The 56,427-nt window shown below is 40.9% G+C and overlaps 2 protein-coding genes across 4 annotated transcripts; both read right to left on the reverse strand.

The window, feature by feature from the left end:
• Positions 1–633: 633 nt before the first annotated feature.
• On the reverse strand, positions 634–34,291 carry STAMBP (STAM binding protein). Of its 3 annotated transcripts, none has more exons than XM_067704662.1 (10): positions 34,186–34,291; positions 32,123–32,340; positions 12,382–12,457; positions 11,974–12,069; positions 10,458–10,821; positions 9,288–9,412; positions 8,268–8,405; positions 3,539–3,651; positions 2,851–2,950; positions 634–1,291 (listed from the first exon to the last, which is right to left on the reverse strand). In XM_067704662.1, the coding sequence occupies exons 2-10, from the start codon at positions 32,323–32,325 to the stop codon at positions 1,235–1,237; spliced, it is 1,272 nt and encodes a 423-aa protein (XP_067560763.1). In that variant the 5' UTR covers positions 32,326–32,340; positions 34,186–34,291; the 3' UTR covers positions 634–1,234. The 3 variants fall into 3 exon arrangements, with proteins under 3 accessions (XP_067560763.1, XP_067560764.1, XP_067560765.1); XM_067704663.1 differs by having other exon boundaries at positions 34,112–34,204; XM_067704664.1 differs by lacking the exon at positions 8,268–8,405.
• On the reverse strand, positions 33,953–47,829 carry C14H2orf78 (chromosome 14 C2orf78 homolog). Its single transcript, XM_067703958.1, is given in 6 exon segments — positions 33,953–34,210; positions 35,308–35,333; positions 45,867–46,325; positions 46,328–46,687; positions 46,690–47,550; positions 47,553–47,829. Coding segments are annotated over 6 exon segments (2,241 nt in total).
• Positions 47,830–56,427: the final 8,598 nt, after the last annotated feature.

Genomic DNA, 56,427 nt, shown 5'->3' on the forward strand with positions numbered 1-56,427 from the left:
GACTGAATATATTCGGGACACAAAATTTTAAGATGAAGCAAAACTTCATACATTTGCAAATTTTCTTTACCACAGAATTTTGATACAAAAAGAAATCATTCTCCTATCCAAGGCATTTACTCTCCTGCCCTGACCAGAGAGGACACAAACAATACCATTAATTTCTGGGCCACCTTATAACACTAGGCTCAGCTCATAGAAAAAATACAGAATCAACTGCAGCTTCAAACATCTTCCTAGATGTTGCCTAAGTCAGAAAGGAAGAGCCAACACAATAAAACCAGCAGGGTGGGGTGGCATGGGAATATAATCATTTATTTGGAGTGTAACCTGGTACTCCAAACAAAGGCTCTATTATCCTCAGCTGAAAGCTTTTAGGGCATAAGGAGGAAGTGAATGGGATGACCGACTTGAGATAGCACCAAAAGAACAGAGATGACTTCACAGTCCTGGAAGATGGCAAAAGGCAGAGAGAAAAGACTGAACAATTAAAAGTGAACTGGGACATACCTTCAATGTTGGTACATCTCAAATTCCATTTTCCCCTCACCTTTCCCCAAATAACCAGACCATTTAGTTAACCTCTCTAGACAATGCTTGATCCAACAGATCATTCTAGAGCACAAAAAAATATATAGTTGTTATTTTATTGTAGAAGAAAAAATATCCCTAAATATTTGTTAAATAACAATAACTCCTGACAAAATCATTCTTCAGGGTTCTTGGGCCTCACCATCTGGTCAAACACAGCAAGCTCTCCCTCAGCCTTATGATAAGCTTCATTAATATTGCCATAAACCACAGAAAAACCCAAAGATTTTCTAAATGGCTTCCAAATTTCTGCATAGATGCCCTTAATTAGTCCAAAGGTAAACAATAAACAAGTTGGCCGAGAAATTAGAAGGATCTCTGAGAGGGGAAAAAATGTTAACAATTGGTGAATCTAGAACAAAGGGTATATAAGTGTTCATTACAACATTTTTTCAACTTAATTTTTTAGTTACAGGCAGACTGAAAAGTTGCTTTAGCATGATCATGCTATTTTCCAGATGTGCCTAAAAAACATATTCAATTATTTCTTTTCAAACCAGAAATAGAAAATCAGTTCTCCCCCAGGTGATACGTTCTATTCTGTTTTAAAAAGCTTCCAGAGCTTTCTGGAAAGTTTAAATTAAGGGGCTACCAGTACACTGATATGGTTTTATAGTTCTTGGGAAGTGTCTGAGTCAAACTCTCATCGAAGGTCTGTGATGGTCACTGCTCTGTCCACAACAGTCACGTGGCTGCAGCTCTGCAACAGGGAAAAAGAAAGAAAGGGAAAGTCCTGGAAAATTCTGAAAAGTCATCTTTAAAACTCCTTACTTGTTGAAGTCATGGAAGATATCTTGTACTTAACTTCCTGTGTGTTTTCTTATCTTTGAAAAGCAAGTTTAAAAGCTATTTACAATAAGCAGCTCACTGCCTAACTTCTTATATCTTTTGTATATTGTCATGATATATAAATATATATGTTTAAGAAAAACCCAAACAAACAAAACACCTATTTACAATGCTTATTCTGGCTAGTGGTTCCCAGGCTGGCAGCCAGACTGCTACTTAAATGGCTGTTATGGTAAGCGGTCTGGGAATTATTACTTCCACCAACCCAGAATCAATAGGCTGTAGCCTGAATCAATGTGGGCCCATATACCTTCATTTATTTTTCAAATGTATGTATATTCTAGAGTCATTCGTAAAATATACATTTATTTTAAATAACTGCTGAATTCATTGCAGTTTTTTGGGTTATTATGTCAACCAGATAATAAAGTACACCTACTCTCACATGGGGAATACTCCCTCTTGGCATGCATAAGGGTTCATCCTAACTGAAAGCCTAGGCATTTCTGGGGGATTGTATAGCCTCTGTTTCAACATCCTGGTACCTAGACATTTATTATATTCCAAGGCAGGCTAACCTATTTGTGAACAAGTCTGTCAGAAAGTTCTTTCTCATACTCAGCTGAAAACTGTCATCCCACAGGGTCTTAAGTTTTAGTTCTGGGAGTCACACCCAATACCTTTTTATACAACAATTCTTCTAACACTTATAGTCAGTTCTCAGATGCTCCCTGGGGTTCTCTCCTAAACACCCCCAGTTTCTTTTATGTGACAAGGGTCTGACTCCCTTTTCCATATTGGTCACTTTTCAGGAAACCCAAAAGAAATAATAATACTCCATGGCCAGCATGGAGTGAAGCAATACTATCACATTAGATTTGAGGGGAAAAATTGAAACATACTTATCAGCAACTGAAACTTTTTACTCACAGAATACCACTTGGGGAAAAAAACTTTCTAATAAGGTCATAAAAATCCCTGTTATCTGAAATCAAATTAAAAGCAATATTCCACAATTAAATATACTTAAGTGGCTTTTTCTTTTGAATTCAAATCTCTTATTGAAGTGCAGGCTTAGCAACTGATGATGATGAAGGAAAAAACCTAACATTTAATAAGCAAGCTACTGCACTTGGTACTTTCTGTGCATCACTTCATTTAATCCTGTCAATAACCCTATTCAAGTACGTATTATTATTATTATCATCTTCATTTACAGTTGAGAAAGCTGAGGCCCAGGAAGGTTAAGTAACTTGATCAAAGACACACAGTCCTTAAGTAGCAGAGCTAAGACTCAAACTCCTTCCTATCCCACACCGCTTCCCATGTATGTTTTTATTAGGAAGATTTGGAAAAATAAGTGACAAGGCTGATCTTCTATGTGTGTCACAAAGGACAATGTGCCTCATCAGCTCTTACTGTCCTCCCTGGTTAAAGCACAGCTCCGATTTCTTCTACATAGATACATACACAGAAGAGAGGTGGATCCTTGCTGTGTGGATGAAATCCTTTCTGGCGACAGGAAGAAATCTCCTCTAGTCCGTGGTCAGTTAGTCTAAAGAATCCAGTTCTGAAATAAGAAAAAGCAGATCTAGAATCAAGCAAAGGTGTCCCCTCAATCACACACACACACACACACACACACACACACACACACAAACACACACACAGAGCAGTGAAGAGCTCACTTTGAGACAGCCTCAAAAGTATGCTGGCTCATAGGTCTCTTCTCTGGTGAATGAATCAGTTAGAGAATGACTCATCACCGCCACTACACTACTTTTACTGGGAGAATTCATAGTAAATAACAGGATTTAGAATGAAAAAGTAACTTTTGGAGATAATCTGTTGGATTTTGAAATTTTCTAATCTGATATCAATCTCTTGAAATTCCTACTGCTTCAAGTCAAACACTTCAAATTTTTTATGTCCTTTTCTTATAAAAGCATCTAGGTTGTTGCTTGGATACTTTTGTAAACAAGTTAGAGTAGGTTTATCAGGATATAGGACTTAAAAGGAAGCCTTTTTAAAAAGCCAATCAATACCACAATCTATATATTTTATAGAGAACAAGGTCTTAAGAATGGAGAATGTTTCCTCTGAGGCTTTTCCCCGGCTATCTCCTTGCAAAACCCTGAACCACACCCTATGTACTTACTCCTGGAACTTGGGGGAACAAACAATGGCTATCGACTCTGGCAACATCATCTGGTAGGAGCAGTGAGTGTGTAGGTCAACACTGGAGAGGAAGGCGGTCTGCGTGGGATGAGTCTGAGAAGAGAAAAAAAGGCAGGGACCCCTTCAGCGAGAATACACAGTCAAGCCTGGCCCATGAAGGAAGGTAGAGCCAAGTAATTCTCAATAACTTGCTACGATCTCCTTACGTACAAAGCCATTAGCAGCCATGAGGAATATGCCTGAAGTTCATAATAAGTAATGAACCTCCTTCCCAGCACTGTAAACGAGTATAGTGTAACATGAGTATGTGAAGAGACTCAATTTCTAATTGACCATCAAGACTTATCTGGCTACTCACAAGCTCTCTCAACACAATGGCGTCTCCCATACTGGATCAGACAGTACATGCTGCCCAATACAACAACCTAGTAGAAGTCAAGGACTTAACAAAGCACAGTTAGATGAATGATTCTTCTTCCTGATGGAGGGGTTAAAAGGTCAAGCATGAGTCTGGGGCTCTATAGGCAAAAGTAGCAAAAGCTGTCCTGTGGTTAAAGCATATCTTTCAAGGATATGAGAGGCAGAGGGTTACTGGGATTTCAGAAGGGTAGTTAAATCACACAAAGGACCCTGTCTTATTTGAGAAAAAGACCAAGATATTGAATTTTGAGGGTAATCAGTTAAAGCACCATCTAAATTACATTGTTTATCTCATCTGTTTTCAGTTACTTAATGGTTTTTGTTTTGGCCACGCCTCGTGGCTTGTGGCATCTTAGTTCCCCAACCAGGTATTGAACCTAGGCCACAGCAGTGAAAGCACTGAGTCCTAACCACTGGAATCCCACAGTTATTTAATGTTTCATTGATCACACTCTTTGTACACAAATGGACCATATAATGACTTACGTTCATCTCAGAGGGGGTGTGAGATAACAAGGATGGAAAAAGAAAGACCCAATATGACTCAAAAAGACCACCAATCTTTACTGACAGAAAAGCACAGAAAAGAAATATGTGCCCTTGACCAGTGTTTTCAACCCTGTTGTGCAAAAAATGAAGCTTCTGAGGAACTTGTCAAAAGCACAGGCTCCTGCACCCCACCCTGGAAATATCCATCCTGAGAAGGAAATTTTTTTCTTTAAAGCTCATTAAATGATTCTTATGTGCAGCCTAATCTGAGAAGCACAACTGCATAGAATGCTGTGACCAGCTCATTGTGGAAGAGGTCTGCAATACAGGAACATGTTAGCTGAGTGCTGACAGTAAATCTACACACAGGTCTGCACGGGGAAGGAAAGAACTTTCATGACCACAAGGGAGAAACAGTTTCTACCTAATACGAATATGATCCTATAGACTGTTAGGGACAAACAGCCTGTGCCAACACCCTACAGCCCATGGTTACAGCCTGAAATTTTAACTGAGAACAAATAAGACCTACACAAGCTGATGAAGGCCTCCAATCTAAAGTTGGGTTAGCTAGAAAGATGATATACAGATACATAGCAGGGGATCAATAAATAATTGTTAAACTAAACCAAAAAATCTTGTTTGAGCCTCTGCTCCCCACTAACTACTGTACCTTCTCTCCTTCCCCTTACAGTCAAGTTTCTTGAAAAAACAGTTACGCTCACTGTGTCCACCATGCTGGTGACAGAGGCAGGCATTTTTATGAAGAGAAAACAATACACTAAAGGAGCAGAAATAAGTGAGGAGAGTGAATGCCCAGGGTAGCCTGGGTGCCTGGATGAGTAGGGCAGCCACAGGAGAGCAATGCCAGGTAAGACAAGGTGAAGGAGTGCCTTGAATACTGAGTTGGGGGTTACACAATAGTTGGTGATAAACATGACCATACAAAGTTTTTGACCAGGGAACCTGATTTATATAGCTGGCAAGGTACAGAAGGAAGAACTGACCTTTTGCCTTCTCCTCTTGCCAATTTTAAGATCTGAGCAAACGTTATGGTCTGCTTTTGTTTGCTTTCAATCCCAAGTTAGGAAGGAATGCTACAGAAATATCATGGGGAAAAAAAGCTGGAATACTATCAATTTAGGCTCTAAATTTCTTCCTAGCTAGGCCCCCACTGATATTAAAAATTCTTTTACTCATTTGTGGCTAAGATCTACCTGAAGTCTAAACAGAAATTATTCCAAACTTTCCCCATCTTCTCCAGTTTTTAAACTTATCTGTCTCCTCCTGCTGAGCAGTGGATCTAGACTTCAACCTTGTTGATAGCAAGATCATCTAAAATGAGTTCCCTCAACCCCTCCAATTATAACCTCAAAAATCTCTCGGTATCTTTCTTTCTTCCTTCAATTCTGTCTCAGAGGAGTGAGTGTTTTCTCCCCCATATGAAGATGACTCCTTTTTTGTACTTCTGATTTAATACTTTCCTATCTTCCATTACCTTGTCTCTCCTGACCTCTGACATCTGCTGCACAGGCTCCACTATACTCCACCAGCTCACTGGGCTTAAAAACATGTTCAGGGACTTCCCTGGTGGCACAGTAGTTAAGAATCCGCCCGCCAATGCAGGCGACACGGGTTTGAGCCCTGGTCCAGGAAGATCCCACATGCCGCGGAGCAACTAAGCCCGCCTGTGTGCCACAACTACTGAGCCTGCACACCTAGAGCCCATGCTCTGCAACAAGAGAAGCCAGTGCAATAAGACCATGCACTGCAACAAAGAGTAGCCCCTGCTCGCTGCAACTAGAGAAAGCCTGCGCTCAGCAACGAAGACCCAACGCAGCCAAAAATAAATAAATAAATAAATATATTTTTTAAAAAAAATGTTCAGACAACTATACACAAGAATGCAGATGAACCTTAAAAACTGAGTAAAAGGGCTTCCCTGGTGGTGTAGTGGTTGAGAGTCTGCCTGCCGATGCAGGGGACACGGGTTCATGCCCCGGTCTGGGAAGATCCCACATGCCGCGGAGTGGCTGGGCCCGTGAGCCACGGCTGCTGAGCCTGCGCATCCGGAGCCTGTACTCCAGAACGGGAGAGGCCACAACAGCCTGTACTCCAGAACGGGAGAAGCCACAACGCTCCCCTAAGTGGCCTGTCCTTCAAGCTGCCAGTGAATCTCTTCCTGTTCTCCACCCTCCTCCAGTTCCAAGGCTTCCAAGGTCAGCTGTATGCAGAGGTCTCCCGGTTCTCTTTCCCACCTAGACCGTGTTCCCAAGTTCCAACTGCCTGATAATTACCTCCACCAATATAATGTCAAATACTCACAACGGAAGACACCATTTGCCCCACTTCCAAGTAAGCTCTCCTGCTGGAGCCTCTGTTTCTGCTTATGAGATGATTAATCATTGCCACCCCCATGAGTCAGGCCTGAAATCTCTAAGTCATCACTTACTCATCATCCTCTCTTACTCATTCCCCACATCCTCTGAAATCCTGCATTTATCTCTTCCTTCCCAAATGCACTGCTATCACCGTAGCTCTCATCATTATTAGACTTTATCATCACATTAACCTCTTAAATGATCTCCCTGCTTCAACCTCCTCACTAAAAAGCAGAACTATCCTGCCTGTCCACCCAAAACCCTCCAGAACACTGCTCCTAAAGTATCATGTGAAAGCTTACCTACAACTGTTTCCTGATATGAACCATAAGCCCCAGAAAACTGGACCACTCAAAGCTGCAGGATCACAGTCTGCCTATTCCAGTGTTGTCCCCTCCATATGGAACTCTCCCTTGGCTCACCTCGTCAAAATTCTAGAAAATCACCCCAGGTGTGATCCTTCCCTCCTCTGAATTCCACAGGGCTGTTTGCACCTCTTGAGGCACTTGGCACATTCTGCCTCACATGAAGAGTTATGACTTGTCTATATGTCAGTCTCCTTTATGAGACTAAAATCATATCTTACTCAAATTTGTATCCCCTGGCGGATAAGGTACAAGTTTTCTACTCCCCATGTAAGATAATGGGGGATACACAATAAAAGGCAAATATTTATGAAAGGACAGAGGCACACTGACTGCCTCACAGGTCAGTATTTCCCAAATTCTAACATACAAGTGTGTGCAATCTTCCCAAATCCAGAAATGAGCTGCCTTGTTTTTATGTAACCCTGTCACACAATATGGAAAACAGCTTGGTCTATGAGAATGAGGGGTTGAAAAGGAATAGAAAGAAAAATTAAGAAGTAATCTTTAGGGATGGAATTATATTTTACCTGAATATTACCAGAAGACTGTTAAGACATGCAGACACTTGAAAATCTCCTATATTCGTGGCCCTTCTGATTTATGTAAAGGTATAGGCTGCTTTAAGAAAGACCAAATGGGGGCATCTGAATTAACTTCCCTGGCTCATTTAAAATATTTTGATTTATATACCTTTCAGGAACATCATTTGTACGAAGTAAGGCATAGCCTCTACCGTCAAGGTCCACATATACTCTAGGCTAGCATCCTATCACGGTTCACGCTCACAGGGGAATTGGGACTTTAGGGAAACAGGTTCATTTCCATTAAAAAATTTTAAGTTAAAAAGCCCTAAGTAATGCCCGGAAATCAATACTGTGGTGCAAGCAGTTACGTATGCTAGGGAAGTCAAGTCTGCATCCAACAGAGGGAAGTACAACCATCTAAATAGTCTGGATACAATTCACTCTGCTCCAAGCCAAAAATAAGCAGTGTGTTTATAATATCATGTGAGAAGAGGAGACGAACCCCTGAAGAGCTCGGAATTGCTTACGTGAATCCAGCCCAGTGTGATGAGACCCTGCTGATCCTGTATGAGGAAAAGCTCTTCTTCGTTCTCGGTGTTGCAATAATCAGACCCAGCACTTTGCTTGGGGATGAGGACATGGGTAATGGTAAATTCATTCCTCATCTGTCAAATGAGAAAACAGCTCATCACAATTCCCTGGCACTTAGGCAACCCCACTCTGTCACAGCAGTGGAAAGTTAAACATCTATACAAGCGAAGGCCCTTCCCCCCAGCATCAGTCTTCTAAGTGAGGTGAGTCCCTAATGTCAGTCATGTTCACAACCCTGACTGCCCAAGTACATTGTTTGGGGCCCTCTGCAAAGCCACAGATGCCCACAGCCCTGTGGGAATTTCCTGCTGCAGCCAAACAGGTCTACTCATGATTCTTAAGAAGCTCTGGGTATAGTACCATTTCTCTTCCTTTGTTCATGTCTAGAGTAGTTTCCTTTTACTATTTCCCTAAGCCCTTCCCATCCTTTAAAGCTCAGTTGAAGTCTATTCCACCTTAGGTGTTTATTTATTCAGCAGTTAGTAATGGGTTCTTTAAGCACCTCCATTTAATGATCCTTCTTTCCTCATAATTCCTAGTGCCTTTATTGTACATACTAGTCAACATACTATCTATCTTTTGGTGTATATCTCCCATCTCTCCAAAGCGCTGGGGTACTTTTTGCGGACACATGCTCCGTGCCTTACATATTTCATATTCCCAGGTCCTGCCATAAAGTCGGTGTTCAAAAGCTAATACACAGGATCTTCCTACCAAGTTTAGAATTAGGTATTTCTTACCACTGGCATTAAAATAATCAGTTCAGTTCAAGGGACTTTGAAAATCAATCAAATACAGGGTCACTAAAATCAAGGTGACATTGCATTACGCTGCCCATGGCTCTTTGGCAGAAGGATTGGCACAAAGAGTAACTGACCCTGGGTATCTTCTCTGAGAGTCACAGGAGGCCAAGGGGGAAGAAACAGTCTCAGCTCAGGAAAGCATTTGTCTTTTACCAGTTTTCCACAGAGAATTCCACATGTCTCTACTCCCCGGGCAGTGTTGGCACTGGCCAACTGGAGAAACCGTGGGCAGAGCTTCCCAGGCACCACCACGTGGCGCAGTCCATCGATTGTAGGAGCTGTAATGGAGAAAGAAGAAATGTCTGAGATCATGGGGCACAGCCTCCCCAAGCAGACCTCAGAGTTGGCAGCCCTGGGAGAGCAATGCTAAATCACTGGGGTCCCGCAACTGTAGGTAGCGCATGGGGATCTCATCCTTATGGCGGAAGAAAAAGAGCTGTAAAGTCTTTTCTCCAACCTCTTGCTACAGCCATTGGGAGTATGTTATTTCAAGAAAAGAAAAGAGGCTTTAATCATTCAAGTTAACACAAAGGTAAACTACTGCTTAAAAGAAGTTTCTGAGCTATTCAGGAATAATAGTGAGAGACAATCCTGCCTAGTACATGGGGAGAAACCTGAAGGCCAGGCTTCAAGAGTCCAGCACCCCTTGCCCACTCTTACCTTGTGCTTTTAAGTGGATCTTCTGCGAAGCTGAACTCCTTACATGACTACTTGAAAGACAATTCCTAACAAAAAGATCTATTCTATTAATCAAGGCATACTCATCATTTTGCCACTATTGTTATTTTCTCAGATAGCCATACATTGGTGAGAGGAGGAAACACTCAACAGTTTTTTATGGCTAGACTGAATTATCACTGACTACATACAATACTTACCTTGACTAAACTCTTACCAATTAGGAACATTTGCAGGGCAAGCACAATTCAGTAGCTCTTTTTTATTATTTAAAGGTCAGTGGTTGAACTGTAAAGTGGTACTATAAATCTCAAATTTCCTTTACAAAAGGTCAACAGTGGTCTCTAGTTCACTGAACATTTCAAATCTCTGTATAACCCTTAAAAGCTGAGGGTCTGACTTTCAAGGATGTTATTAGCTCTTCAGAAAATCGACCTGGCCCAGGTAAACTATATGTCTTAAGCAAAGTCCACTTTATAATATAGCTGTGATAGAACACAGTATGGTAATACTAATCAAATGGATTTCTGTGACCAGAGCCTAATGAGTGGTATCATGGAGGTAGTTGTAGCTGAATCTCCTGCAATGACACCCTGTTTGGTTGCAGCTGAGATAGAAGAGTACGGAAGCAAATGAATTCACTACCTTCTGAGTTGCTCAATGCTCCAGGTTTCAAGGATCTATCCACTACAGGTGGCTTGGCAGGCCTTACAGTTGTATTACAGTCCGAAGGCTGTGTGTATATAACAGGTGCCGTGGGGAACACATTTAGGGAGGGCTTCTCTAAGTCAGGTACCAGTGGGCCGTCCAGGCCAGGGTCCACCTTCCCAAACTCCTGTACAATTTTCAGTCGTTCTTTTTCTAGTTCCTGGTTCCGGATCATCTCCTCAAAGGCATGGAACTGTTCCTGCTCCAACTGTTGCTGCTTCTGTTGTGCCACCCTCTGTCTTTCCTTTTCCAGCTCTTGCTGGATGGCTACGTTTCGGGCAAATTCTTCCTCTTCCTTCTTCTACAAAGAATGAATATGAGTTAGGCTAACACTTTATACTCAAGTGACTTCACATCTTAGAAGGACAAGGCTTTTCAGCAGGGAGATTGCCCCAAATGTACTTCTGCTCTAGCGTGAGTTCCCAACACAGAATTCATGTTTCCCTTAGTACCTTTACACCCATGGAACAGCTGCTGCTCCTGTCTATCTAACTACCATACACCTATTCTTCAAAAACAGTTAAAGTCCTGATCCTCTTGGTACCCTTTCCCAATGACTTTAACTAATGCATTTTCTTCTTTACCAAAATCTCAAGGCAACTTACTGTCTGCACCTCATAATCTGTATCATACAATTTTAGCCTCTGGTGTGCCATGTATACATTCTGTATCCCAAGTAAGGCTGTGAAACAGAACCAAATCTAAACTTACAACTGCCATGTTGGGGGTCTCTGTTGAATTTTGACCCTGAATGAAGCCTCTGAAATTTTTCTGGTGATTGGTCCAATATAGTGTGACATTTTAAACTACTAAGAAACATCAAGGAATAATCTCCTTCATGAAGGTTTTCACTCATTTCACTAAGGTACTCTAAGGGTACCGTAGAAATACATAGCTGTTCACCTCTCTGCTAATTTTCAACATCAGAGTCCAGAACAGAATTCAGTAGAGTGTACAAAAGAATGTGCAAGTGCTTGCAGTGTGTGTTCTCACCTGACACAGACCAATGACATTGTCTCAGAGCTTCTCATGTGTTTTAACTGACTCTTCCTAACAAGAATCATTTGAAAATAGCTTGAAAAAAACCCCCAATTATTATAAACAGGTATATCCTATGTTGGATATAATCAAATGTGTATCAAATATCCCAAATTCTCTGATCTAAAAACCTTATACTTTAGTGCGATTTTCATTGTTCTTAGGTTCTAGCTCTAGACACAGCAGACAAGCAATAGATATTCTGTCCCTCAAGTCATCCTCTTAGATAAACAGGCTAAATCTGTATTAGAATCCTCAGCCTAAACACCTTTTTTGAGTTTCTGGTCTTTGCCAATAAAGTAAAATATCACATTAAAATCACAAGATCTGTTGAAATATCTATTAGAATCCTAGGTCACAGCCTAAGAAACCAAAATAATTTCCTTTTTTTTTTTTTTTGCTATTACATACTCACTTTTTCTTCATTATAGTCTATATATTCTTTGGTATATCGTTTTAACAGTTCTGCTTTCAGCTCTTCTGCTTTGGGAAATGCAATCTCCTTTAATTTCTGAGACACAAAATCAAAAACTGGGAGTTAGAACAATTGCCCGCTAATTAAGTAGAGAAGTAAAAAGACTGAAGTCAAGTTGGCAATGGCAACAATGTTTCTAAAAACATTTAAATAATAATTTAAATTTAAATAATTTAATTTAAAATACCTCCTACCATACCAGATATTTCGTAACTGATCTAGTGAAATGGCCTTATCTCCTATTTGCAGGATATGATGCTCAGATGCAGATACTGCTACTTATATTTTGGAGTTAGTTTGTGCTTCTCTGAAGCTTTTAGATGGGCAACAGTTAAAGTGAAGACCCACCTTTACTGTGTCTTTCTTTTCAGGAATGACAGCCGATTTGTAATCTCGATGCTTTGGTAGTTTCTCAATAAAGAGCCTAAGGGAACAGATCAGATTGACTGTGATGCAAAGAAGATGTCCAAATGTCCAAAAGACTCTGAAGCAATGCAACTCCCTTACCCTGCAGAGACTACTTGATGGGTTTCCAGGCATGCAGGGATAACAGGAACACCCTGACAGGCCATGTTCCCCACTCATCTCTAGCCCTGTAAAGAGCAACAGAGTGTTTCCCTCTTCTCCCAAATCAGATGTGCAGCAGCACCAGACTCCTACAACAAAAACGATGGGGAGGAAAGCCTATCCTGCGCCCCAAAATACACCTCCAAAGAGATTCTTTTCTTCTTGTGACAGTAACAGGCTTCCAAAGGAAAAGGCCTCTCACAAATCATTCTTCAGAGAACAGTTTGGCAGCCAAGGACAGGAGGCTAAGAGAAAACCCACATTCTATTACTACTTCTAACTCTGTGTGACCTTTAATGCTGGCTTTTCTTCTTTGGGATTCATGTTCCATCAAAGAAGAATATTCCTTGCACCAGATTAAGCACTGAGATGCTTAGACAGTTCATGTGTTATATGTGTGTAATATGTGCATGTTCCATGTGTAACGTGTATTATGATCTCTGATGAAAAGTGCTTAGAGAAACATTAAGTGCTAGATTTCCTCTTTCAGTTCTTGTCCTTGGCTGTAAAGCTCAGTGGGAAAAATAAACTGAATCAATTCATAGACCTCTAACATTTATGATGTCTACTTGGGGACGGTGAAAATAACAGAAGTTCAGTAACTTGTCATAGCCAAAACGGAGGGTTCAGAATTCAATGCCAGCAGGCCGGTTCCAGAGTCTACTCTTTCAACTACTATATCGTACTGCCTCCTCATGGCTCCTGGAATGTCCAGAACTGTTGGAGGGGTTCTGAACAAAGATGTCTTTCAATAGAATTACGTTGTAATAAACACAAGCTGAGACCCAAAACAAATAAACTGAGGGTAGCTTGCCCACAGCCACAAAACACTGTTATGTAGTTGAGATTAACTGACTCTTTTTCACCTTCTGCCCATGGGTAGGAGGAAACAAAGGAGGAAAACTCAGTAAAGGGAAAAGAAGATCCCCACCAAAACACACCGTCTATAGATGAACCATCCTCCTTCTGTTCTAATTAGGCACATGAAAATTTCATTTCAATCCAATTTCATAAGACCCCTCAGGCAGGGATGAATTCCAAAATCAAAACAATTCTAAAAATTGTCCTTTGGGTTCATGAAAAATGAATTAAAAGTTTCCTTGAAGTCTATACTTAAAACAAGCACAGATTCATTTTTCAACCATAAAGTCCTGAAGAGGATATTAGGATAAATAAGGCATAGATCTTGTGCTCAAGAGACCTATTATTAACTCGAAAGACCAAGGTACACGTTCACTACCTTCAGCAGGCTAAGTGTGCTTTGTATTGAAGCCTCAATCAGTCAAGAAAGTAACATGTCATATAAACACCACACTTTATTTTTATTTATGCTCTCAGCCTGAAGAACTGTAAAGTCCCTGAGGCCAGAGATTTCTGTTTCATGCTTCTTTGTATATTCCTCTAAAGCCAGCACAGTGCCTTGTATAAAGAGGCACTGAAAAAATATCTGATGAATAAATTGTCTTAAAACCTTTGGATGAGCTGAGTGAAAAAACAAAGTGCAAAAAAGTATATATAACATGCTACCTTATATGTAAGAAAGGGGAAAATTATATATAGGTACACCTCAGAGATATTGTGGGTTTGGTTCCAGACTACTGCAATAAAGCAAATGTTGCAATAAAATGAACCACATAAGTTTTCTCATTTCTCAGTACATAAAAAAGTTATGTTTACACTACAGTGTACTCTATTAAGTGTACAATAGCATTAGGTCTAAAAACATATACACTTTAATTTAAAATACTTTATTGCTAAAAAATGCTAAGAATTATCTGACAATGCAGGGTTGCCACAAACCTTCAATTTGTAAAAAACGCAGTATCTGTAAAGTGCAATAAAACAAGGTATGCCTGTGTGCATGTATATATATTCATTTATTTTGTTTATAAGTATATAAAGTAACACAGGAAGTATATACAGAAACTAGCAAAAATAGAGAACAGGGGAAATAGAGTAGATGTGACAAGAGTGGGAGTGAAAATTTTCACTATATACCTTTCATTTTATTATTTTGGTTTTGAACCATGTAATGAAAACTAACTTATAAGATAAAACTCCCAGACCTGAACATGAATACCTTTCTCTTGTTTCAGTAACTGTAGTCAATTTTCTGAATAGGGACATATGGGCAGAAGCATCTCCTGAAAACAGAATGGGCAGCATAACCCACTGCCCACACTGGAGGCAACAGAGCTTGGTGGTTAGGAGGGCAGGCTCTGGAGCCACCCTGCTTAGGTTCAAATCCTGGCTTTAAGCACTTACTAGCTGTGTGATCTCCAGCACCATCCCTCAGTTTCTCTCTCTATATAAATTATATATACAGAGACAAACTAGTACTACCTGATAGGGCTGCTATGACATTAAAATAGATTTTTAAAAATAAATAAAATGCTGAGCACAGTGCCTAGCACATAGTCAACATCTGCTATATGTTTATATGATTGCTTTTACTAATAAATAAAAACGTGAGCAAGAAGAAGAGATGAAGATGTTAACACCAGGGTTAGAAATTTTCTAGGCAGAGAATAGCTGTGGCCCAGATGTATACTGTTCTCTGGGTTATATCTGGTTGCAGCCTACAGACAGGAAATGTACCAAAGCAAACAAAGATGCGTTGGTGAAACACAAGCAAAACAAACTAATGGAACAATAGAAAAAAAGAGGTACACAGAAAAGTAAATAAAAAGGTAAATAATTATAGAAAATGGTACTCAACTTTACTTACATATGAAAGAAATTCAAATTAAGATGAGATATCATTTTCATCTATCAGATTGGCAAAGGCTTAAAAGTTGATTACAGTCAGTGTAGGCAAGGGCATAGAGAAATGGGTATCCTTACACACTCTTAGCAGGACTGTAATTTGATAATACCTTTTTCCTTAGGAGAGGAAGGGGAGTGGGAGACCAAGTATTCAAAATTTAAAATGTGTATATCCTAGGGCTTCCCTGGTGGCGCAGTGGTTGAGAGTCCGCCTGCTGATGCGGGGGACGTGGGTTCGTGCCCCGGTCCGGGAGGATCCCACGTACTGCGGAGCCTGCGCGTCTGGGGCCTGTGCTCCACAGCAGGAGGGGCCGCAGCAGTGAGAGGCCCGCGTACCGCAAAAAAAAAAAAAAAAAAAAAGTATATCCTTTAAACTCACAACTCCACCTCTATGAATTTATCCTATAATAATACAAAAATATATGTATAAAACTGTTCAATACAGCATTGTTCATAAAAGTAGGGCAACCTGAAAACCTAAATGACCATCAGTAGGGGATTATTTAATAAATTATGGTGTACCCAAATGTGGAAAAACAACATAACCATTCACTCTTTCCTTCAACAAATATTTACTGAGAATCTACTGTGGGGTCAGGAATTATTATAAAGGCTGGCAATTTGGCAGTGAATGTCACAGTCACAAATTCCTCCCCACCAGAGAGTGTACATTACAGTGGGGGAACAGACAATAAGATAAAATAAAAAGTATTATAGATAATCAGTGCTAGGAAGAAGTCACTAATAGGGAAGGGGAATAGAAGTGACAGAGAAGGGATTGAGCTTTTAGATAGGGCAGCTAAGGAAGGCATCACTGAGAAGGTACCAGTTAAGTAAGGACTGGAAGAGTAAGCCATGACAATATCTGGGATAAGACTGTTCCAGGCAGAAGAAACAGCCCTAAGGCAGAATGAGATGCTGGATCAATGTGTCCTGATGCAGAAAGATATGACTGTTAAGAAAGCAAATTGTAGAAAATAGTATATTGTATGATCTCATTCAGGCTTTAAGAAAAAAGGATAAAGACATGAGCCCATGTGTTTGCATGGGCATATTTTCTTAACAAACACATAAACACACAAGAAACATAACAGTGATTACCTCTGGTGGATGGGAATTTTCTTTTCACTTTAATATTTCCATTGCTGTATGGTTTGAAAAAAATTTGTTTTAATCAGGAACAAATATTACTTTTGTGTAAAAATAATTTAAAAAGTCAAGCAGAAATTCTATAACATGGATGTATTAAGGGCTCTAATTTCTTCCAATCTTAAAAGTTAGTCAGCAAAGTGAGCATGAGCACAAATGAAAACCCTCTTCAGTCCATAAGCCCCAATCCTGGTGGTAAACATTTTCAACACAGGTGACAGGCCATTTTCAGAAAGCAGGTCTGTGTTGTAGGGGGCTCACACAGCAGACAGGAATATCCTAAGTCCTCTGTAACTCTCTTCTATGCAGCCTAGTCGATGACCATAAAAAGCTGCGAAAGAATCCACCGCCTGGATTACTGTCTGTGCTCACCATGAAAATATGCACTGATTTAATGTGTTGAAGATCCTTCTTCTATACTGGGGTCTGCAAAAGGCAAAGCATTCCTACAGTAGGGGAAACCTCTGAGGGGGGAAATGTGCTTGAGATAATTAAGACGCCTGAACTGCTCAAGGGAAAAGAACAAACATGCCTTTAAAATCCTGAGCTAAAGTATGCAAAAGGTCTAGAACAATGACTCAATAGTGGGGGGGAGGCAGAAGAGTGGTGAGGTAGAGGCCTACCCTCTTCCCTCCTCTCTCCTCAGTGTAATAACTGCCAAAGTGAGCCGTTGTTAACTGACAGGAATATACCAAGTAAACTGCGGTAGAAAAACTGACCAAGAATACTGAGCTAGTTTTTTTGCAACTCCTAGGGCTTGTCAGTTCACAGAATCAGAGTTAGGGCCTTGAAGATATCTGCAGGAAAAATGAAGGTAGCTACATTTATTGATCCAGGTCTAGCCAATCCAACAAAGTCCCAAATTAAACCCCAAATCTAACAAGTTAAGTAATACATTCTACCCTCCTCTCACTCAACTCTCCTCTAGGCCTAGTTCATCATGTTAAATGGTCCTATAAGCAGAACACCACATACAGGAACAGACTCCCCGTATCGGTCTTGTTGTTAACACTGATACTCATATCACTCAAAGTAACACCAAATCACAGAAAAAAAACAACTTCTTAAGCATCCATGTACCATTAATCCTACTCCCTCTTGCCTATATAAGAGTTTATTTCTACACTGAAACTCTCTTTTCTGTACCGTTAGCCTCTCCTTCTCCACAGTATCCTTTCCATCAGCAAAAAGTATGCTCTAGAATCTCCGATCTTAAAACACACACACACACACACGCACGCACACACACACGTACATGTACACACGCACATTCATGTACTCCTTGTCCCTTTCAATTACTTCCTCAGTTTTCCACTTTACTTCCTGCCCAACTTCTCCAAAGAGCTGTCTATGCCAGGGCTTGGCAAACTACGGCTAGCGGGTCAAATCTAGCTGGCCATCTGTTTTTATAAATAAAGTTTCATTGGAACACAGCGGCACCCATTCATTTGTGTATTATCAATGGCTTGCTTTCACACTACAAAGCAGAAGTTGCAACAGAGATCAAATTGCCTGCAAAGCCAAAAATATTTACTGGTGTTGGGTGCAGCCACTTTGCCCTACGAACTCTGGTCTGAAGTGCTGGGGTCAAGACCTCTGCACGGGACACCCTGTGAGCAAATGAAACTAGATTAAGCACGAAGGAAAAGAAAACGAAGTATCGCTGACTGAAAAGCTACTGACAGGGAGGACCTTCAAGATGGCAGATCACCTTCCTCCCCACAAGTACATCAAAAATACATCTACCTGTGGAACAACTCCTACAGAACACCTACTGAACGCTGGCAGAAGACCTCAGACTTCCCAAAAGGCAAAACTCCCCACGTACCTGGGTAGGGCAAAAGAAAAAAGAAAAAACAGAGACAAAAGAAGAGGGATGGGAGGTGCACCAGTGGGAGGGAGCCGTGAAGGGGGAAAGGTTTCCCCACACTAGGAAGCCCCTTTGCGGGCGGAGACTGCGGGTGGCGGAGGGGGGGAAGCTTCGGCGCTGCGGAGGAGGGAAGCTTCGGAGCTGCGGAGGAGAGCGCAGCCACCGGGGTGCGGAGGGCAAAGCGGAGAGATTCCCGCACAGAGGATCGGTGCCGACCAGCACTCCCCAGCCTGAGAGGCTTGTCTGCTCACCCGCCGGGGCGGGCGGGGGCGGGGAGCTGAGGCTCAGGCTTCAGGCTTCAGGCTTCGGAGGTCGGATCCCAGGGAGAGGACTGGGGTTGGCGGCGTGAACACAGCCTGAAGGGGTTAGTGCGCCACAGCTAGCTGGGAGGGGGTCTGGGAAAGAGTCTGGAACTAAGAGGCAAGAGACCATTGTTTCGGGGTGTGCGAGGAGAGGGGATTCAGAGCACCGCCTAAACGAGCTCCAGAGATGGGCGCGAGCCGCCGCTATCAGCGCGGACCCCAGAGACGGGCATGAGACGCTAAGGCTGCTGCTGCAGCCACCAAGAAGCCTGTGTGCAAGCACAGGTCACTATCCACACCTCCCCTCCCTGGAGTTTCTGCAGCCCGCCACTGCCAGGGTCCCGTGATCCAGTGACAACTTCCCCAGGAGAACACACGCCAGCCTCTGCCACCATAGGCTCGCCCTGCATTCCGTACCCCTCCATCCCCCTAGCCTGAGTGAGCCAGAGCCCCCTAATCAGCCGGGGTCCCGTGATCCAGTGACAACTTCCCCAGGAGAACACACGCCAGCCTCTGCCACCATAGGCTCGCCCTGCATTCCGTACCCCTCCATCCCCCTAGCCTGAGTGAGCCAGAGCCCCCTAATCAGCCGCTCCTTTAACCCCCTCCTGTCTGGGTGAAGAACAGACACGCTCTGGCAACCTACACGCACAGGCGGGGCCAAATCCAAAGCTGAACCCCGGGAGCTGTGTGAACAAAGGGAAAGGGAAATTTCTCCATGTAGCCTCAGGAGCAGCAGATTAAATCTCCACAATCAACTTGATGTACCCTGCATCTGTGGAATACCTGAATAGACAACAAATCATCCTAAAACTGAGGTCGTGGACTTTGGGAGCAACTGTAGACTTTGGGGTTTGCTGCATGGAACAGACTAGTTTCTGATTTTTATGTTTATCTTAGTACAGTTTTTAATGCTTGTTATCATTGGTGGATTTGTTTATTGGTTTGGTTGCTCTCTTTTTTTATTACTTATTATAATTTTTTACTTTAATAATATTTTTAAAATTATTTTTTAATAACTTTTTAAAATTTAATTTAATTTTATTTTTCTCCCTTTTCTTCTGAGCCGTGTGGCTGACAGGGTCTTGGTGCTCCAGCTGGGTGTCAGACCTGAGCCTCTTAAGTGGGAGGGCTGAGTTCAGGACATTGGACTACCAGAGACCTCCCTGCGCCATGTAATATCAATCAGCGAGAGCTCTCCCAGAGATCTCCATCTCAACGCTAAGACCCAGCTCCACTCAATGACCAGCAAGCTCCAGTTCTGGACACCCCATGCCAAACAACTAGCAAGACAGGAACACAACCCCACCCATTAGCAGAGAGGCTGCCTAAAATCATAATAAGGCCACAGACACCCCAAAACACACCACTGGACACAGTCCTGCCCACCAGAAAGACAAGATCCAGCCCTATCCACCAGAACACAGGCACCAGTCCCCTTCACCAGGAAGCCTACACAACCCACTGAACCAACATTACCCACTGGGGGCAGACACCAAAAACAGTGGGAACTACAAACCTGCAGCCTGCAAAAAGGAGACCCCAAACACAGTAAGTTAGGCAAAATGAAAAGACAGAGAAACACACAGCTGAAGAAGCAAGGCAAAAACCCACCAGACCAAACAAATGAAGAGGAAATAAGCAGTCTACCTGAAAAAGAATTCAAAGTAATGATAGTAAAGATGATCCAAAATCTTGGAAATAGAATGGAGAAAATACAAGAAATGTTTAACAAGGACCTAGAAGAACTAAAGAGCAAACAAACAATGATGAACAACACAATAAATGAAATTTAAAATTCTCTAGAAGGAATCAATAGCAGAATAACTGAGACAGAAGAACGGATAAGTGACCTGGAAGATAAAATAGTGGAAATAACTACCACAGAGCAGAATAGAGAAAAAAGAATGAAAAGAATTGAGGACAGTCTCAGAGACACCTGGGACAACGTTAAACACACCAACGTTCGAATTATAGGGGTCCCAGAAGAAGAAGAGAAAAAGAAAGGAACTGAGAAAATATTTGAAGAGATTATACATATATATATATACACATATTATACAGATTATACATATATATACAGATTATACATATATATATATACAGATTATACATATATATATATATTATATTGAAAACTTCCCTAATATGGGAAAGGAAATAGGCAATCAAGTCCAGGAAGCACAGAGAGTCCCATTCAGGATAAATCCAAGGAGAAACATGCCAAGACACATATTAATCAAACTATCAAAAATTAAATAACAAGAAAAAATATTAAAAGCAGCAAGGGAAAAGCTACAAATAACATACAAGGAAATCCCTATAAGGTTAACAGCTGATCTTTCAGCAGAATCTCTGCAAGCCAGAAGGGAGTGGCAGGACATATTTAAAGTGATGAAAGGGAAAAACTTACAACCAAGATTACTGTACCCAGCAAGGATCTCATTCAGATTCGAAGGACAAATTAAAACCTTTACAGACAAGCAAAAGTTAAGAGAATTCAGCACTACCAAACCAGCTTTACAACAAATGCTAAAGGAACTTCTCTAGGCAGGAAACACAAAAGAAGGAAAAGACCTACAATAACAAACTCAAAACAATTAATAAAATGGTAACAGGAACATACATATCAATAACTACCTTAAATGTAAGTGGACTAAATTCTCCAACCAAAGGCCAGGTAATGTTAACAAAGATCCTGGGAGTCTCTGCTTCTGACAGGATCACTGTATTCCCATGTAGGGAGCACCAGAAGCCTGGGAGCCACCAGGGCCTGCACTGCTCAGTGCACCTCTCAGGGCAGCAATGCCAGGCTCCCACCTCACTGCTTCATTCAGCTGCAAGCCTCCCCACTGGGTCCCATCATGCCTTTTTAAAAAGATTCTGTATAATGAGTGGAGAGCAGAGAGGTATATTTAGTGGCCTCACTCAGCACTCCAGAATCATCAATATGGAGCCTCTGAATCTCTCCCAGATGCCAGCTCCCCCCAACACCTGCACTCGTTCTTCTGTTACAGTTAGAATTAGGGTCAGGATGGGGGGTGTTAGGAGGGAGAGCATTCTGACAGAGCGTGAGTAAGGTCCCATAGTGAGATGCAATATGTATAGGACTGAAGGAAGGCCCAAGTGGCTAGAGCACAGAAAGCAAAGAGATGAGTGCACAAGCTGAGGCTAAAGAGCCTGGTAGGAGCTACCCTATAGAGGACCCTATGCACCAGAAAAAAAGGGGTTCACATTCTTAACCTAAAATCAGTAGGAAGACTTGCAAAGATTTTTCAGCTGAGTGTTGACATGATTACATTTGAAAAAGACCTTTGGATACTTGGTGAAGAAAAGATTGCAGGGTTTTTCAATCTCAGCACTATTGACACTTTGCGATGGGTAATTCTTTGTGTGGGGGGCTGTCCTATACATTATAGGATGTTTAGCAGCATCCTTGGCATCTCCACGCTAGACGTATCCACACATGGAGTTCAGACAACCAAAGTCTCCAGACATTGCCAAATGTCCCCAAAGGGCAAAATCAACCCTCATTGAGAATCACTGAATTAAGGAAGAGCAAGAGAGAATGACGGAGACAACTGCCGGTTTCACAGTTAGCCCAGGTAGCAATTATGGTAGCTTAGAATTGAGGAGGTGGAAAAGGAAGGAAGTGAACTGATTAGGGTTAGGATTAGGGATTAGGGAGATATTTAGGAAGTAAAGTCAATGATATAGGTTGCTTGGTTGAAGTGGAAGGAGAAAGTGAGAGGAATTAAGGAGAATGAGTGATTCTGGCCTAAACATACAGGGAGGTGCTTAGTACCATGAGCTAAGATTACAGGTAGATCCTAGATTTTGAGCCAATGTAAAAGTGGAACAAGACTTTTGGAAGTAGTGGGATATGTGAGTATAATTGTACGTGTAGGAGGAACATAAATCATTAGAGACCAAAGGGCAAACTGTAGTATTCAATTACATTGGTAGCCCCCAGTGAACCAAGCCTCCTGGCATTCATGGCCCTGAGTAGTCCCTCCTCTTTAATCTAGGCTGGCTCTGTGACCTTTAACTAATGGAATATGGCAAGAAAAACATTCTGAGACTTCTGAGCCCAGGTATTAAGAAGGCCTGGTAGCTCCCACATTTGTGCCCTAGGGTGCCCATTTAAGAAGTTAGTGGCCATTTAAGAAGTCTAAGTACACCGAGACCACCATGCTGTGAGAGGCCCAACCTTGCTATTTGGAGAGGCCATGTGGAAGATAAGTGAAGCCCCTTGCCAGTGGTCCCAGCTAAGCTTCCAGTTTACAGCACCAATTTGCCAACCATATTTATGAGGCCACCTTGGAAGTGCATCCTTCAGCTCCAGTCAAGCCATCTATGTGAGCCGATGTGCTGGCCCCATCAAGCCCTGACCAAATTTCAGAATTATGAGCAAATAAGTTGTTGTTTTAGGTCGGTAACTTTGAGATGCTTTGTTACACAGCAACAGATAACTGAAAGAGCCTCTCTAAGGCTCACTTTTGCCTACTGTAAATTAGAAATAATAATAATACCGACCTCAGATTTATTGTAAGGGTAAGTTAAATAATGCCTTGAACTAGAAGTACTCAAATATTGTTATCTTTATTCTTGCAGGCACCAAAAAAAGTGCTTAATAGTTGATAATTTTATTGCACAATATTGATTAATACTGTTAATATTAACAGAGCAATTGTCACCTTCTCTGGCTGCCCTATATTGAACAGAACCTCTCAGTCACTCTGCTCCCTTCTTTGCTTCATAGCACTTAATAACACTTGAAAAATATATTTTTATTATCTGTCTTCAACACTAGAATAAAAGCTCCATGAGAGTTAAGACTTCGTTTCGTTCATTGTAATATCCCAAGTGACCTGTCACATATATGGTCAATAAATATTTGTTGAAGGAGAAAAAAAAAAAAATCTCCAACCAAAAGACATAGACTGGCTAAATGGACACAAAAACAAGACCCGTATATATACTGTCTACAAGAGACCCACTTCAGACCTAGGGACACATACAGACTGAAAGTGAGGAAAAAGATATTCCATGCAAATGGCAATCAAAAGAAAGCTGGAGTAGCAATTCTCATATCAGACAAAATAGACTTTAAAATAAAGACTATTACAAGAGACAAAGAAGAACGCTACATAATGATCAAGGGATCAATCCAAAGAGAAGATATAACAATTGTAAGTATTTATGAACCCAACATGGGAGCACCTCAGAACGTAAGGCAAAGGCTAACAGCCATAAAAGGGGAAAATCGACAGTAACACAATAACAGTAGGGGACTTTAACACCTCACTTTTACCAATGGACAGATCATCCAAAATGTAAATAAATAAGGAAACACAAGCTTTAAACGATATATCAAACAAGATGGACTTAACTGATATTTATAGGACATTCCATCCAAAAACAGTAGAATACACTTTCTTCTCAAGTGCTAATGGAACATTCTCCAGGATACATCATATATTGGGTTACAAATCAAGCCTTGGTAAATTTAAGAAAATCGAAACCATATCAGGTATCTCTTCTGACCACAATGCTGTGAGACTAGATATTAATTACAGGAAAAAACTGTAAAAAATACAAACATATGGAGGGTAAACAATACACTACTAAAAACCAAGAGATCACTGAAGAAATCAAAGAGGAAATCAAAAAATACCTAGAAACAAATGACAATGAAAACACGATGACCCAAAACCAGTGGTATGCAGCAAAAGCAGTTCTAAGAGGGAAGTTTATAGCAATACAATCCTACCTCAAGAAACAAGAAAAACCTCAAATAAACAACCTAACCTTACACCTAAAGCAATTAAAGAAAGAAGAACAAAAAAAACCCAAAGTTAGCAGAAGGAAAGAAATCATAAAGATCAGATCAGAAATAAATAAAAAAGAAATGAAGGAAACAATAGCAAAGATCAATAAAACTAAAAGCTGGTTCTTTGAGAAGATAAACAAAATTGATAAACCATTAGCCAGACTCATCAAGAAAAAAAGGGAAAAAGACTCAAATCAATAGAATTAGAAATGAAAAAGGAGAAGTAACAACTGACACTGCAGAAATACAAAGGATCATGAGAGATTACCAGAAGCAACTATATGCCAATAAAATGGACAACCTGGAAGAAATGGACAAATTCTAAGAAATGCACAACCTTCTGAGACTGAACCAGGAACAAATAGAAAATATAAACAGACCAATCACACACTGAAATTGAAACTGTGATTAAAAATCTTCCAACAAACAAAAGCCCAGGACCAGATGGTTTCACAGGCGAATTCTATCAAACATTTAGAGAAGAGCTAACACCTATCCTTCCCAAACTCTTCCAAAATATAAAACAGGGAGGAACACTCCCAAATTCATTCTACGAGGCCACCATTACCAAGATACCAAAACCAGACAAAGACGTCACAAAAAAAGAAAACTACAGGCCAAAATCACTGATGAACATAAATGCAAAAATCCTCAACAGGATACTAGCAAACAGAATCCAACAGCACAGTAAAAGGATCATACACCACGATCAAGTGGGGTTTATCCCAGGATGCAAGGATTCTTCAATATATGCGAATCAATCAATGTGATACACCATATTAACAAACTGAAGGAGAAAAACCATATGATCATCTCAATAGATGCAGAAAAAACTTCTGACAAAATTCAACACCCATTCATGATAAAAACTCTCCAGAAAGTAGGCATAGAGGGAACGTACCTCAACATAATAAAGGCCATATGTGACAAACCCACAGCCAACATCATTCTCAATTGTGAAAAAACTGAAACCATTTCCACTAAGATCAGGAACAAGACAAGGTTGCCCACTCTCACCACTATTATTCAACATACTTTTGGAAGTTTTAGCAACAGCAATCAGAGAAGAAAAAGAAATAAAAGGAATCCAAATAGGAAAAGAAGAAGTAAAACTGTCACTGTTGGCAGATGACAGGATACTATACATAGACAATCCTAAAGACGCTACCAGAAAACTACTAGAGCTAATCAATGAATTTGGTAAAGTAGCAGGATAGAAAATTAATGAACAGAAATCTCTGGCATTCCTATACACTAGTGATGAAACATCTGAAAGAGAGATTAAGGAAACACTCCCATTTACCATTGCAACGAAAAGAATAAAATACCTAGGAATAAACCTACGAAGGAGACAAAAGACATGTATGCAGAAAACTATAAGACACTGATGAAGGAAATTAAAGATGATACAAAGAGATAGAGAGATATACCATGTTCTTGGATCGGAAGAATCAACCTTGTGAAAATGACTATACTACCCAAAGCAATCTACAGATTCAATGGAATCCCTATCAAACTACCACTGGCATTTTTCACAGAACTAGAACAAAAAATTTCACAATTTGTATGGAAACACAAAAGACCCCAAATAGCCAGAGCAATCTTGAGAAAGAAAAACGGAGCTGGAGGAATCAGGCTCCCTGACTTCAGACTATACTCCAAAGCTACACTAATCAAGACAGTATGGTACCAGCACAAAAACAGAAATATAGATCAATGGAACAGGATAGAAAGCCCAGAGATAAACCCATGAACATATGGTCACCTTATTTTTGATAAAGGAGGCAAGAATATACAATGGAGAAAAGACAGCCTCTTCAATAAGTGGTGCTGGGAAAACTGGACAGCTACATGTAAAAGAATGAAATTAGAACACTCCCTAACACCATACACAAAAATAAACTCAAAATGGATTAAAGACCTAAATGTAAGGCCAGACACTATCAAACTCTTAGAGGAAAACACATGCAGAACACGTTATGACATAAATCACAGCAAGATCCTTTATGACCCACCTCCTAGAGAAATGGAAATAGAAACAAAAATAAACAAATGGGACCTAATGAAGCTTAAAAGCTTTTGCACAGCAAAGGAAACCATAAACAAGACCAAAAGACAACCCTCAGAATGGGAGAAAATATTTGCAAACAAAACAACTGACAAAGGATTAATCTCAAACATATACAAGCAGCTCATGCAGCTCAATATCAAAAAAACAAACAACCCAATCCAAAAATGGGCTGAAGACCTAAATAGACATTTCTCCAAAGAAGATATACAGATTGCCAGCAAACACATGAAAGGATGCTCAACATCACTAATAATTAGAGAACTGCAAATCAAAACTACAGTGAGGTATCACCTCACACCAGGCAGAATGGCCATCATCAAAAAACCTACAAACAATAAATGCCGGAGAGGGTGTGGAGAAAAGGGAACCCTTTTGCACTGTTGGTGGGAATGTAAATTGATACAGCCACTATGGAGAACAGTATGGAGGTTCCTTAAAAAACTACAGATAGAATTACCACATGACCCAGCAATCCCACCACTGGGCATATACCCTGAGAAAACCATAATTCAAAAAGAGTCATGTACCACAATGTTCACTGCAGCTCTATTTACAATAGCCAGGACGTGGAAGCAACCTAAGTGTACATCGACAGATGAATGGATAAAGAAGATGTGGCACATATATACAATGGAATATTACTCGCCATAAAAAGAAAAGAAATTGAGTTATTTGTAGTGAGGTGGATGGACTGAGAGTCTGTCATACAGAGTGAGGTAAGTCAGAAAGAGAAAAACAAATACCGTATGCTAACACATATATATGGAATCTAAAAACAAAAAAAAGTTTCTGAAGAAATAGGGGCAGGACACAAATAAAAAAGCTTGAAGTATTTTTTTATTGATAAACATTTTTATTCTAATATTATAGTAATAATTCAAGTGCAGTTCTCTTTGAAAAGTCAACTCTGTTAAAACAATACTTGTTAAATATCTTTCATCAAACATAGGCATATTCTTTTCAATCCCTCACAGCAGTCAGACCTATGTAGCAGAGGTAAGATTTTTTTTTTTAAAGCCTACTACATTTTGTTATTGCTTAAAAAATCTGAATCAGTTGTCAAGGTCTCAGAAGCAGTGATTAATTGACTTTTGAAAGCTCTACCAGATACTCTGACATAAAATCATGAATCCAGACATCTGTGTCTGGCAGCGATGTGTCCACTAAATAGACCACTACTTTCTGGTCCCAAGGGTTAGTCTCTATGTAGACGTAAAGAATGGACTTGAGGACACGGGGAGGCGGAAGGGTAAGCTGGGACAAAGTGAGAGAGTGGCATGGACATATATACACTACCAAACGTAAAACAGATAGCTAGTGGGAAGCAGTTGGAGATCAGCTCGGTGTTTTCTCTAGGTGTAGAGGGGTGGGATAAGGAGAATAGGAGGGAGATGCAAGAGGGAGGGCATATGGGAATATATGAATAGCTGATTCACCTTGTTATACAGCAGAAACTAACAAAACATTGTAAAGCAATTATACTCCAATAAAGATGATAAAAAAAAATTACTATCTGGCCCTTTTACAGGAAAAGTTCTCTGATCTCTGGACTATACTCACAGTCTCTACTCTCTTACTGTCCATTCACCTTTCAACCCACTCCAATCTTTAATCCTTCCAGTGAAATTGCTTACCAAGATTACTGACCACGTCATGACATCAAACCCAAATCTTGCCCATCTGACACAGCTGGCCACTGTCCTGCAAATACTGACCTCTTTTGGCTCCCATGACAAAGTGATGGATTTCCTAGATTTCCTCCTACCTCTCAAACCTTCCTTCGAGGAAAGGTTTCTTGATACTTTAATACGCCATGGATCCTTCTGGCATCTAATGAAGCCTATGGACCCTTCTCAGAATAATTTTTTAAAGATATAATATAAATTATGAAACATTACAAAAAGCCCAATTCTACTGTAATGCAGTTTTCAAAATATTAAAAAATTGTGATATGTGCTTACTTATTAATGCATTGTTAATACATTAAAAAACAGGATGTAGTTGTGGGTTTAATAACTCTGTACTGTAATTCTGAAGTAGTGATAAGTATAAATGTTATTTTGAGATACCAGCAACAATCATAATTTAATATAAAAATATCTTGATTTCTACTGGTGACAAAACTACAAATATTAATAATACTGTGGTTTGACGCCTATATTCAAAATTAAAGGAAGTGCTAAATTTCAGTTAGAGGTTAGTAAAAACAAGAAAAGTTTCTCCCGACCAAGTTCATGGACCCTGAATTTTATCAATGAATCCCTGTGGGTTCCTGGACCCCAGATTAAGAACCACTGCACTACAAGCTCTCAGCAGTTTTCATGGCTTCAGAACCAACTATATGTTGAGTACTCCTGGGCTTGTATCTCCAACCCAGAACTCTCCTCTGAGTTCAGACTGCTACATCCAACCTCCTACTGGACATCTCTACTTGGATATCTCACAGGTAACTTAAACTTTACACCTTAACAGGTCAAAAAATCAGGCCTGAACTCTTGAATCTTCCCATTACCCAACCCCTTTTCAACACCACTCTCCCCATCTCAATAAATGGACCAGCAAATCCTAAGTTACTCAAGGCAGAAACTGAGGTCAATCTTGATGCCATCTTCTTTCCCAAATTATCAGTAAGTTCCATGGACTCTATCTCCAGAATACCAAATCCGTCTGCTCCTTTCCAGTCCACCATGTTCCTTCAACCTACCAGCCTCTCTCTTGACACTCCCTCCACCAGTTACCACATAGCAGCCAAAATTTAATTTTTAAAATATAAGTAAGATTAGGTCACAACCTCACTTAAAACTTTTCAATGGCTTTCTATTGCTCTCAAGATAAAATGTAAACTCCTCACTGGCCTATAAGATTCTGCGTGATTTGGCCCCACCTGCCTCTCCAACTTCATCTGCAGTCATTCTCCCTCTTCACTTGCTACACTCCAAACACAATGATCTTTCAATCCTCAGAACACACTAAGGTCTTTCCTACCTGAGAGCTTCTGAATACACAGCTGTATCTGTTTTAAATGCTCTGCTTTATGCTTTTGGAATGACCAACTCTATGGCATCCTTCAAGTCTCAGTTTAAATCTTACCTTCTCAGACAGATGTTACTCTATTTAATTAGATAACCTTGGTTATTCCCTGTCCCAGCACTCTCTGTTGCTTCCACAGCATTTTCCGCATTTTGTGAACTGTATATTTATTTGCTTACCTGTATACTGTCTTCTCCCATAAGAAGAATAAGGGCAGGGGCCAGTTTACTTACTACGTATTCAGGACCTACTGCAGTGTCAAGTAGATAGTAGGTATATGTAATATATATTTCTTGAATGAATACGGTCCTCACCCTCAAAGCACTTTCTATGTGGGACAACAAGACCCAGAGGGCCCTTCAGAAAATACCTGGTAGAGTGATTCCATGATTCTACTGAACTTTCTCAACTACGATTTCCCAAAAGAATTGTGCCCCTCATTCTGAGAGAACTACCTACAAGAATACTGGAAATATACAAGAATACTAATTCTACCAGCAGCAGAGTATATGAAGAGTGGGACAATAGCAAGAAACTTCTCAGGAAAATAAATTTTGTGCCCATTGCGCCTAGGAGTGAAAAACCATGAAAGCAAAGAGAGGCAGAAATATAATTATACTTCTACGAAACTTTATCAACATTGAGGCCACATAACAGGACATTATGGTATGGATGGATGCAAGATCTCTGAGGAAACAGACACTATCTCTAAACTTAACAAGAAAACAATAGCAGTCCCTTTTCTCCATTCTAAATTTACAATATGAATTCTAGGCAATCCACTCTCACACCTACTCTTCTTTAGAGTACTGGTTCTCAACTGGGTCAGTTTTGCCTCTTAAAAAGCATTAGTTTATATCTGGAGACATTTTGGGTTGTCATAGGGGGTAAAGGGTTCTACTGGCATCTAGCGAGCAGAGAGACCAAAGATGCTGCTAAACACACTACAATGCACAGAACACTCCCCACAACAAAGGATTATTCAACCCCAAATGTCATTAACACCAAAGGTGACACATTCTGCTTTAGAGTAGCATGTGATCAAAAACTTAATATCATATAATTGATAGGCATACATCATCTCTGGAAGAACATATAAGAAACTAATAAGGGGCTTCCCTGGTGGCGCAGTGGTTGAGAGTCCGTCTGCCAATGCAGGGGACAAGGGTTCGTGCCCCCGTCCAGGAAGATCCCACATGCCGCTGAGCAGCTGGGCCTGTGAGCCATGGCCGCTGAGCCTGCGCGTCCGGAGCCTGTGCTCCGCAACTGGAGAGGCCAAAACAGTGAGAGGCCCGCGTACCGCAAAAGAAAAAAAAAAAAAGAAACTAATAAGAGTGATTGTCTCTGGGGAGGGGAGCTAAAGGTTTGGGGGAAAAGAGGAGTGGTAGGGAGATTTAGTTTTTAAATATACACCCTTTTGTGCCTTCTGAATTCTGTACTACACATACATGTTACCTATTCAAAAACAATAAAAAATAACCAAAAATTAGTGTGGCTCAAGACTATGATCTCAAAAGACTACCTTCAATTTATTAAACATTACCAAAAAGAAAACAAAAAGAACAGGACCTATGTTGTAGAATGAATCCTGAATTAAGAGTTAAGAAAATCCAGGTTTTGTCACTCCAAACTGTGGAACAAAGCCTACCACTAAATCCAGAGGGTGTTTCCTCCTATGCAGAATGGGAGGATGATGTGCCTTACTCAATGTACGCAGAACTGTGAAGATCAAGTGAAATAATGCAGGTGAAATACTTTACAAACTATTTAAGAGCCATACAAATACACTGTAATTATTATTATTTTAAGATCCTGGTATCATGAAAGAACAAAACTAGAAATTATAAATGAGACCCTTTAACATTATTCCCTTCCTAAATTAGACATCTTTTCCAATATCACTGGGGCTTTAGCATTTGTTCCTGTTAACTGAACTGAAATCTTTAATTTCTGCTGCAAGAGGCTAAGCAACTCAAGGGAAAGGTCTTATGACGAGCTATACAAACTGTAGGTGATCACTATTTATTTGATGATTTTTATGCTTATGATAAAGGGTAAGAAAAAAACTTTTTCCTGAGTCATTCAATTTGCTACAAAATAAGCAGAGGTGAGGAATTTGGGCTCTGTTAAACTTCAACAATAATTCTCTGATTGGCTGTCTTAATAGAGAGAGGACAGTGAAAAACATTCATCAATACAAAACATGTATAGTTTAAACACCAACTCTCTTGTCTAACAGCTGGGCCATGTGGGCACAAGCCAAAGAGCTAGGTCTCTTACTCATGAAATTACTGAGTCATGAAAATAACACTTTCAGTACTCATGTCTTTGAATGTCAAGGACAGCCAATATGTAGGAGCTGCTAGCAAAAATGATTAATGATAATGATGCTGTAAAGTTCTCTAGTTTTAGCAATTCTGAGCTGAAATAAACGAGCACAAGGACAGAATGAGTGAGGCATCAGTCACCGGAAAAGAAAAAGGAAACTGGAGGCGTCTTACGTGATATACTTGTTATAGAGGATGAATGCATGTTCAATGTTGCCTTCCTCAGAGTAAATAGATGCCATTCGGATAATCTCCATTCCAGAGCGGAAGTACCGACGGGGTGGAATGTCTTCGTTTATCTCCACTGCGCTACCCATTTGGGAGAGAGCCCTCACCCGGTCTTCGGGTGGGAGGCTCACATCTCCACGGTCAGACATCAGGACCAAGAAGTTCTGAAACATAAAAAAAAAAAAAAAAAAAAGATGGCATCAACACCAAGGCCCCCATTAGCCGAGCACAGCCTAGTACACCGTGTTTTTCCCACAAACCTCTACCTTACAAAGAAATTAAAACAAACATACACATGCTGTAGCTCATATCAAATAAGGTCTCTTTCCCACAAGAAGCCTGAGACCCTCAAGGAAGCCCATATCACAAGGACGAAAGGATTGGCAGATTCAAAAACCCATAATCCCTGCACCGTAATTAGGTGGTACAAAGAGTATAACTATAATGAGCCACTAGCGTTTCAATTCTCTCTTAATGCTAATCATTCCATGTCATTAGGTAGCCCTGCCCTTGGCATCACAAAAAGAGAGCCAGTATCTTATATTTTTTCCATTATCTCTCCTCCCAGCTACCCACTTCCATCCACCCCAGTACCTGGCAGAGTATACTCAATGAACTTTCATGATGATAACTGACTTCAAGCTGATCATTTAACCTGAGGGTAACTGACTTGAGCACACGGTTAGTTAGAGGACATGGTGTGGGAATGAATGTTTATTATCCCAACTCTGCTCATGAAACCACTATTCTAGTCAACCTACAACATCATTCACCATTTCAGGGCAAGGAATTTAGACCTAGAAAACAATTTATTCAAATCTATCTTCAAAGACTAAGTACTCTCTGAATAACAAAAGGACACAAAGGTAACTTGAAATGCAAAAAACAAACCAACAAAAAACCCTGGAAGTTTTCCCTCCTTGGGTCTCAGATTGCAGTTTTTGTTGCTGTTAGAATCAGACTCCAACTTCCAATCAGATACCACTCTACGATCATTTCCAAAAAGATTCTGGTAATTGGATACATACTGAATTACAGCACATCCTAACCAGCATGCTGCAGAATATACAAGCTACAGCAGATTTTGGAATTCAAGGTTCTGTGTCAACTGGCCTCATTTTAATCTTAAACCTTACTCATTCCCAACAGAGATCTTTTGCTTCAGTCGGGATTCTTATCTGCCCAGAAATCCTGACATTTCAGTTTCATTTGTCTATCCACTGCTTTTGTTTTCCATTCCAACCCCTCCCTCAGAGATGGTCTTCTCCGGGCCAATTCTATCTCTAGGTCACACTTCCTCCACCGACCTTCTTCTCAAACACCCTAATAGTACAAAAGTTGTGGGGACTACCAGGGATGTAGAGGTATTCCATCTCCTGTGGGAGCTTTTTTAGGGCCTCAGAAAGCTACTAGCAAATCTAAAACCTCCCCAAGTTGTCTAATTACTAAACTCAGGGCCAAGCCCATCAAAGCTAACTGAAGCAGAGCAAGCTTGTTGCTCTTCAGTCCCTCTTGGTAGAGGATCTTTTGGTAGAGAATGGAACCCCCTCCCGAGGCCAGGAAGTGGTGCCCAGAGCTACAAGCTGAGCAACACTCCAGGGAGGAGATGCAGTATCCGTAAATAAGGGGGGAAGGTGGCGTAAAGAACCGAGGGGGAAAGATGAGGAGGAGGCGAAAGGAAGTAGCAGGAACGAGCGAAGGAGGCATATACAGTGGAGAGGGACCTCCTGACAACTGCGTGACGCCCCCTTCTCGAAGGCACTCAAGCCCAAGTTGTCAACACCCGGCAAAAATCAGCAAAGGTTTTCGGGTCTTTCGCGTGCGGTAGGAGGGGACGCGCTGGGCCCGGCTGGGAACCAGAGACGTCAGGGGCCTCGCGCGCGGCAGGCCGGGCAGGGGTCGCGGGGAGGAGAAAGCTGCAGGCCCCACACTCACGGTGGCCGCTCCCCGCCAGAGTCCGACCACGCTCAGCAGCCCGGCCCCACCATACTCCCGGTACCCTTCCCCACCTTTCCCCGCGGTCGACACTCGGCGCTTCCGGAAACGTCACATCCGGCGCCCACCCCGCCCCCTCCCTCTGGTCTATCGGTTAATTCTCAAGAACTTAGGGCAAGGGGCGGCGACTGGTGGGCGGGGCTAGAGCTGCCACCTGCGGAAAAACCCACCAATGAGGAGAGAGCGGGTCGGCGGCCACATTGGTAAAACAAAACCAACGGGGAAGAAAGGGGAAACAAATAGTTAAAGGACCCAACGACCAAGCCAGCTTTTATTTTTAGGTTAGCGCGGACACAGTAAACGTCTGCGCTAACCTAAAATGTCTGCACTAACCACCGATGCATTCCACCATGTGAAAGGCTACACAAGTTGTAATACAACATCCCTTAGAAAAGCTTAGAAAGTATGGAATCAGATAAAATCTATTACATAAATCATACATTTATTGGAATTAGACTGGCAACTTTCATGTTTACCCCATGCCTTCATGTCCTTCACATTTGTGAGGTATGTTAAATGATTATGTCAGTCCTAAAAAGCTACCTTGTCCCAGTTCTCTGGAGAAAACTGTATGAGGTTTATCAGAATTGATTGGGTGTTGAACACTATCCCACCAGTCTATCAATGCCCTATATATACTACTAAGTCATTGGAAAACCAGGAGATGAGCTGTGTTTTTACTTTTATTTTTATTGCTAAATACATATCCTCGGGTCTTCTCTATGTGGAAATTTACTTTCTCTAAATTTCCATTCCCTTATTTTTTTAGAAATTACTCAAGTCTCAGCTCTTGATTTCACCTTAATTTTGTTCATTGCCACATTCAGAAACTCAATGTCCAGTTCTGTTTTAAATCTTTGTGGCCAGAGAGGTAGGTCACATTAGACTCATTGGCTGTTAGGGTCCATCCTTGTTAGTGGCAAGGTTTCCAGAGGAAGAGTATTTGGGGAGCAAGCATTCTAGTGGTTTCCACTAGTAGGATCTAAAAGTAAATTTCATTTTGTAGACTTTAGCACACCACTTTAGCCCCTCACGTTCTTTTTTGAATACTGGTTAAATCATTAATTTTTTTTTAGCATATGTTACAACAAAATTTTACCCGTAAATTTGAAAAGCATATCTTCTACAACTATTACCTTTTCAAACTGAAAGCCTTTCAAATCTTCATTAAGAAAAGACTTCATCAGCTTGTTACTAGAAATTTCTCTGTATGTTTTCATGGATTAACTGATTCTGTTCATGGGGTTACCATCACATAAGAAGCAGGTGCACATTTGTTTTAGTTTAGCAATATTAGTTCTTGGTCATCATAATATTCATTAAATGTTTTAATATTTAAAGCTGTTTCAATTTCTAGTCTGAATTTTGTTAAATATTACCTTTGAATTTGTCCCTGCTCCAATGTATAGTATTCAGCTTTATAAATTTTAAAAAATATTAGTAGACTAAAGAACAAAGTTTAATATTTAAGATTGTCTAGAAATATTATATCAATATACATTTGTTCTTGACCACTATATAATATCAATGAATTTGCTTGCTTTTGACCTCTGCAAAATTGGCAAGTACTTTTCTATTTATCTACACATACTATTTCATAAATGGGTGTGCTTAACAAGTACTAAATGCTTTAAAACTGAAATAGAAACCCGTTTGCTTTGGAGTCTGATTGTATTACCCAGTAATTGAATTGCTTTGTCCTACTGCTGTCCAGAAGAATACCCACAATTTCTTTAAACTCTAAAAATAGTTGCTATAATAAAAAAGATCTTCTGCCTCATTGTCTTATTAACTTAAAATTTTGAATCTTATGAAAGAACTACTATTTTGATTTTGAGTAGGATTTTCCTGCCAGATAGCCCCTCTATCACACCCACATAAATCCAACATTCAAAGAGGGACTGCTGATCTGAAAACCTGGCTAAACTTACCAGGGTTTCTAAATCAGGGAAAAGAAAGCTCCTTCTGAAAATTTCAGTTTGTTTATGTTACTTTCTACACAAAATTGTTGGCCTGAGATATTAGACAACTGTTTTTTGCCTAGCAAAGGACATAACACTAACTTTTTAATGTCACAATGCCAATAAAATTGTATTGAAAATGAGTGTTTAATCTCTAAGGGTCACTGTGAAAAGCAATGGGGACAAAAATATATGTATGACACATGTGTATATTATGAATGCATGGAAATTATGTTCCTTTTCAGTTGGAGTTGGAATTACCTCATGAAGAAGTTGTTCCTTGAGAAGGCTACAGTAAAACTAGTAACATTGAGGTGAATCTGAGGTTTGGGGCTCCACCTGTAGTTTGTTTTGAAGAATAGTGTCTCCTGTCACCAAGAAAAATATCTAGTTGGGAAAATGAGGTTTTGTTTTGTTTTTTAAAGATATATCATGCAAGCACAATGTTTGTTTATTTATTTATTTATTGGCTGCCCTGGTCTTCGTTGTGGTGCGCAGGCTTCTCTAATTGTGATGCATCGGCTCCAGAGCATGTGGGCTCAGTAGCTGAGGCACGGGTTTAGTTGCCCCGCAGCATGTGGGATCTTAGTTCCCCGACCAGGGATCAAGCCTGTGTCCCCTGCATTGGAAGGCAGATTCTTTTTTGTTTTCATTTGGAAGGCAGATTCTTAACCAGTGGACCACCAGGGAAGTCCCAGGAAAATGAGTTTTTAATGTATGCTTGTAAAGGTTTTAAATGTGTGTGTATTATTACAATTAATGCTTAAATTTGTGCATAAGCAGTCAATTTTATTTTAGACGTATTTTCTTCCTTTGTTACCTGCTAGTTAGCTGTGAGTTATACGATTTATTCCTGATAGCTGAGAGCCTTTTGTTTTAAGTAAGAGTGCCATTCTCAAGGTTGAAAATTTCAACAAGAGTTAAATGAAAAAAGAAACTTTAGGACTATTTGAGTTGTACAGTTTGGGTTGAGGGATTTTATCATTTTATATTTGGTTTACATATTTATTTACAAAAATATTGCCATATGACCAACCACTATAACTTTGATTGCAAGATAAAGAATTGCATACTGCTGTATTTATACTCCTTGAAAAACATTCATTTATTCATTCATTTATTCAATCAACAACTATTTATTGAGTACCTACTTTGTGCCAAACACTGTTCAAGGCACTGGGCATATATTAGCCAACAAAGCAGACAAAAAGAAACACAACCCTGCCCTCAAGGATCTTATATTCTAGCGATGGGTGAGGGAATGATGGATTACAAGCAATTATGTGATAAATAAGTAATTACATAGTATATTAGAAGATTCTAAATACCATGGGAGAAGTGGGCTCTGTAAAAGGAATCAGATTGAAGGAAAGGAGAAGTGCAGGGGGACAGTTGTAATTTCAGATAGTGTAGTCAGATAAACCCTCATTGGAAAGATTTGAGTAAAGACTTGGAGGTAACAGCAGGCAGGGAACAGCAAGTACAAAGGCCCTGAGCCAGGAGCTCTTTGATGTACTTAAGGACCAGCAAGGGCTGAGCATGATGGGAGTGGAATGAGTGACAGGGAACATAGCAATAGATCATGTACATCAGGGCTCAGCAAACTACTTGTCTTTGCAAATGAAGTTTTATTGGAACACAGCCATGCCCATTCATTTACATATTTTCTATGGCTGCTTTCATGCTACCAATGCAGAGTTGAATAGTTGAGACAAAAACAATCTGGCTCACAGAGACTAACATTTTTACTGTCTGGCTGTTTATTTGTTGACCCCCGATATAGGTAGGGCCACATAGGCCATTGCAGGAACCTTGGCTTTGACACTAAGAAAAATGAGAAGCCGTGGGAGGGTTCAAGCAGAAGAAGGACAGGATCTGACTAATGTTTTGAAAGGATCATTACAGTGGCTGTGTTGACAAATTTTAGGCAGGCAAGGGTGGGAATAGGAAAGCCAGTCAGGACTGTGGTTCACAAGGTACACTGGGGCGCCCCCCAGGACACCACATAAATTCACCAGCCTATAGCAGGATATTTAAAATTTTTGAAGGATTCACAGCAATATTTGACATCTGTTAGATACCACGTGAGCTTCTAGCTGGTAGGTAGTTCACAGTTTCAGCATTAGTTGTGCTATATTCCTTTCAATGCTGTCATATGATTGTGAACCTGGGATTTTGGGCAGTAGTTGTAACAAAAGTCAAGTACTAATTGAAGATCAGTGTGGAGCAAGAAATGAGTCTGGCAGCACCCAATTTAATTCTAAGGTTTGAGATGTTGTACAGTGCCCCCACATTCCATTAGCAAGTAATTGTGGTTATTTCAGAGTGAAATAAAAATATTTTCCTTTTAATTCACATGTATTATTTTTCAAACATCTACCTAGTTGTTGGAGCATTGTATCATTGTGCAAATGGGGCATTTTTCCTGTGGCTGCTCTAACAAGTCACCACAACTGGTGGCTTTAAAAAGCAGAAGTTTATCAGTATTATTCACTGTACAGTACAGAAAAATAATGAAATGCTAAGCTTCAGTTCAAAATTAAATATGCTTTGATAAATACAGCATGCACTACATGATGTATGGTACAATAAAGTTAAGGTATTGTTTGTGAATCATTTTATATTTTACATTACCTAAACATTTTCAAAGTCAAAACTTGGAGTATTCTTCATATTTTTCCTGCATTAAGTTTTCCACTGCCTTTGAAAATTCACTTGTATTTCATAGTATAAATTAAGCAAGGGACCATTTCAATTTCTTTTAAAAAATTTATTATGAGTTTGGAACTGCCTCTTCCTAATATTCTGTTGCATTCTTTGAGGGTGACAGAAATCTAATAAGGTACAAGTGTGGAACATAAGTGAAAATAATAAATTACAGATATACTATAAGGTATTTGTTCACACACGTTTAAGGTGACATTGAACAGAGCCATACTCTTCAATTTTCAAAGTGCTGTGTATTCAGTCAAACAATGTGAAATGATACTTTCCTGATGTATTTCTACTTATGTTTTGTCCTAGTTAAATTGCTATAAATAAAGGGGCTTTAGGTGCATTTGTAACAATTGTCAGCAACTGAGTAATTTCTGTGACTAAATTCATTAAAATATATAGAATAAAAAAAAAGCAGAAATTTATTTTTTCACAGTTCTGGAGGCCAGAAGTCTGAAATCAATACCACTGGGACAAAATTAAGGTGTCAGTAGGATTTACACTCCCTTCAGAGTCTCTTGAGGGAGTTTTCGTTCCTTGCTTCTGCCAGCCTCTGGTGGTTGCTGGCATTGCTTGGCTGGTGGCTGCAACACTCCAGTCTTTGCTTCCATGGTCACTTTGCCTTTCCCTCTTCTGTCTCTATCAAATCTCTTTCTGCCTCCATTTTGTAAGACGCATATGATTACATTTAGGGCTCACCCTGATAATCCAGGATAACCTCCCCATCTCAAGATCCTTAATTTGATCACATATGCAAAGATCCTTCTTCTAAATAAGGTAGTAATATTTATAGGTTTGAGGAATTAGGATCTGATCTCTTTGTGTGGTCGTTATCCAGCCTACTGCAAACATAAATGCTTATTAATTATTGGCACCCAACTAGTTAATAAATGGGACTGTTAAGTATTGCTTTTAGCCTAGAGGTGAGACACCAAAGGCTCTGTAAATCTAGAAAGTTTGGGAAGCTTCTGAGTTGGGAGGCTATCCTAGTAATCTGGGCAGGAAATGATGGGGGCTTGGACTAATGTGGAAATGGAGGAAAGTGGTTAGAAGTGCACAAGTTCTAGATACAATTCAAAGGTAAGGCAGTCAGAGTTTGCTGATGCATCGTTGGCAGGGAAGAAGAGGAGTCAAGTGATTTCGAAGGTCTCTGGCCTGAGCAACCGAAAAAATGATATTACCATGAACTGAGATGAAGAAAACTGGGCATGGACCAGGTCTTTTGCTGGGGAGGAGGGCAGATTGGAGATTCCATTTTGTACATGCTTAGGAAAGTCAATCAAAGAGAAGGAAAAGAGGGAAGGAAAAGATACACATTCCTGACCAGGACCTGCCTTCAGACTCTCCCCCTGCCCACAGGCTTACTCCACCTCTCATGGTGGCCAAATGTCCCCCAACCCATGAGCCCTTTAGATTGTTGTGTTTTAACTTCCTATTCAAAACATGGACTGAGCAAATACACACATGAGACATCAGACAGAGGAGACTCAGAAAGCCTCTTCTGACCCAGAGTCCTAACGAGGGTAGTGTAAATGGGGCTCTGCTTCGGGAAACTGAAAATTATAGGAGCTCACATTTCAAGTAATTATGGCAAATGATGGAGCAGAATTTCAGAAAGATGGAGGCAGTTGCACATCATTTGAATCTCACCAAACCTTCTCATGGAACTAGATCAACCAAAACCAAGTGCCCATGGGTAACACTTATCGAGAAACTAGAAACCCCAAAACAAGAGGGTGTGTCAGACCACCACCCACAGAGACCTGCCTGGTCCCAGCATCTGCACCAAAGGAAGTGTCAGACAGGAGCAAGCATCTGATGGACATGAAGACAGGAGTCCTTCAAAATGCCAGCAGGTATTCATTGGAAAGCACTGTGGGCCAATATGAGAACAGCAGCTGACTGGGAGAGATTTTACCAAACTCTAACGTGAGTAAGGACAAGGGGCCCAGAATAGTCTAAAGGGATGGAGTAGTCTAGCCCTTCTACATCATCAAACTGAGCAGCCAGAGCTCCTTTCCAGGATGTGACCCACACAGAAGAGAAACTTTTGGGAGGAAAAACAGGCACAAAGGGAAATGTCTTGGTAAAAGTCAGGGAGGGCAGCAGAGCCAGGAAACCTCCGAAAGTAAGCCACTGTGTTTTTGAATACTACATTAAAAAAACAGACAAACAGAAATTCTGTGAAGTTAGAAAAGCAATTCTCAATCACACCTCCTTTTTATTTTTTTAATATATATATTTTTAATTAATTAATTTATTTGGTTGTGCTGGGTCTTAGTTGCAGCAGGCAGGCTCCTTAGTTGCAGCTCCTGAGTTGTGGCACGCGAACTCTTAGTTGCAGCATTCATGTGAGATCTAGGCCCCTGACCAGGGATCGAACCCGGGACCCCCTGCATTGGGAGCTTGGAGTCTTATCCACTGCCCACTAAGGAACTCCCTTTTTCTTTTTTCTTCCTTCTTTCCTTCCTTCCTTCCTTTCTTTAAAGCTCCAAGTCATTTAAAATACATGACTTCTTACTAAAAATCTCCAGTTCATATAACCAAGGGGTTTATAACTTCTCCTTTAAGTTATATTCCTGGGACTTCCCTGATGGTCCAGAGGTTAAGATTTGGTGCTTCCAATGCAGCAGACAGGGGTTGAATCCCTAGTTGGGGAGCTGAGATCCCACATGCTGCGCAGCCAAAGAAATTATTTTAAAAAAGTTATATTCCTGTATTATTGAATTTAGTGGTTTAGATTTTTTTTAATGTTTAGAAGATTTCAATTTATTTACCAGGAACAAACAAAACATAATGTAAAAACAGTTTTCAGGAAACTATTTCCATCATTCTTTTCTTCCCTTTCTCCTGCAGATTGGTGTTTTATCCTTACAAGTTCTCCGTTGTTCCATAAGAGAGCTGCTCTTCTTCTGGTTTCATAAGAGATGGTGAACCGTGTTAAAATATCCAGTTTACCTAAATTTCTAGAGTACACTTCAGGGAGCGAATGATGGGGTGGGATGTTGGGGCAGAGTGAGAGATACAGATTCTGGTGAGACTGAGAGTCATTCACAAAAATTACTGGGCTGTGGTGAAGGGAGAACAAAAATAAATCAGGTTCCTGCTGGTGGACAGGAAGCCAAAATGAAGAAGAATGGTGCGTAGCTGGGCAGTGTAATTAGGCCCATAAGTGCTGTGTCTTCTGATAGTAATTATGAACAGAAACCAACTAATAATTATGAATAACATGTAGGTGACCAATCCTTGAGAGCTGAGGTAGAGAGAAGGAAAGATGACATTATACCTTGTCTCTGGTTCATTGAGTTTCCCAGGCTGGTTGTGACCAATCCTGGGTGAAATCATAACTAAATCATTTTTGCTAAGGTGATCAGCTTACGTGGGGTCCTTTCTCTGCACTCTGTCCAATGATAAAGCCCACTGGTTTATGCCTCCTGGAAAAGAGTTATTTCAAAACAGTATAAGTGAAGCATTGATGAAACAGCCATGAGGAACACGTTTCCACATGGCCTCGCACCTCCTTTTCAAAGTGCTTTAAAACTTTTTTCATCCAAAAATCAATAAAAAAAAAAGGATTGGGATCAAATCCCGTACAGAGGTAGTGTAAGAAAAAAGAGAATAAGGAGCAGAATAGCATCTCTTCAGACAATAAAATCAAGTTGGAAAAGACAGGTCCACAAAACAGATCAAAACTGTAACCTAGGGCTTCCCTGGTGGGACAGTGGTTGAGAGTCCGCCTGCTGATGCAGGGGACATGGGTTCATGCCCTGGTCCGGGAAGATCCCACATGCTGCGGAGCGGCTGGGGCCGTGAGCCATGGCCGCTGAGCCTGCGCATCCGGAGCCTGTGCATCCAGAGCCTGTGCTCCACAACAGGAGAGGCCACAGCAGTGAGAGGCCCACGTACCGCAAAAAAAAACAAAAACAAAAAAAAAAACTGTAACCTATTATTTCAAAGTGGGCTAAAAGATGTTAGGAAAAACAATGGAAAAGATGAAAGAACATGGATCGAGGAGGGAATGGGAAGTTACTGTCTAATGGCTCTAGAGTCTCTGTTTGGGATGGTGAAAAAGTTCTGGAAAAGGTAAATGCTGATAAATGCCACCTATGGGTGTTTGGTTTTAGTTGATCTTCTTCCATGAAAGGGTTTGGAGAGATTCAGAAACTATGCTGCTGCCTCCATCTTTCTGAGGTCCTGCTCAATCTTTAGACATAATTATTTTTAATTTGGATAGTGGTGATGGTCGCACAGCATTGTGAATGTATTTAATGTCACTGAATTGTATACTTGAAAATGGTTGAAATAATAAATTTTCTTTTATGTATATTTTACCATAATAAAAAAAACCGTGAAAGAACAGCATAAATCAGAATTAGGTAAGATGATAGAACTCAGGACAGAATTCAAAATAAAAGAAAAAAATTTCAGAAATGAAGACTAAATTTAAAATAATACAAGAGTGGGGAGTTCCTGGTTGTCCAGTGGTTAAGAATCCACCTTCCAATGCAGGGGATGCAGGTTCAATCCCTAGTTGGGGAACTGAGATCCCACATGCTGCAGGGCAACTAAGCCCGCATGCCGCAACCACTGAGCCCGCGTGCTCTGGAGCCCATGCGCCACAACTAGAGAGCCCCCGAGCCACAATGAAGAGCCCACATGCTGCAACTAATATCCAACACCGCCAAAAATAAATAAATAAATAAATTAATTAATTAAATAATACGAGTGAATGAACATAATGGATAATGTCTTAAGAGAAACAAACAAGAAAAGGAAAAATTTTTTTAATCAAAAAGAAGATAAAAAGAATTTTAGAGAAATGGCAAACATAAAAGATAGGCAAAAAAGAGTCAGGACAGCTCTGAAAAGAGTAACATAAATATGTATAAGAATCTATTATACCATAAAAGTGACATTTCAAATCAGTGGGACAGATTAGTCAATAAATTGTGATACATACACGTTGAGGTATAAATAGTTCTCTGGAAGGATCCACAGCACGGCAAAAGCAGATGTCTCTGAGGAGGGAAATGTGTGGCTGGGGCACGTGGGGAAAAGGGTGACTTTTCATTGAATACCCTTGTGGACCTTTTCTAATGTTCTGTCATGTGACTCTATTACCTCTGAAGTTCGCCTGAGTTCAAACCCCAGTTCCCCCAGTTGCTAGCTCTTAATCTTAGGCAAACTCTTCACACTCTCCAAGCCTCTTTATCTGTGAAATAAGGTCAGTAACTTAGCCTGGTGCTGCCTGGCACAGAATAAACTGTCAATAAATGGAGATTATTAGTGTAAAAAACCCAAATGCCCATCAATGGATGAATGGATTTTTAAATGTGGTTATATGTGAAATATTATACAGTCATAAAAAGGAATGAAGTACTGACACATGCTACGACATGGACGAACTTGAATATATTATGCTAAGTGAAAGAAGCCACACACAGTGGTCCCATTTGTATTATGTCATGAAATGTCCAGAAAAGGCAAAACCATAGCAACAGAAAAGAAATTAATGGTTGCAGGGACTGAAGGAGGAGGGGATGAAGAGGGCCTGCTGATGGTTACAGGGGCTTCTTTGTGGGGTGATGAAAACGTGATGGGTTAGATGACGGTGATGGTTGCATAGGCTTGTGAATGTATGAAATGACGCTGAATTTGCAGTTTCAGACGGTGAGTGTTATGGCATGTGAATGACATCTCAAAAAATTAATGTTGAAAATGAAAATTGCCAGTTTTCCCATGGTCACTATCCACTATCCACTGTCTCCATCCCTCCCTTCTCCCCACTGCATTCCTTTTGACGCCCACCCCTGCCGCTCTCTCCCATCCTCACTCCCTCGACCTGCCCCACGAGGCCTCCCAGGGAGCCTGTGAACCACTGGGCGCCTGGGTCCTGTGGCTGTTGGAACAGCTGCCCAGTGTGCATGCCCCCACCGCTCTCACCCGTGAGAGTGGATGCTTCCGTCGGATTTTCTCATGCGTTTCAGTAGATGGTGATGTTTACAGAAGGCGGCACACGCCCTGGTCAACGGAAGAAGCCCCGCAAGTTAATATTTAGGCCCGTCCAGAAGTTTGATCTCGTCGACCAGTAACCTCAGGATGCTGTCCTCTGAAAGCCAGGTTGGCCGCCTGCGGGCACTTACAAATACTGAGGACTTTGGAGGCATTTGGGCCTCAAATTGAGGCCTTGTACCTGCACACACGATGTGACCTCAGCCCTCTGCTGCACCTCTCTAAGTGAAGTGGCACAGGAATACTGGCCTTGCCTTTTGTTGCCAGGATTAACTGAAGAGTGCATTGGCTGCCCTGGAGCTTAGATGTTGAGTACATCGTGATTAACATACCAGGGCCTACTCGTGGGCCTCGTGATGCAGCAGTTCCTTGGCTCTGCCCCTGTCGTCAGCTGCCCCTAGGATAACTCTGAGCCGTAGCCACCTCTCTGGTAGATTTCCCTGTCCCCCCACTATAATCACACCTGGATAAGGCAACTCAAACCTTTCAGAGATGTGTCCTGAACCTCCTGTTTTCTTAAATACCTATCTGGTGGTTGTGAGACTTAAGGCCAACCTCCCCATGAGACTTTTTCTGTTTCTCCTAGTAAACCTAGACTCACCTTCCGTCATCTTCAAGTCTACTCAAATTTGGTTCTTTCAACCCTGACCTCTGACCCTGCTTTTTACTTCTTCCATTTCATCCTCACTCCTGCTTCCTTTCATAAATCCATAAATCTCTTTTGGCCTTCCTAGCCCTGGGCCAAGTTCCTTCCTCTTTCCTCAGTTTTTACCCCTTTTTCCCCCTTTCCTTCATTCTCCCATCCAACTTTCAGTCCTTCCTTTCTCATGCAGACTTTGATTCCAACCCCATCAAAAACAAACAAACAAACCAAAAAGCTAAAACACGCCACAGTTAGCAGCATCTCAAGATTCAAAAGCTTTATTATTCATCTATTAATTCTATTACATTTATTTATTCAGTTTTATTGTTTTAAAATATATCAAAATAAATAGAGAAATTTATACCTGTCTTATCTGTATATGGAAGAGCAGCTGGTCCCCAAGGTGGCACCCACACTCCTAGCAGCTCTGACTTTACATATCCGTAGTAGTCAGCAATTTCCATTTCTTTTTCCCTCTCAATGAAAAATTGCACTTTCCCCAAAGAGGTGTATTTGGCAGCAATACGTTCTTGTTGAGCCCGTCTCTTCATGGCCTCCCGCTCTGGCCTCTGCTCGTGTTCGATGGGCTTTGACATTACTGGCTCAGGAACATTGGGTTCCCTCCATGGAATTGGTTGCTCGCTGAAGTCTTGGAGTAGAAATGGGGTTTGGAGCTTGGGTGGGGACTGGCGCTTAGTCACAGCAGGGGGAACAGGCTCCCGCTGGAGAGAAGTGCAAGATGAAGTTCCATAGGGTGCAGGCCTAGGAGCAGCAGACTGAGGGACACTAGGCTGCGTATGGTCGGTCCAACCCGGTTGGGTTGGTTAGTCATAGTTGGCTGAGGTGGTTTGGCAGGACCTGGCAAAGAGGCAGGAGCTGGCTGGGATGAACTCACTGCAGGAGGTTGAGCTGAGTTAGTAGAAGCAGGCTGGGCACAGTCAGCCAGAGCAGGCCGATGTGAGGCCAGAGACCGTGGCCTCCAAGGAGCAGGTCGAGCTTGAGGCTTGTCCCAGGCAGAAAACGGCAGAGGTATCAACTTGACCTTCCCAGGAGGCGGCAGCTCCTACTGGGATGGAGATGGACACTCTTTCTCAGCACTGCTGTCTGGTTTCTGGGCTTCGACTTGAGTTTTCTCAGGACTCTTACCCTCAGGTGGGGTATACCTCCATGGCTGGATAGCTGGGGGTGTTTAGGGTTGCTTGAATTTCCCAAGACCCGACAGGAAGAGAGCCCAGTTTTCTTATCATTCTTCTCCCCCAGTGCATGAAAAACCTTCACAGACGCCAGCCTGCACATGCCTAGGGAGGTTCGAGGCTTTTTAAAGCTCTCTTGGATAAGCTCAGTTTGGTGTTCCTTTCGCATCGTCTGGGGAATTGTTGGCTTCTCTCCTGCCTTGACTTTGTTCCCTGAGTGCTTTTTCTCATCAGCCTTCTTCCTTCCTCTGGTCCTTGTGGTCCTTTCCTGCCCGTGGCTCTTCGTTTTGCTGATCTTTCTGGATGCAGCTTTCTGAGGTTTGCCTTTGGAATGCTTGGCCGTGTTCACAGGAGCGCTGTCACTGACTGCAGCATGGCATAGAAGCACTTCTCCCCCTAACAGGCACTCTGGATTCTTTGGCTGGATTTTGGCCTTGGTAGCACCACTGATAGGCTCAGAGGCTTTATGTTTGTTCTTCCTGGGTTGAGCAGAGGGAACCTTTATGACACTTGGCTTTTGCTGCACCTGATTCACCTTAATGGCTCTGGTGTCTTTGGCTTTGATCACGTTGGGACCTTTGGATTGATCAAGATCTTTCAAAGAAAAAAAGAGCTGGGGAAGGTGAATATCCTCCGCCAGTGTAGTAATGTCTGCAAAACCACTGCTAGATTCCATCCCATTTTCAGGTGTCCCTGGGTCCTCAAGACTCAGGCTGTTCTTTCCCAGATCAGCATTTTCAGAAGCAGCTGCTCCTCTTGGCTAAGGGGATGCATCAGTGCAGGCCAGGAGCTGGTGAATATCAGGGATTTCTAAAGGGAGTAGTGGAGGCACTTGGTTTTCTCTTGGGATCTGTAGGCATCCAGAGGCTTTGAAAGCTTTGTTTTAATATCCTCCAAGTGCTCACTCTCTATTTGTCTCTGGCTTGGAGCTGGAGGCAGGGCCAGGAGACTACTGGCACTCTGGACTGGAGCTGTCCCTGAAATGTCCCCAAGTTCAGGTGGTGGGTTACTCTCAAGTATCTGAATATTTCTGCTCCTGCAGGACCTGGGGAGTTCTTGAGTTTGTGTCACACAAGATGTCTGGCTTGGAGGTTGCAATCCCAGGGAATGTTTCATCACCAGGGAAGTCTCCATCCCTACAAAGGAATCAAGGTAGAAGTCAGTCCCTGGTAAGTGAGATGCTCCCCCTAAACACCAACACAGCAATCATGTACCTTTCAAGGTACATGATTGCTGTGTTGGTGTTTAGGGGCAAGACGGGCAAGGCATTTCTAGTAACTCTTCTTAAGGATCATGGACAGTGCCCTATGCTATGAGATAAGGGGTGACTGTTGTAATTCTTACTGGTGATCATTTCATGTCACTGATTCTTGGCTTTCTTTGTATTTCATAAGATTGTTATAAATCAATTAAAAATGAGTCTTATTTTTAAAAAATGAAATGTTTTACAAAGTCTAGCATTCTCATATAGAGTCCTTTCAATTCTCCCCACTTTCCTGAGAGGCTAAGGACACTTCACACCATGAATTAGGAGAGGGAGTAGACCCTTCATGATGAAATATATAAACAAAGACAGAGTCTTAGCCTGCTTGCTCTGGACAGGATCTCAGACCACAAGGTCTTAAATTCTGGTATAAATTAAGGAAGTGAGGACAGTTAAACTGTCACTATCATAACAAGAGTTCTGAAACACCTTCCAAAGAGACTCTAGCAGTAGAACAGGAAAGGGAGTGAGACAGTGTGGTAGTACAGGGGGAATGATTGGCTGCAGCAGTGAAAAATGTGGTACCTATTAGTATGCTCTCGGGGTTCTTGTACGTGTAGCATAGATGACCTTTACAGTGTCCCTCCCGCCTTCCCCCATGCATTACGTGTTCTTTTTTTTTTTTTTTTGGTTTGTTTAATTTATTTTAATTTGTTTATTGTTTGAACTTATTTATTTTATGTATGTATTTGTTTGGCTGCACTGGGTCTTCATTGCTGTGCACGGGCTTTCTCTAGTTGCGGCTAGCGGGGGCTACTCTTGGTTGCGGTGTGTGGGTTTCTCATTGTGGTGGCTTCTCTTGCTGCGGAGCACGGGCTCTAGGCATGTGGGCTTCAGTAGATGTGGCTCACGGGCTCCAGAATGCAGGCTCAGTAGTTGTGGCACATGGGCTTAGTATCTCCACGGCCTGTGGGATCTTCCCAGACCAGGGCTCGAACCCGTGTCCCCTGCATTGGCCGGTGGATTCTTAACCACTGCACCACCAGGGAAGCCCTAGGTGTTCTTATATGAGTCTAAAACCAGAGAGCCCTGAGCAAAGGTAGTGGTCATTAAAGGCTCAGGACCTAAATTCTACCTGTCTGTACACCACTTCCCAGCTGTAGATTTGACCCCATTTTTGAATGCTGACCTCATTGTTCAACTTTCTTGCTGTTTGTACTCACCTTGAAAACTTGTTTCTGTGATGGCTTGAGCAGACACAGGGTAGTAGATTCCAAGAGGTGGAAGCTGGTGGTTGGATATTTGTGGGCTGAATCTCCTTTAGGTACCATAACCACTTTTGGTTGCACAGAGGCCCTACTTCCTGTGTATGACACAGAGCCATAGGATTGCAGGCAGGAGCCAAGTTCTCCATTCAGTAAAGACCCCAATGTGCCTTGGTTATAGTAATATACCTGGCTTCCTTCCTGGTAGGGAAGTGACAGGCTGTGTCCCTAGTTTGGAATCTGAGATGGTGTTCCCTGAGCAAGCCTGGCAGAAAGTGATGGATATAGAGGGACCATGTTATTGGTGTCTGCAGTTTTATCATACTGGGCTGCCGTAAACATGGAAGAAGCAGCTGTGTGCTGGTCAGTGACTGCCAGAGTAAAGTCTCCGAGTGAAGAAGAATTCTTTTCAGTGCTTCCTGTGATGTCCCAGTCAAGAACACCCGGATAGGAAGCAGCTGAAGTGGAGGTCTGGCTCTGGTCAGTAACTCCAGATAACATAGTTGTGCTAGACTGTTGGTGAAGGTAGGTGCTACACATGAGTGTCTGGAAGGAGGTAGCCATAGTTGATGCCAAACTGACGGCAGGAGAAGAGACTCTGGAGAAGTTGCAGACACTTCCTGTTAGGGAAGTTGCATTGCTCACCCCAGGAAGAGAGTGCTGCAGAGAATTCAGAGTTCCAAGTAGAGATGGATTTTGGAAATTTTTTATAAGAACAAGAGGGTAATGAAAACATCAGGGAGATTGATAAATTCTCACTATGTTTGAGGAACAGCATTATCTTAAGTTTCTTGCTATCCGGATACCTCTAGTGTCAATACTTACTGAGAAACCAAAAATCAGACCGTTATGATGGTGGCAAGGACTGAGCAGTTTTACACTCTTCTGTATTAGCTGCCTGTGCTCCCATGTTGGGCACAGAAGACCCAAGTGGTATGGCTCAGACATTATTCTCTAGGCTGGAAGCAACCTTCTTCCTGCCCTATCTTTCCTTTCAGCCTGAACTAGTATGGACTTCTATGCTGTTTCGTAGACTGGGAGCATTTTAGAACTAGGAGGTCTTAGAGAACTTCTATTTTCACAGTCTCATTTCATGAAGAAGGAAACTGAGACTCAGAGAGGTCAGGTTGACTTGTTCAACTTCTCTCATTATATTAGTATCCTTACCAGGTTTCAGAGCCTAAGTATCCTGACTTGCTTGCCAGGACGCTACTCTGAGCATGATACTGCCAGAAAGCGGGAGAAGTAGAACTTATAATATAGGCATTTTTTTTGTCCGTTAGAAAATAGTACAGCTATTATCATTGTCATCTTCAGTGTCTCACTTTGCTTGTGGAGTTCCCATGCTATTACCTAGAGTTCACATATAGCTCAGTCCAACTGGTAAATTTAAAGAGTCATTTTTACCCTCTTAAAGCCTGGTTTCTCATCCTACCTCAAAATGATTACCTGAAAGTGAATTTCTTAAGTGCTTTTGGAAACAAAAAAGTTATCTGCTTACTTCAGATTACTCATCTATAAAGTGGTTATAACAGCACCACCAATAATAATAGCAGTAATAATTAATACATGAATAAGCTGATATATAGCGTATGATTTATATGGAGGAAGATACAATAAGTTCTAGAAAGAAAAATCATGAAAAACATATTACATAATGAAAAAGAAATACATAGATATTAATGAAAACTTTGGTATGTGGCAAGTATCAAAGCATAATGAGTTTACTAACAAATGACATTCTGTACCATACATGCAATATTATGAAAGTGAATTTTGCCCACTCTATTTTAGTGAATACTATTAACCAAAAAACGCGGTAGAATGTGATTTTGAATGGATTTTTAGCCAATACATACAGACATAGAAGATATATCAGTAAAAATGCATAACAAGCAACAAAATTCAATCAACGTGAATGTATAGGGGGCCACAATATATGCAGACAAGTATTTCAATGAAAACTGGTACAAAGCAGACAGCAAAATAATAAGTGTAAAAGAATTTCATTGTGCTCATTCATATTTTTACCCAGCAATAACAGGTATTAAGCCTGGTAGAAATATATATTTCAAAGAATAGAAATATACAATAAGCAGAAAGGAAGCTTAAAAAGTATCAAGATGGTTTTTTTATTTATCCTAGAACTTAGATTATAATCATCTTCAACATCCAAGAAGATGACATCCCAAAACCTAAAAAAACCATCATCACTAGAATCCAATTAAAAAAGATTTTCAAATGTAAAAACATCAAAAGGATTCCACAATATTGTTCTAGATAAATGTGGAATTTTTTTTTCTTGCCGCGCCACATGGCCCTGGCAGTGAAAGCACCGAGTCCAAACCACTGGACCGCCAGCGAATTCCCTCATGTGGAATTAGGCATGTGGGGCTTGACTTTATCTTTTTCTTCGTAAGTAGCTAAGATCTAAAAACGAACGATGGCTGTTGATCAATGTGCTCTCTGTGTTAGGAAGGAAAGAACTGTAAAGATGAAAAGCAACCTTGCCTTAGAACCTACATACCACACAAGGGAAATAGTCCTTCTGATTCAATTTAGAAGATATCATTTAAAATTTTTAATTAGTAAAATGTCTACATAGTTTAAAAATTAGAAAGAATCAAACATTGAAAAGCAGACCCCTAGATAACCACTTTGGTTTCCTGTTTATAGGAAGCATCATTTCCAGGACATATTTCTAAAATATTTATATTCAAAACTGTCAAGTGCCAACTGTATTCAGAGAGGCAATAAAAGAAAAAATACTGAGTATGACTTTTCTGGTAAGCTGCCTTTCCTGGTGATACCCTGTTCTGTCCTTACTTTCCTCTTAGTCTGTTAAAATAAGGATTTGCTACAATAAACTTTGTTTTGCCCTGCTCTGAGCAGATTTCACTCTATGCTCTTTCTGCTTTAATTTAAAATCTTTGGTTCCCATCAACATTCCATTGCAAACTACATTTTTCTTGAGAGCTCCTCTATGCTTTCCCTCTTCATTCTTTTTTTTTTTCCTATCTCTTTTTTCCTGTTGGCCTGTGCTGATGAAAACAATCCTAAACTTCCTTACGTTTGACTCTGTGCCTCCCTATAGCCCAGTACTCTCCATCCTCTCTCCCTATTTTCTCTTTACAACTAGTCGAAATATTAGTGGAGGGAGACCTTTAGAGATGAAACATCTTGCTATATATTGCTAGTTTTCTATGTCACCTGTCTTTTCTATGTTTCTGTTGAAACACTCTTGAGAAGTCTCTGATTTCATTTTCTACAAGGGTACCCTTTAAGGCTCAATATTAGAAAAGAAAGGGATCAGAGTGATCAAGCAATGTAGTGTTCTAACGTAACTGATAAGGAAAATATCAGGCTTTGTGAGACAGTCAATGATTTGTCCAAAGTCACACAGATAGTAAATGCCAAAGTCAAAACTGAAATTAGGTCTCCAGACTTCTAGTTCAATACTTTCCCTCATTATTCCATGCTATTTTGAATCTACTAGTAAATTTAGGGGCAAAATAAATCTAACGAAAAAAATTAAAAAGTTTCTTTTCTTACCTGACATGGTCCTAGAAGAAAAGGAAACATCAACTGCAGATACGAGGGATGAAGAGACAACACCAGAGGATGTCTGAGTGGCTGCAGCTGAATGGCGCATGTGTCCAGTACAAAGGTCACTGGTTACTGGTCACTTGTCACTGGTCACCGCTCACTTGTGATGATCCAAATTTATTTACAGACAAGTCCACGGAAACCCCAAGACTCTACCAAGTGGTAGTAGGTTTGGTAGGAGAATGATGTCACAAAGCAGGCAGTTTATAGGTACGAGATAGCCAATAGGGAGGTCCGATCCCCAACAGGAAGGCGGGGATGGGTGGAGAGAGTGTAGCAGAGCTAAAACAACACCTAAATTTCTGAGCTCTGGGGAGGAAATCCTAGAAGACAGATTTACCTCCCCCAGGCTCTTATATTAGGGAAATCATTGCAACATTTCTTACAGACGTTCATTAATATCATTAACTAACAGTTACTTATATTCTATAGAGTATTATATTCTATGTATCATATACTTAGAGCTATATATATATGTAACTAATTAATATCCTTAGGAAGGAAAGAGCCATCTAGTTGAACTATTACAGTTGTTCTGAAAACATATCTGTCTAATTAGTGAACTTATAGCAACTTTTATGGAGAAAAAGTAGGGATTAAGAAGTTCTTCTTGTAACTTGGTTAAAGCGTAGGGTGAAGTTTGTTGCGTGTACCTTGTGGAGAATGTTGTGGTCCAAGGCTCTTCTCTTTCAGTTTCGTCTCCTTGACTCCTACCTTCCTTGGGCTGGGCTAGGCTGGGCCAGGTTGGACTTGTGACTTACATTTCTCTTCTGCTTTCTTTTTTTTTTTCCATTATGGGCATTGTTTCTAGGACAAGCCTTGATCTTGCATTCTTACCCTCATGGATGCTACTTTCTGTCAACTTCCAGCAGCAGGAGTCTTCTTTTCAGTGCTTGATGCTTCTCAAAACAGACTCTGCCCACTGGAAGCAAATACCAAAGAGCTAGAGACAGCTGTTTGCAAAGCTTTCCTCTTCCAGCCTTTGGTTGCAATTCTTTTGCCCATAATTTGCTGCCTCTAGTTCCTTGGGCCACACAGGTATCCTGCCATCCAGCTCCTTTATATGTGAGAGACATTCTGAATACTGTCCCTTTTTCTTTGCACAGAAGTATATACAGTGTGGCAGTTACTGTAATCTCCACCCCCTTGCAAACAGCCACTCTAGAATCTTGGACCTCTAGGATTCTCTGTCTTGCATGCGTGGGTGCAAGGCCAAGCAAAATGAAGAGGAGAATAATTAGAGAAGAAAGCGGACATTCATGGAGAACTGGGAGCAGATAAGGTGAAAGGGCACAGGAGAAAAGAGATTCATGTAGACTTTTTGGTTTCTGTGGGAAACAAGTTGACACACTTTGGCCTCATTTAGTATTACCAGAACAGACAGTCATAGATGTAAGTAGCTCAATAGTGCGGCAACTGCCATGAATTCTGTACACTAAAGGGAACAGTCTTACATATATTTCTCATTTTGTTTTCTCTCATAGTACCTTATTAATGGCATTCACTTGTATGTTTGTAGAACACAGATTTTTTAAAATGCTCTGGTTTTGTCTGCATGGTTATTTCCTTGTCATATTTTTAAGGACTCCAACATTGTAAGACATACTGCATGTTTTTCTCTTGACGATCGTTTATCTTGAAGCATCATGAACGAACTTGACCTGCTGGATTTTGTGGAGAAACTTGAAAAAGGGTCTGTGAAAAAGGCATTGCGGTGAGTCGCATTATGCACCCAAGCGTAAGGAGCAGACATCTGCCATCAGCCCAGCTTGGCCTGGGTTGCCTCTGTTTTAGTTCCCGTGGTTGGTGCTTTGCTCCCTAACCACTCTTGTGACTGTGGTGATGTGAGTAAGGGCTGAGTTGCTAATGATTTATATGTGAGGTAAGCTGGTTTGAGGGAGGAAATCTATGGATCTAGTCATTTTCCTTGGTGGTAAGCTTTCAGGGAGGGGTGAAAAGATTGATCTTTCTGGGGACTTTTCTAGTACCAGGAAGATATCCCATAGATGGGACCTCCAAAGACACACATTTAATTTTTAGGCCTGTTTTTCCTATTATGAGATATGAGTTTTTTCACTGATGGGGATGATGCTTATCTGAGAAGAAATTGTGAAAGGTGTTGTAGTACAGAGATGTGGCTTAAGCTTTTAAGTGTTTTTCAAGGTTTTTCCCCTAAGCTTCCTACTTCAGATGGCCTACTCACATGATGCTAGTATGTGATGTGAGGCTAACAACTACTGAATACCTGCAAGCCAGATCAGTGTCTCTTTTCTCTGTATTTCCATGGAAATCAAGGGACCCATAGCTACTGCAGGTTAGGGTGGGTGGTGTGAGATTGGGGGAAGTGTGGTAAGACACATTTTGGTATCAGTAAAATGTTTACATATTAAAATATTCAGTCCCAACATTCAATTCTATTTAGGCAAACCCTTAGTTAGGCTTTTCCTGGTTCCGAGCCTATGTAACTTATTTTCTCTCCCTAGTTCCAGCCATTTAACTTTAGCTTGCAGGTTGAGCATCATCTTAACCTCTAAAGAATCTTACATATAGGAGGAAGAAACTAAAGAGCTCTATTTCAACACTTAGCAACATCAGGCCCTACCCTGACCTAAACCTTTATTCTTACAGTTAGGGTATTGTCTTGTCCCGTATACCCACTTCCTGCATTTTGAACCCATCAGGTTAACTGAGACATGTCTTGGTGTAACATCCCCAGTTCATCTACCCCTGAGGCTGTCCTTAATTCCTCCCATTGTCACATTTTGGTTTAATTAAATACTGGAATCCCTCAAACCCTTACATGGTACCTGAGGCCCTATCAGATACTGGTAGATTTTGTTATTGTCAAATACTTAGCTCCCTGATTCCCCAAATATCCCTTGCTCCTATATTTTCCATCCCAGCCTACTACATACCCATTAAGGCATTGTTTTATTTCATGTTCGACCCACTCCCATCCAGAGGCCTACTCTTTGCTAGTTCTCATACTTTCTGGAAACCCTGTTATGGCCAGGTCTGGATTTTTTTGTGTTCCCACCCAAAGCCTGTATCTTTTAGCAAGCTGGAACTATAGGACCAACATAGATTTTCTAGTTTCTGATAGATTTATGTCACAATTTGTACACTGTCATGTCTATAGATATTTGTATCATTTGTACATTTTGGCCATTACATGTCTATTGGATATTTTTCTTAAATTGCAAAAGAATATTTTATGACTTAGCACCAAATTGAATGTGCCTAATTGTAAGTTTGTAAACTATGTTGTGCTAACTTGTATCTTTTTTTATCCAAATAGTAATTTACTACTCTTGTCCCATTTGTAATTACGTGGAAGTTTTCAGAATTGTAAATAAATGCTTGTGGATTGAAACCTGGTTAGACTATAACTGTCCCAGATATGTTAAAGCTAGTGGTCTTTTTACTCATTCATTCATTCAATAATTCTGACCTTCCTGACTCAGTTGACCCAGCTCAAATGGTTGTGAAGATTACTAACAGTGTATGTAAGTTACTTTCAGAAATTAGAAACTAAAACTAAAAAAAAACAGTTGTTATTATAAATAACAATGGAATTTAGTATGCTATTATACCTTCAGACCTACTGTAGGACATGCTGTTCTTTGCCGTTCCACTTGTGGCAGGATTCATAGGTTT

Source organism: Pseudorca crassidens, chromosome 14, assembly GCF_039906515.1.
Source record: "Pseudorca crassidens isolate mPseCra1 chromosome 14, mPseCra1.hap1, whole genome shotgun sequence".
Classification (NCBI taxonomy): domain Eukaryota; kingdom Metazoa; phylum Chordata; class Mammalia; order Artiodactyla; family Delphinidae; genus Pseudorca; species Pseudorca crassidens.

Bases quoted from the DNA above. Each gene is read 5' to 3' on its own strand.
- STAMBP (XM_067704662.1), bottom strand. From the start codon at position 32,325: ATGTCTGACCGTGGAGATGTGAGCCTCCCACCCGAAGACCGGGTGAGG. The intron at 10,822-11,973 runs GTGAGTATGTAA...CATTCTTTGTAG, and splicing joins TAGACTATAATGAAGAAAAA to AAGAAGGAAGAGGAAGAATT. The intron at 3,652-8,267 runs GTAAGCAATTCC...TTCTCTTCTCAG, and splicing joins TCACACTGGGCTGGATTCAC to ACTCATCCCACGCAGACCGC.